The sequence below is a fragment of the Ammospiza nelsoni genome, chromosome 2, assembly GCF_027579445.1.
Source record: "Ammospiza nelsoni isolate bAmmNel1 chromosome 2, bAmmNel1.pri, whole genome shotgun sequence".
In the NCBI taxonomy this organism is placed as follows: Eukaryota; Metazoa; Chordata; class Aves; order Passeriformes; family Passerellidae; genus Ammospiza; species Ammospiza nelsoni.
This window is the reverse complement of record NC_080634.1, coordinates 87,739,524-87,811,612: the sequence shown is the minus strand read 5'-3', so window position 1 is coordinate 87,811,612 and position 72,089 is coordinate 87,739,524. Positions and strand designations below refer to the sequence as shown.

Here is a 72,089-nt window from a genome sequence, read left to right as displayed (position 1 = left end):
ACCTCCAAATCATCATCATCATATTAGAGGGAGACCAATCCATAATATTGCTATTGTTGCTTCTAAGAATTCAAGAACAATCAGAGAGATAACAAGTCTGGCTATTCTCTATCATCTACTGAGAAAGGTTTACAATCCGTCATTTAATATAGGTCTAGACCAGGAAAGCTACAGAAAAGAAAAAAAAATCTTGAATGGTTTCCAAAGGAAAGCCATGGGCACTTGAGCACAGAAAAAGTCTTGGACAGCAAGATATTCCCTCACCTTGGTTTAAAAACTTATGCCAAATATCACTTCAGATTACATTAACTGCTGTAAATATTAAATTACTGTGTAGATAAGGAGATCTGCAGTGGGAATGCCATCTATTTTAGCTGACTTTCTAATGTTGGAACATTGATTATAGAATTCCTTCTTTCTTAATATGACCCCCCCAAAAAACTGGAAAAAGCAGAAGATACCAATACTGTAAGAAGAAATATTCCTAGAATATCCCTCTTCTTCTCTCCCCTTACCTACAAGACCCTCTCACTAATTATGATGAATCTAGGACAGAGATATACTTGATTTTTCTATTGGTCCATGATGGGTGAAATCTGGTTTAGTGGGTCCTCTTTTGTAACTCTTGTCACCCTTTGATTTGGAAGAAGCAGTTTGCAACGGTTGCAAGTATCCTGCAAGAGAGATAAAAGGATTTATAACGATTAAGATACCAGCTCAAAATTTATTCAGATATTTCCCTGCTCTTTTTATTATCTACATCTTGAGCTTGACATTTTTGCAGGAAAATTGCTGAAGAAGATCTTTCTCTAGCATTTTTTTCCAGAAAGGATTTTTTAATTTATTCATTTATTTTTAATTTTTGTTTTATTTTTGCAAAACTATGTGTTTCTTCCCCAAGATCTGCTGCAAACATTTTTAGTGGACTTATGGCTAGATATAGAAGGCATAAGTATTTAAGAGGATATAAATCCCCAGAGACTTTGTAAGTAAGAATGGCCACTTCAGAGCTTCTGAATCTCATTGGATGTCTCTGTCTTTCCCTTCAAAGTCAAAGTCCCCCAGGTGTGAGTGTTTTGGGTTTGAATGTGCTCCCATAGCTGGAGTTCATGTGTTCATTTCTCCTGCCTGAACCCTGCTGGAGGGCCAGGCACTGGGCAGAACAGAAGTTCTCAGTGGGACCTTGGTACCATGCATGCACACACAAAACGTGGTCCCTCACAGAAGGGCAGAGTCAGAGCAGTCATTGCTTGCCTTGCATGTAGGATATTACCATTTCCCATCACATCCCTTGCCCATTCCCAGCCTACAGGAGCTGAATTCCTGACACAGTGCCCCAGCCAGGATGTCTATAAGGTTTGATAACCATGACCATCTCTAGTTTCTAGGTGGACCCTTACAGAGATGCCCATGCCTGCAGACAGTTCTCATACATAAGAGACTTTAAAGTGAGATTCTCTGAGAATTACCATGGAGCTCAGACAACAGTGAGACCTTTGTGCATATATTTTTTGGGCAACTGAAAGTAGCCTGTGTTTGGGCATCCATTGTAAATAGGGGCCATATAAAATGAAAAGACATTCTGGATTCATATGTACTGATTTCCTTTACTTTCTTACAAATGTGCTGGTGCATGTTCCTGCCAGAGTATTCATCAATATAAAAAGTATGTATTAGAGGTCACACACAATTTCATGTGGTGATGTGTATAATCCTTTTATCATGCATGGTATTTTACTGGGAAAACTAAAAAAAGTGAGATGGCTGATGAAGTAAGTTGGATCTATTCTTAGACAGAAAGATCTGTTGAATAAGTTTTTCTTGTTTCACTGTTGATGTGATATACCAGGAGTAAAGTATAGATACTGACTGAAATAGTGATACCAGTAATTCATGGTAAGTGCTTGTGATTATGGAAGGATCAAGGCTGCCTGGTAGTATGCAGGTTTGGGGAACTTCATTAGAAGGATAAACCATTACAGTTTCTGGGGAAATGTGGGAATAAAGGAATAATTTCTTGCCTAATTAGAGCAAATTCAACATTTACATGGTTTAAGCAACAGGAGGTGATTTGTGGGATTGTGGGATCAGTTAAAATGAGCCAGATGAGGTGATCTGGTTCATAGCCCTGCTCAAAGCAGGGTAAGCTATGGCATCAGACAAGACTGCTCAGGGATTTGTCCAGTTGGATCTTGAAAACTTCCAAGGAGGGGTACTGCGAAACCACTCTGTACAACCTGCCCCATTTTCAGGCCGTCCTCACAGGGGAAAAACTTTTCCTTAAATCAAGTCTGAAACTCTCTAGTTCCATGTATGGACATTTATGTCTCACTCTCCCATCCTAGGAGGAATCTAGTTCTGTCTCCCTGATAACCCCTTGTAGGCACTGAGGGGCTGTTAGGTGCCCCTAAAGTGATCTCTTCTCCAGGCTGAAGCAGCCCAGCTCCTCCTGCCTGTGCTCATACACCAAGGACTCCAGCCCCTACTGCCTTGGAACCTTCTAAAGCTCCCTCCAGTTCTCCCATGTGTTTCCTGCATTGCAGGGCCCTAAACTCAATGCCCCATCTAGAGTGGTGAGTGCCACAGGGAGAGGGAGATCCTTGGTTTCCTTGCTCTGTGTTCACACACACCCAGGAGCTGTTGGCTGCCTTTCCTGCAGGACCCGCCACGCGCTCACGTTCAGCTTGCTGCCTCCCACCTCCCAGGATCTTTCCCACAGAGCTGCTCCCCAAAACTTCCATCTTTCTCTGGAGGAAAGCTTTGATGATGCCCTTATATTAGGCCCCCACCTTGCAGATGTTTATCTTTTCCACTATGTTGGGTGGAATACAAACTGTCACCCTGACATGCATTCCTCATAAAAGGTTAATTTAGTACCCTTGACTTTACTGGGATGAGTCATGAATCACGAGTTACTCATGTGCATAAATGTTTTCAAGATCACGCCTGGAGCACGTACCTGGGTTTGGAGGTCTTTTGATTGACAAATTCATTCTGTTCTTTTTTCTTTAAATATTCATTTGTTAACTTAAAAATCCCCTTATTCATACATTACTCATTAAAATATGAATAAAGTTAGTTATAAAAGGTTTAACCTATTAAAAACCCACTCGCTTTTTTCTCAATTCTTTTGCAAGCTCTTAGGAAAAGTGTTATTCCCATTATATTTGAGGGATGCTAATGATTAACAAGGTTCATTATTACTGGTGTATGCTGATATTTCAGCACTTTGAAGATGAAAAATCTTGGCTTTTCATCATAATGATTAAACTGTTATCTCTGTCCACTTCAAAATCCTTTAAATAAAAGATCATTTATTAGTAATAAAGGATTAAAGTGCCTGGGAATCTTAATGCAAGGACATCTTAATTTTAATTGCTTAATAAAGCAAACATGAATTCTCAGATTTCTATATTTCTCTTTTTTTTCACCAAGAATTTCTCTCAAGGTCTCTTTATAACTAATTTCAGCTGGTAGCTAATTCACCTTATTATTGCACTTTCTCAAGTGCATCCTCCAACCAAACACTGCAAAAACCTAATATGCTGGGTCATCTTTGTGAAAAACATTCCAAGTTTGATGATTTCTTGATTTATTGAAGCAAAATTTGCTTACAGAGAATAATTCCAGGTTTGAGATGAATTTACCCAGGAATCTTTTGCATTAGTAGAGAAAAGTGATGGTACTTGGTTTCTTTTTTGCCAGGTAGCTGCCTTTGACTGAAGATATATTTTACCTCTGAGAATTAAGTCCAAAGACAGGATGAACTTCATTTGTGCTCGATAGCAAAAAAGAAGAGAACCATTTTCTTACTCTTGTCCAAGAGTTTAACTTGTAATCTGGACTATGAGTTTGGGATATAGATACCTTAGTGGACAAGCATGTTTCTTCTGCTCTGTGTGAGCTAAAGACAGAGGGATGTGGCACCCATGGCTGTGGAAGCACCAGAAAACAGGTTTTTTTGGTGCTCCTGTAGAAAAGCAAAGCATTGAGATTTATGACTTAAGGACAGTAACAGTGCTATGTATTATTTGAGGCTCCCTCCTTCCCCTTGGAATCCTTGCTTCTGCTTGGTGCTGTGGAAGGAAAGCTGAAACATATGTGGAATTTCACATGGACTTTGCTGCTATTTGAGGTCTTCCTGTTGGAATTAAAAGCATGGTGATTAAAATTTCATTATGCACTTCCAAGAAAAATGCTCCCTGTTTAGTAAAATAATTAAAAGCCTGTATGGTCTCTGCAGTAAGTGGCTATGGAGGGATGAATGGGAGTGCTGCAGAAGAAATGTACTTGCTTTAATCAGCATTACATTAACCAAGGGGGATCCAGGCAGGAGAACTGCTAAAAATCTATCATTCAGTAGGGCTGCACCATTTCCAGACTCTTGGGGAGTGCTCCATCATAATTTTGCATTTCAGACACACTGTGGTTGGGTCACATCAGAGTAAATCTAAGCCATATTCCTCCCCAGGGTGCTTATATAATCCAAAATAAATAAAAACTTCCTACATCAGAGTATACTGCATCAGAATACCACCCCTCTGTCAGCCTTCAAAGTATTTCTGTCAGCCTCTGTGCTACTTTAAGCTCTTATATAGGTGGCAAATGCTCGTCTTGGCACTGAACTCAGTGACACAAATGCTGCATTTCAGCAGCAAACAATGTTGAAAGGGAGAGCAAGGGACCTGTGGCACTCACTCCTCTGTACAGAGAAAGGGTGTATTTCAGATTTTTTTTTAATTCATCCACCCCTAAAGCTCTCTCTGCTCCTTCAAATGCATACAGGCTACTCTGAGTATTTGTATGTGGTGGCCACTAAAATTGCACTGATGGCTTCTAGGAGACTCAAGTCAGCAACAGGTGCCACCATGAGCAGCAACTTAAAAGTGTCTAAAAATGCATGGAAGTGGGAGAGGTTTGTCAAAAGCTCCCAGCAGCTCCTGCATTTAGTGCTGAGGCTACCTAGATTATACTTTTCCAAACTGCAATATTCAGCTGCCTGTTTTCTAACTTTCCATATTGCTGTATCCAAATTAATGGCACACAATATGTTCCAGGGCTTGTGCGCTGAACTGCTTGTAGCTGAAGTTGTTCACTACAAAATCTTCTTCCCCACTAGAGCTGCTTCCAAACATCCTACAGCTGTGACAGCAAACAGAACAATGAATTTCTTGTGCACAAACCTTTTAACATGGATGTCTAGGAGAGAAATACAGAAGGAGCCAAATTCCAACAATGGATTCTGGAAGCTGCTGTAAGATGCACTCAATTTACTTGTAGAAACTCTACACCTTCTTTCTGCAGCTGAAAAACATTCAGCTGTTTTTAAAAGCATGCCCTGCTTGGTCTACAAACTGGACACAAACCTTCAAAGATCTTTGCAATTGATCCAGCAATTTCTCTTAAGCAATCTAATGATTTAATTTTGGTTGCATATATGAGAAGTCCCATTGAGGTATTCTCCATAAAATAAAACAAATCCTTAAGTGCAGCAAGGTACAACAGGGTCAGAACCAGGCCCAGGAAGGTGATATTTCAAATGCCAGGTCTGAAACCTTTGGGGAGGGTTTTGGTGTGTGTTTTCTTGTGTGGTGGCATCTTCCTATTTATTATTTGGACGACAAGGCATGCTCTCCTCTGCACTTTCCTCAGTACTTGGCAAGGTTTACATTTCCTCAGGGTCTTTTTCCTAGCCATGTTCTCCTGTCACAACCAACAATTTTTGTTTTGAGCTTAGTAGCAAAATGCACAGTAATTGGACTGCAGCAGCATATGATGAAGATTTTAGGTCTGCTTCACCTCTCTGTCACCAAGACCTCTGCATGACCCTGCTTCCACAATCTCTGCCTTCCCTGCTTTTACTGGCTCTTGTGGGCTGTTAATCACATATTGTTTCCCTGACTCTAATTAGGGGGAGTCTAAACCGGGTTATTTATTCCAATAGTTTCGGGAAACTGTGGGTATAATATGCCCCGCACAATAACAGAAATATTACTCTGAAAGCAAGGTCCATAGACAGGTTTGGGGAGGGGACTTTCCTTAGGGATTTTAGAGCAAGGTCTATGATATTTATTGCAGGAATATTTTTGTGCAGTTTGACTGAAAGGGGAGGACATTTTCCAGAAAGAACTTTTGTGTAATATATGGAGCACTTATTTATTATTAGGTATGGAGAATTTTGAATTCGGCAACTATTTTCCCTGCTGCCCCTGGCTAAGTTCCCACTACTGGCATAAGTCACGACAGCAAAATGCCACCTCTCTTAGCTATAGAGGAGAGTTGCTTGCTTGCTTGGGAAGAATTCAACAGCTTTGGATGGAAAGTTCTTTTTCTTTTCTTTCAGTAGTGCCACTTCTAATGGCTTTGCAGTTCTCCAAATAAATGAGGGTGTTAAGTCTCATTTCTAAGCTCAACAGTACACATGCATTTTTCAAAACTTAGGTCTTAAGCAGGAATTTTACAATTTTGTAAAATACCCCAAATTCATCTTGGTAGTCTCATACCTGTGAGCTGGGGTAGGTGCTTTTCTGCCTCCCCTAAGGCATCTCCAGGCCAGGCTGTGTGTCTTTATTGCACCTGGGACATCCACATGATGTTTTTCAGAGCTGCAGAGCAGAGCAGGCATCAGCCATGCTCACCCAGAAGGTGAGCAACTGGAAAGAGAAGGATTTTAGATGGTGACTAGGCATATGATGGTATGTATATGACGCTAGAGAACGGATGAACATCCAAAGATTTAACAAATATCAGTTAATTTTCTGGAGCATGAGCAAGTGTCTCCTTCACCTGGTTTGTCTGAACAATTTCATTTACCTTTCAGCTTTTACTGCTTATAGTAGAGCTCCTTCCCTTACAGTGAATTTGCAATATTTGGTATTTTTGGAGAAACTGTTACTGTAGCCTGTTCTTTGAGAAAGTAAAAACTTTAAAGCCAATGTGTTGAAAGCCCAAAACCATTCATTTATGTCTTACTTCTAGCCATTCTCCTTATCTCACTGCTTGTTTCTCCTGACAACCCTCTTGTACTCTTGCAGTGAACACTTATTTATGCAGATAAAAATACAGTATTCATAAATTACTCCAGAACAGCCCCGTTTCAGTAGTGTTTTCTGTCTAATGCAGCCAAAAGCTGTAAGATACACTCAAGACTGTAATTTATGGCAGGAGCCTGGCTTAGTATTCAGCCAGTGCACTCTAGTCACAAGGTATTTTTTCAGTCAGTGTTCTTAATCAGCCCAAAGTCTGAAATAGATTAACAGATCCAAAGTCATTAAAGACACCAGTACCAACCTTAAGAAGATATATAAATTCTTCAGATCGTCTTCTTAACTCCAGATTAAATATTTGTTATTTTCAAGCACTTTCTAAAACTGTCTTCATTGTAGGAATTTGGGTTGCTTTTGGTATGACCCGCATCTTCTTTTGCCATCAAAGGCAATCATGCAGAAAAAGAAATATGTTCACTAATCATAGCTTGTTATTCCTTTTTATTGTTAATCAAAATTTTTACCTTTTTGAGAAGTATCCCAGTGTAGAGTCAATGAGGGATTTATACCATGTTGTCCCCATTTCAGTATGCGCAAAAAGAATAAAGTGAACAGTGTGCAAAGATGATGATTGATGATTGATTTTGCAAAAATAATTTGGTGAATGTTTGTGGAAATGGAGTTGATCAGAAAAAATCAGTCCAATTTGCCAGGTCCTATCACTGCAGAACAGGGCTGTGCTTACTGGGAAAAAATATTCACAAAATTTCTCACTACCTAAATTCTGTTTCTCACACTCACACTTAAAATAGATTTACATTGGAAGATGTCTGTGCTAGAATCAAATTGCCTCCGGTTCTTTACAGAAAATACAAAAAGCCGTGTAATTTTTATGTGAAATTTGTCATCTTTCAGCTGTCCTGCCCCATTGATAGGACACATCAAAAATGCTCATCACTGAAGGATTTCAGTGGCAAAGCATTTTATAATTGCTAATTAATCCAAAATAAAAAGTGCATGGAGGCTGATCATTCTTTCTTGCTCTGACCCTTCAAACTTTCATATTTCTCTTAATTCCTGATCAGAAAACCAGTAAACTCCGGGGTGTTTTCAAAATATAACTGGTCCTTTTTAAGATCATATAAGTCAGATTTAACACAGAGTTTTCTATTCTGTCTTTCTGTACCTTAGAATCTTCCCACTGAACACTTCTCAAATTAGGATCCCTCTACAAAAGTTTGTTTACCTGACACAAGCACTTTTTAAGAAATGTCCTATGTGTTTGCTAAAACACAATGTTGTAAGTATGTTAAGATATGAAAATGAAAATTCAGAAGCTGGTGGGTTTTCTTTCTATAACTTACCTTGGGGTATGCTTTAATAGTACTTTTAAAATACTAGATTTTTAATAGGAAATATTACAGGAAGCTAAGAAAATTTCCCTTTTTTCTTTGTGTCCATTGTTAATATGTATGACAAATTACAACCTTCTATTTCCCCCCATCCCAGAAAAAATCCCTCTGCTTCAGAAATCCATTTACACTTGGGTAGGAAGAATAGTTTAAAGCATAGGAGAAAATGAATTAGGTGATCTGAAATATTTAGAGTAAAAAGGTATTTCCAGAGTTCACATGTGTTTTTAAAAAGTTTCTTTAGGTAATTTTGAGAAGAATAAAGATTTTGTTTTGTTTTCCTTCAGAATACAGATCATATTAATGCTGCCATTCTTTACAGACACAAATAAAAATCCATTATGTGCAAGTAAAGTAAGTGTATGATTAGAGTCAAATAGTTCACTGGTCTGAACATTAAAAATATCTACATGCATGTTAACTTGACAACTGATTGGGATGTAACCCTGGCACACAACTCCCTCAGTTCCAGGTAGTACAGAGCCATAGCTTTATCTCATTGACTCAAACTACATTATTACATTAATGCATTTCTACCATTGAGGTGAATTATTGATCCACGTAATTTCTGTCCTTTGTTACTCATTCTTAAACTAGGTCATTGAAGTGCTGTGATTACAGAATATTATTGTTCTAGACTGATCTGTGGATGCTCTTATAAATTACTGGTCTGATTTTCTGAAGCTGATTTTTTACCCTTTTTTGGTGAATTCCATTTTCGACCTTATTTTGTTTCAAGTTATTTGGTTTATGTAATTTTGTCATCATAGCAACATCGTACGTGATTAGAGAGATGCAGTGTTTCTAAAGGACCAAGAAAAAACACTTAAAAAAGAACCACTTTCCCTTTGATCAGCAACCCATAGAAACCTGCTGGCTTCGTTCAGACTTTATAGCTCTTTTAATTAACTTAGTACTGGCTTTGCTATTATACAGAACTAAACCACTGTAAGAATGTTAAGGCGATAATAAACATCTCATTTAAATCCACTAAAGAGAGAAAAAAGTAATTTACAGCAAGATCTCTGTCCTTAGTTTACCATTTTGTGTCAAACATTTGGAGAACATCTGGGAACTGACACAGTTTTTCTTAGGACATAAAGGAGTCCCTCTGGAGGAAGCAGGCTCACTTAGTGAGTGAGATGAGAAACATCCATTCTTTGCTGCCTAAAATATGTCTAAGAAGCTGGAATCACTATCAGCTTTCAAAATTTTCTTCATTTCCATTTCCTTCTTTCAGTGATTGCAACCCCCAGTTTTAGAATTACAGCAACCTTCTAATTTTTTATCAATTTTTTATCTTTTTCAGCTGAAGCCTCAATGCACTGATGACTTTTAATCCATGGATTTCCACAAAGGAGGAAAATCTGACTCAAATAAATTCATTCTGACTTTAAAAATGGCATTATGTCTATGGTATGGAAGAAAAAGAGATCTCATTATTTTAACAAGTTTCATGGTTACCTTTAAGCAAAGAAGGGAGGAGTTTAGAGAGGGCTTAGGAAAGAATATTGGAAATAATCCAGAAATCGAGAAAGCCCATTTCCTACAGCAAGAGATTTAAGAAGTTCAATTTATTTATTTTTTAAATAGTACTTTGAGAGATTATTTGATCAAGTGTTGCAAGTATCTCCATGAATAAACAATTACAGGTGCTGTGGAGATTGTTCATCCACTGATGATCAACAAGAGACTGAAACTGATCGTGTTCCAAATGGAAAGAAAAATGGGAATTTCTGGCCAAAACTCAAATGGAGGGGATAGAATCTGGGTTGCTTGATACCCATAAATCCTGAATAGATATATTTATCAAAATTATTCTCTAACTTTGTCATATTTTGCAGACATAATGGAGGCAAGTGGACTATTAGAAGCCTTTCATGTCCTAACAATGCCTGCTACCACAGAATTGGCCTGAACTAAATTTTTCATCTCAGATGATAATACTTAAATTTAAAATGCACATTCCAAATAAATTTGATAAGCAATGATCTTTAAAGTACCTTAGATGGTTTTTCCTTTAATAACTTAATTTTGATTTTTCAGTGGCTATGTTAAGCTTAATATTCAATCTTTATACCCAGATTTGTAACAAGGAAGTCGTACAGGGTGTACCTAGGCCTAGCTGCAGGTCTGCACATTCAGCAGTGTCCATCCCAAATCCTGCATCCATTCATCCCAATGTGGGACCATTTCATTTCTCACCACTTCACTTTGTCTGGCTAGTCTTGTCCTAGGAGCTAGGAAACACTCTGAATGTTCCAGCTAGGGCACAGTCATTGTAATTAGAGAGTGGAAAATTGCTCCGCAGTTGCACAGGGACACTTACATGGTATCTGCTGTGAGAAGATGAGAACTTCCTGAAAAGGATGTGTTTTCCACTGAGGGACAAGATCCTTTGGGGATTGATCCTGCTGGTTGCTGACCACAGAGACATCTCTTTGGCAGGCACCAGGCAGTGCCCCTTTGGGGAAGCGGCACGAGGGATTAGAAGGCAAATTAGGACATGGCATTTATTGCACAGCTCCTTGAAAGCCTGAAGCCCTTCAAGATTTTCAGTGAATCGTGTGAAACCTTATCCTAATTATAAGTTATATTAATCCACTCAGGAACAACAGCAATCCTGTATGATTTGTCACTATTATCAGCTAACCAAAGCAATTTCAATATTGGACTGAATCAATCCAGAGGACTGAAAAGACTTGCAAAAAGATATGTAAATTCCAACAATGGATAAATTAGAGGTAATTGTGAGCTGTTTCTGGATATTCTTTGAACAGGAGAGATAGCTAAACTCATTAAGACCACAATTCCTTGCAAAACAACTTTTTCAGTCTTAGTCATGAAACACCATACACATTGTCTGCCCTTAAACCCAGTCTCTAATGCAAGCAGTTTTTCAGGAATGGGGCAGGTTGTGGCTTTACTCTCACCCCTCTGTCACTAGCCCCAGTAGTCTCATTGCAGAAATGTTGTGCTTTTCTGTGCTGTGTTAATAGCTGTCACTGTTGCTAACCTAAAGTACTGCTGTACTTGGTACTTTCATCTCTTCCATCTTGCTTCCCAATAGCCCCAAACTGCTTGCTGAGGTGGAGAAAGAATTGAATTAATCCAAGCTCCGTGATGAGACACATACCTGGATTCTACTACTAAATTTATTTGGAGTTCTTTCTCTTGCTGCTTGCTGCTGTTTCAAGAAAGGTTGAAATTCTGATGCTGATGGTGCTTATGGGCTGTTGTCTGAACAATATGTTTTACTGTTCAGAACTAAAAAGGAAAATAGCTCTTTTCAAAATGCAATGTGAGTGCCATGATAATTTCACTCCAGCAGCTTCATTACATTGAAACAGTGATGAAATTATCAAAACATTGGCTCAGAGTTCTTGCTTGTATATGTTGTCTCACAACATGTAGGAATTCAACACGAAAGAGAGTAAAATAATGAGATTAACTGCATGTCTTTGTGTGTCTTTAGCTATTTACAATTATGAGAAAAATAGAGGAAAAATATATTAAATTATGTGTGCTTTGTAGGAGTTTGGTATCTCACAAGACCCCTTTTAGTGTCTTCAGTTCTGTGACTTTGGACTAATACAGTGGCTTTCAAATTCAAGTCCACCCTGTGCTTCCTAACTGTCATTGAATGAATTGGCAGTCTTCATCTTTTTTATTTCAATGATCATTTGATCAAAACAAACAAGTTACAAACCCAAACATTTTTAGCTTATATATTTGTTAGGAGGCAAAAATTTTACATATCCTACTTCTGCATTGGAAACATGATTTGTACAAGTCTCCAGAATGCTTCATTGACTCCAATCCACTTCATAGTCCATTGGGTATGAAATAAAACCAGAAGGAAATTGGCATTTACTGTCACCTTTTCACTTCAAGGGCCTATTGTGCATCCCAAATATCTCTGAAGACACAGTAATGCATTACAAGGCCGTCCATCACAGGCATGAAATCGCTGATGGTGTTACACAGAAGATTTTAATACCATAGAGATTGTCTCTGAGGTATGAACTTCGTGCTCTTGGTGATAAGAAAGAGCACTGGAATGACCGTGGATTTTATTCGAGGAAAACAGGAACAGAAAGGACTCGTAGGCTGCCACTCCTGCAACATTTGATGTTTGGTCTTGATGGCTCAGCCATGTAGGTTCAAGGGAGAAGATCCCAGAGTTGGGACTGTTTTGACATCCTAAGAATGACTGGAATATTCAGGAATGTTCACTTGCTGTTCACACAGGTTAAAGCGGGAGAGGAAGAAAAAGAGTTTTACTGAGAAGCTGCAACCAACAACAGGGAGGCCATTTCCTCTCCATACACCTTGTTAGTTAGAGCTTTACATCCAACTTGCTTCTGGCAACTACAAAATACATAATAAAATTAATAACAGTTCATTGCCTCCAGCTGCTCACAAGAAACAGATGCAGTTGTGGACCTATTTAGTCAGCATTTCTTCCTTCCCAGTTATACCTCATCTTGAGCAGGGAATATTTGAATAATGAATTGTGTATTTGACTATGAAGTAGGGCAGATATAAATAAAATTATTCTCCTTAACTGCTGCATTTTACTAAGAAGCAGTTTTACAGTTACACACAGGATTGTGAGAAATGTGCAGTTTTGGCTTCATTCATTTGGGAAATTTCCTCTCAGTTGCATCCAGTGTGAGATAAATGTGCAGAGCAATGAGAGTTCTTTGCCCTGACATGAAATGGCTGATCTTACCCTCCATCTTAGGCATACTCTTGGATTTTGTCCGCTGCTTGAATCTTTCTTTTTCCTTTACAGATGAGAGACAATAGCATACCCATACCTGTGACCCCTCTGCCAAGGCATCTCTAGAAATTTTTGTTTGAAATGTTGCAGATCCCCTTTTCTGAAATGTGTTGCGACCCAGGCATATACCTACTGCAGAAAGATTTCAAGGGAAATCACATGAGTTGCTAAAACTATTAGAAACATGATTTAGATGTCCTATATAGTTCAGGGTAAAATATTTCCCCTTGCTCAAAAGTATCTAATTCTGTCTGAAAGTAGGAGCCAGCAAAAGAGGAATTTTTCCATTTACCATTGACCTTCATATAAGGATATCCAAATCAGCTTGGTAAATGAAGCCTTGGACAAAAACTTCACAAGACTTTAGAACTCCTGTATAACCCAACTGACAGAAAATTGAGGGTTATTCAGATAGTCAATTACATCTTAAATGAAAAACAAGCTGGAAGCATTCATAATTTAGAAGAAACTTGTAAGTCCCAAAAGAAAGGAAAGAGAAACTATTTTATGTACATTTCTACTTCAAATTAAACAGTCATATAATGGCTAGAGCTATGCCTGCAGCTTACATCACAAAAAAAATTAAATTAAATAATAATAGCAAAAAATGACAGTAATACATTTAGACAGCCTTATTTAAAGAACCAGGGGACTGGAAACAAATGGTTACAGCTAGAGATATAAAGAGTCCAGGTAAAAGATAAAGATAATAATGAAATATGAAACACCGGCTTAGGAAGAATTATAAGTGGCAGCACCAAAGGCTTTTATTCTGCATGTCCCCATGTCCTGACTGTCCAAAGAGGTGCCTGAGAAGGCTGGCATCATGGTGCTCTCACAAAGGAATTCCCTGAAGTTAAATAACATTAAGTGTCTGGCTCCTCCCCTGCCCTGCCACTTTCTGCTATCCTTCTCCTTCAGGAAGGACCTCAGGAAGTCCCTCTTGGCTATCTTCTTTCATGGAGATTTTGGGAATTTTAATCAGATGTGGTTTCTTTGAAATTGACCAAAAGGTTCAGACAATGTTTTGGAGGCAGGAGAGACACAGGCACTCAGGTAGTGATTAAGTACATCTAATTACCTTGGGAATGCAGGTAAAAAGTAATGCCCCAGTGAAGAATTTAATTTAAAAGCTGCTTTTCCTTCATATGCTCTGTGATTCTTAGAGCTTCTCAGTCTTGGTTATGAGAGGGAACCTCATCAGTGTACACAAATGCCCAGAGAGGGGGTGCCAAAAGGAGGGATACAGGCTGTTCTCAGTGGTGCTGAGCAACAGGACAAAAGGCAATGGGCAGAAACTGAAGTTCCACAGGAAGTGGATGGGCATAGGAAGTTCCACCTGAACATGAGGAAGAACTTCTTTTATGTGTGACTGATTGCACATGAGATCAGATTGCACAGAGAAATTGTGGAGTCTCCCTTGTGGGATTCTACAAAATCAGAGGGTCAATATGCTGTCAATATGCTTTTGCTTTGTGTGATTGGTCAAAAAACTTACTTTATAAGTTGTAACATTAAGTTCTTGGTCTGCTGCCTGGGATCTGGTGAGCTGGTGGCATCTTCCCATTGTCATAACCATGTAATGAGACTGATGCTGAAAAATAAAACAGCTCAAGGCACGTTCCACAGCAGTCCTGTCCCGTTAGTGATTTGTGCATACACCCCCGGCTGGTGATATCCCTCACTGGGGATATTCAAGAACCATCTGGACACAATCCTGTGAAATGTGCTCTGGGATGACCCTGCTTGAGCAGGAGGTTGGATCAGGTGCCCCACTGACATCCCTTCCAGCCTGACTGGTTCTGTGATTCTGTGAGTTTTATAAACAATCCAGAGCTAGGAAAGTAAGAATTGTGAGGCAGCAGAGATTCACAGATTCATCTTACAGTGACTCATACATTTAATTCTTTCATTACCTTGCCTTTTTCTTAAGATACTCAAGCTGACTTCTGCTGAGAAAGACACTTTTTTTCCAAATTTGCTAACATCTGCATTTCAGGGTTGGTAACACTGCATGTTTTTGAGAATCTTGCCATTTAGTGTGGCAGAGAGAATGTTTTCCACACTGGAAGAATGATTCCAAAAATGGGGAGAGCATGTTCAAGCCAGTGTTATCCTAGTCACAGATTTAGCACTGAGCAAGATTGAGAGATAGAATGACTTGCTAATAAAAAACAACAAATTTGCTACTATGAAATAAAGTAAAAAAATATAGCAAGATTCTTGAGTTCATGTTTAATATAAGAAACTTCCTGTGCTATTCCAATGTTCTCCTGGCTTTGCAGGTCAGCTCGCACTGGCCTCTGCATCCTGCCCTGGGCTGGTAGGTGCTGAGAAGCTCCCAGAACTGTGTCTTTCCTGCTCCCAGCTGAGGCTGAAAAGTCAGGCTAGAATGTAATTTCCCTCTGAGTTTTTTTTTTTCTTTTCTCATGACCAGCCATACTCCTGAGTTCATTATCCTCCCATTTTAGGGCTCTGGTTTGGATTCATATTTCCATTTTTAACTATAGGCAACAGAGATCTGGCTTTAGGTATCACTGTTCTGTTTACTGTGCCCCTAGAGCAATCCACAGATAGATCAATCTGTTTTGTCATGAGATATGAAATGTATAAGATTTATTACACTTTTTTTTGCTATAGTCATGACTCTACATATGACAGTAAATCTAAAGGATGACAGATATGTTGTTTGGATGGCACAGCACTCTGATATGCTTTGTGTAATAGAATAACAGAGGTTTACCACCCTGCAGCTGAACTTGTTTCAGGTCTTTCCTTAGAATGTAAATACTCAATCTTTTAAGGGCTACAGATACTTTTCTACCATGAGCTTTAGCAGGTACAGAACTCTGATCCTCTACATAATAATATGAAGTCTGCTTGAGCATTAATTCTGCTCTTAACTGTGGTTTGAACAAGAAGTGTGGCCAGGCTGTTATTTAATTGGATTTTAGACACAGTAGATGATATTTTCTCTGAGAATTCACTAGAGTGGTTTAAATTGTAAAACCTTTGAAAAACATAGATTTTGCAAATTATATCTCTTGTACAACCATATAAGGAATATCTATAAATGCAGGTAATTGCTAGATCCCTTCAGGAAACATAAACAATGGCCACTGAGTATGTTTGGACAGGATTGGGTAGTTTGGGTGCAATGACTTTCTGGGACAGGATATGCTGTGGCATGTCTTATTAGCTGTTGGCTCCCTTGGTTGATTACGACAGCTTTCATGTCACTGCTGAGCTCTTCTGAAGGAGAAGATTTTGGGTGCATGTATAAATATTAGGATGTCACAGTATAATTCATTTAAATAATCAGTCAGCTAGATGATAGCTGACTGATGATATATTTGAATTAGAGGGAAGCAGATTCAGGGTAACTCCTGGCTTGTTAGCTGGAGTGCTCGCCAGTTAATGTGTCTGAGTGTCACATTATTGAAATGGTGTCTGCTGGAACTGGGCCTCTCAAGGCATGTAGGGACTAGGAGGTTAAAGCATGTATCCCATACAGGCTTCAGTTTCAGGCAGTCTTGAGACTGATGCTCGGTTCTACAACCTCAAGCTATGTCCCTTGTCTTTAAATTATGTGAATACTTCAGTAGTTTCTTTGTAAATGACAGTCTTAAATTTAGTGTCCAAGATTCAGATCACTGTAGATGCTAATTACTTTGTTGCTGACCCTTAGCACCTAAATCAAAAAGTACAAGACATACGCGGCATCAAATTCGAGTATTCCATTGAAAGTAATGGAAAGGGTGGGCTGAAATGAGTGGACCCACAGGAATATGAAGTTACAGAATATTAAGGAGTCTACAGGGAAACACTGAGCTCTGAATGATGAGTAATTGTATCATTATAAATATCCACTGGCCAACATGTTGGCTTGGAGAAGTGTTGCTGCATGATGAAATATGCAAGCAGATTGAAACCCTGCTGCTTGCAGGGATGTCATGCAGAGATAGATGGGGACAGAACACAGCTTTCTTTGTCATGATGGAGCAGTTTCAAGTGCTCTAGCAGCCTATCATTAGGCTGGTGGAAACAAAAGCCTGGGTCTTACTTACAGTGTGCTGTAAAAGCCACAGCACTAACTGGGTGCCCAGCTCCTTTGTCCCCTCCCCACAGCACCTATCCTCTACTTGATGCCTGACCCCAAGCACCTCTGAAGCAGCCCTATGAGCCAGCACAGCTGTTTGTTAGTGCTCAGGTGGAGCTAACAGACCCAAATCAGCAGTTACTTTCTAAAAATGACAATTTCAGCCCTCTTTTGAAAGAAGGCAGCCAGGTAAACTCTGACCGTGAAATGTGCTATAGCTATGCTTAGCACCGTGCGCTACAGTGAATATTTTGATTTAGCTTTCACAGCCCTAAAAACACAGGCAGTGTCTGGCGGTGCAAGAGCCATGCAAATTTCATGAGTAGGGAAACAGCAGATTCCTGCACTTCTCACTGACACTGGCTTAGTGCAGGCTCTCGCTTGAAAAGCAGCCTCAGAGCGAGGGGTCGGAAATCCAGATACAGCGCAAAAAAGAGGCAGCAAGACTAAGCAGACCAGAATCTGGCATTTTCTGAAGGATAGGAAATGAAAAGATCCTCTTACACCTTTTCCAGTGACACATGGCACATAGTTACATAGAGTGCTCCGTGGTGTATCACTCCCAGCCGTTTATCTGGGGATGCTCCAGGGGATGCTCCAGGGATGCCTGCAGGTCCCTGAGGTCGGTGCTTTGGGTCCACATGCATGAGCCCCCATCTTGTATCTAGATCTGTCTCTAAACAGCAGCAGATCTGTCTTTCTCCAGCTGATTCTGGAAGTAATGGTGGTGCGGCAGAGGGATTTACTTAGTCAAACTCATTAAAAAATAAAAGAGTGTGTGAGAACATAGTAATACATAGTATAGCATATCTGTAAATATGGGCCATGACCAAGGAGTATATTTATATAATTATCTTGTTGTGGTAATATTTTTTCCTTGTTTGCTGATCAGTATTTAGATTTGTGGGAAATTTGCAAGGACCTTTATCTAATTGCTCATAATACCCTTCCTAAAAAATTCAGATGATGTAAGAAAAGAGAAACTTACTATTGCCAGGGCAAAATTATTCTATCTATTTTACAGCTGAGGAGGTGAGGGGAGAATTGATCAGGCAGCCTGCTGAAGACACCAACGCTGTGTTTGTGAGTTTTTCTAACAGAGGTCTTATGAAATCCCATCTGATGCAGGCACGTCCTAGACAGTCAGAAATAATGTACAGATATATACAGCAATTCCAAATATCTCCTGGGGCAGAGTGTGCACACAGGAATAGCAACACTATGCAGCCTGTGGAGATACCAATGAGAAAACCAAATTTAGAAACAAGAGAATCCTTTGCTTTTTGTTTGGTCAGGTTTTATTTACTTTCTTATTTTTCTTAGTTCTGTTTCCCCTGGAGTACTGTCTTTTCATCTTTTATCTTTGTAACAAAACATTTAGTTTTCAGTAGTACCCAGCATGCAGTTCCATCAATAAATATTTTTACACTTGATGACTGAAAAGTGTCCAATATCAACCTGTTGATCCTGTTTGTGCATGAAAAACATCAGAATCCTGATCTTCCAGGGCACATGTAGTTACTGTGAAAAGTAAATATGGCTCCTAATTTGGCCTTACTTTTTCCAGTGTCTATCCCAGTCACAGTTTCTTTATTGGTACTTACAGATTAAAACATAATGATCTCAGGGAAATTTAGACAGGAAGCTGATATAAATCTTAAAAGCTTAAGCTCTGTATAGAATCAGCAGCTTTTAGCTCTACATTTCCATTGTTATGTCTGTCATAGAAATACCATTTCACATTTTTCTTCTCTTACCTCTCATTTATTACCCAGCATTTTTAGTGATGCAAGAAGACTTTTTGATAGATGTGCGAGAAAAATGATATGAATACTGGTGCAGAAAGTATGGTTGTAAATGATGTTCATGCTTTCCATTAGGCTGCTTTTAGTTCTGTCAATAAGGCTCAGTAATGGAGGAAGATAGCATGCTTCCCAAAGTACACAAAAAATCTGCCACAAGGTTACACCCTACCGTGCTGTTCAAGCAGCAAAGAGTATTGTCAGTAGGGACTGCTAGCTATGCAGATGGATTTAGCTCCTTAGAAGCATCAGAAATTATGTTCTGCAAAACTGTAGGACTGTGTGCTTCCTTCTATTTATGCTGTCTCCGGGGCCTTAGTGCATACTACAAAACAGTTATAATAATAAGTAACTTGAGTCCCAGTGTGCCTGGTAGAGAAGCACAAGGAAGCTGGCTGTTTAAAAGCTTGTCTGGCCTTTAATTAGCTCCTGCACAGAGCCAAGCACACCCTGCACTCTGCAGGGAGGAGCAGTCCTGTATGTGTTTGGACCACGTGGCTTCCCACCCCTCTGGCTGTGGTCTGGGGGCTGCTTGCTGACACATCCCCCTGTGCATCCTCTGTGATGGGGCTTAGCCCCCCAGGGGAACGCAGGAGGGCTGCTCTGAAGTGGGCACCAAGAGCAGCACAGCTCCCCTCGGGAGTATGGCAAGGATCTTCTCCCGACACCTCTGACTCAGCAGCTGAACCCTGGGCACATCTTTTGCTTGAGAGTTTCAGGGAATGATTTCCAAAGGTCTTTGGACTGAGAAAACCAAACACCTGTAGAGGTCTCTCTTCACTTGGTCAGAGGAGATTTATCTCCTTTCCACCAAGGCTCTTCCCTTGTGCTCTGCAAATCCTCTCCAGCAAAAGCTGATAACATGATAAAGCTTTCAGAAATTATCATTTCACAGGTTGAGGTAATTGATACGGAATCCTTACTATTCAATTTATTCTGCCATTTTTGGAGGGATGAATTCACAACATACAGCAGCAATTGTCAGGCAGCTATATCTAAACCATGTAATAACTGGATGTTCTAATGGGAATTGACAGCTGACATGTACAAAAGTGCTACTTACCATGGCCTGAAATTGAGGGAATTATGTGACAAAATTAAATACTTGCATGCTTCCAGGCAGCAGCTCTGATTTTAGTAAGGAACAAAGAAATACAATTATTGCACAAAAACTTCCTGTCTTATAAGTTTGATCAGAGTTTTATATCTACAATATACCGCCTCAAACTACGCCACCAGGTATGCACGTAAACACATTCATCTTGATGGATGTCCCAACTCACTCTACACAAGAAACAACACAATTTCCTGCAACAGCAGTATCTTTCAGGAGGAAAAAACCCCAGAACAACTACCCAGCTTTCTTATTCTTTTAACAGGCAGCCATTAAAAAATACTTCTTTGCAAAATTTAGTTAGCATGTGGCAGTCATTTGACAAGATTTTTCTTCCATCATAAAGATTTTGAAGGTAACTTTATCACCTTAATTTGGTAGCTCTGATTTTTACCTTTTTTACCCTGTAAATATTTAAGTTTGTCAAATCCTACAAAAAAAAAAAAAAATTCTACAGCAATCCTATGCTGTGCTCTTAGACAAGTGTATTTTGTAAGTAAAAATGGCAAGTTTCTCCAAAAGGAATTCCCATGGGTGGAGTCTTCAGGTGAGAAAGTGGAGGAACTCGATAGGTATCAGCCTATTTTGCTTTCCAAACTGCCAGGTTAGCAAGGATTGGGTGGTGGTGTAATGCCTTACACATACTCAAAATATCTTTCCAGCAGGGGGATGTAGAATTCCAGTTTTTTATGTGTTTCAAGACTGGTGGGATGATTATTTTTCTATGTCACGAATATCGGAATGGATCTATTTCAACAGAAAACAAAACAAGAGCAAAAAACTCATGCAAATTTGTTTGAAGAATTCCCAAGTTTGAGCAAATGTTAAATTGTTTCTCTTTTTGTAATCTGAATAAATGATGACCAAGAAGGCATTTTAATCACTTACGAGATCACTGTCTGGGAAATTATTGGGCCAAGTATTCCTGAATCTGGTCAGAAGAAATTATGGATGAAAAGTGAGATAGCATATTGATGATTTAGAGACTATTTGGCCAATATGCAGCTTGCTTAAGACAATGTAAACTGGATTTCACATTGCTCTGGAGCATGTTTTTCCATGGTAAATAAAGTTAAAATAAGTAGTATTTAATAAAATAAATAAAAATTTTCTAGACACTCTACAGTCTTTCAGCCAACAAATAGAATTTCCCTTGCCAACATAGTTCAATGCTAGGGAAAAACCTGACCCCAGGAGCCCAGTCCAAAGGAATTTATTTGAATTTTGACAGCTGGATTAAACATTAGCACCTGCCACTGAATCTCATGTGGTCATTGACAGCCTGGTCCTGTGGAGCCAGTCTGAATCCTCTCTTTCCAAGATGGAAAGGAAGTTGTAGTTATGTCATAGTAAGGGCAATCTCCTTCCTCTTCCTCTGTTCTCATGATAGAGGTGAAACCTGGCTTGATTTTTAGGGCAGTGCACCTAAATCTGATTAACTTAATGATCAGCCAGAGCTACTTGTGGCAGGTGGGAGCTAAGCCAAGTACTATCCCAAAAACTGCGAGTGGAAGTGTCTCACCTGCTGCCTTATGAAGGGCCTGAACTTCAGCTCAGGCAGCAAATGTCTGAGAATCAGACTATATTCTGAGTTGGATGGCACCCATCAGGATCAGGATCCAACTCCTTGCCCTGTGTAGGACATCCCAAAGGTCACATCATGTGCCTGAGAGTGTTGTCCAAATGCTTCTTGAGCTCTGTCAGGCTTGGTGCTGTGACCACTGCCCTGGGCAGCTTTTCCAGTGCCCACCCACCCTCTGAGTGAAAAACTTTTTCCTGACATCCAACCTGAACCTCCCCCACCTCAGCTTCATGCTGTCTTCTGTTCACCAGCCTTCCTCTGTCCACCCCTGGCTGGTGTAAACCAACAGCATCACACTGAACCACACAGGGTTCAAGAGGACACACCTGTGAAGCTGGCATCTATCCAGAGCAGGGTGTGCAGGTGCAACCTTTGGAATCCTTTTTGTCTCTGCCTGAGACACAAACCTGAAAGAGAAATAGATTGGGTTAATTCTTGTTGCACTCCCAGTTGCCAGACCGAATTCTTTCTTCCTCACACTCACCCTGTTTCCTTTTTCACCCAAAGATTTCTGGTGCATGAAGAGATGCCAGTTGGAATTTATACTTTTGACTGAAAGCTACTTACTGTTCTTGTTGGTGTCAATTGAAGAAGGAAAAACATTTCTTATTTAATCATAGCAAATTGCATTCAGAGATATAAAATCATTACACAAAACAAAGTGACTGGTTAATCCAATTAAGATACCCTAAGCAAAAAACCAAGCTCTTGTCAATATACCAGTGTCAAATCTCACCAGAGCTTTGAATTATCCAATACTATGGCTCTTTCAGGGGTCTAGTCCTGCTTTTATTGAAGACAATGGCAGAATTCCCAATGACACCAGGAGGAGCAGAATCCACTTAATAATCTGCAAGCTGCTGGTTCAGTAAGAGTCATAGTAATTACACATATATGGCCATATAAAGAAGTTCAGCTGAAAGTCATTTTTAAAAAAATATGGAAGAGAAATTATGTTGTAATCGAAAATTACTGAAGACTTAGTTTGAAGAGATAGAAGGTAATAGATCATTTGACTTTATAAAATGTGGACAAACTGTAAGAAACATATTAGGGATATCAAGATGGGCATAAAAAACAGGTCTGTATGAATGAAACCTTTGAAACAAAATTTTCAGCATTAAGATAGAATTTTACAGGTTTAATTACATGCTGAGTTTTGCACTGTTGGAAGAATAATTTCAGCAGCGCTGTGAAGAGTATAAATTAGTATATTACTGATTTAATCAGATTTGTGTTCCTTGAAATAGGGAGCTGGCTTCAAAAGAAGGGGAATAAAAAGATGGAAATGTGTGTAGATGTTACGGCTAGAAGGAACCATTTAAAATTCCTTCAGGGGAATTTCAAGTTAAATTTGGAAATAGTTTGTCTCCAGAGGTTGTGAAGTCTTTATTAGTAGCAGTCTTTGAGAGTAGGTGTTAGATAAACTTTTTTTAGGAATGTCAAGTAAAAGAGCAGATCCTGACTTGGGAAGGGAAGGTAGGCTAGAGAATGTCTTGAAACCCTTCCAGGCATATTTTCTTTCATTTCTATTTTTATTTTTTCAAAGTGATGATTTCTTCTAATTTATAGGTCTCATAATTTTACTCACTGCTGCATTACAGAATGTAAAGACTCATATTTGGCATCTGGTCTGGTTTTAAGAGGGTTATAAAATAAAGATTCCCTTCATCACACTTATGACAGCAGTGTCTAATGACCAATGAAGAATGGTGCCACTGCACTAAGTGTTGTACTCAGCAAGCATTAGAAGGCCAGCTCCTCTGAAGCTTTTGGGCTAAAACCCCCTTGTTCCTTTGGGCACATGGTGAATCACCCTCATGCCACATGGTCCACATGATGTCGTTCCACTCTGTTTGGAGAGCTCTGTTGCACTTCCCATTTTCTTCCTCTGAAAGTACTCACACTGTGATAAAATCATCCTTTTGGTCAGTGATAGAGATTTGACTCTGTTCCCTGATCATTTCCCAGTAGAACTGAGATGCCTATGTTGAAAGTTCCCTTACCTCCTGCCACAGACATGTTTTATGAAAAATCCTTTCCTTAGGATTTTTTCTCCTGAGAAGCTGAGAGGCCAATGATTATCTGCTGCTGTGGAATGCAACAGGGGGATCTGTGATTGGTCTCATGTGGTTGTTTCTAATTAATGGCCAATCACACTCAGCTGTCCGGACTGTCACGGTCAGTCACAAGCCTTTGTTATCATTCCTTTTCTATTCTTAGCTAGCCTTCTGATGAAATCCTTTCTTCTATTCTTTTAGTATACTTTTAATATAATATATATCATAAAATAATAAATGAAACCACCTTTGAAACATGGAGTCAACATTCTCACCTCTTCCCTCATCCTGGTGCCCCAGCAAACACCAGCACAACCTCTCCTCTAGATAAGATGAAAGGGGGGAGGTACCTTCCAGGCATGTGAGGTCAGTGCTGCCTTGCAGTAATAATTCTCCTCCCCTGACCATACTGAGTCCTAGCCTAGACCACCCGACTCCCAAACATAGGAATTTCAACCTGGCTGGAGGCTTTTAGATGGATTTAGTCTTTAAATTTTGTGAGTAGGATACTTTCTCCATTTTTATCAACAGAGTCAGTGGTTCTTTATTCACAGCCAATGTTTCTATTCTTAGTCTTTTACCAGTAATGTCAAGTGTGGGCCTTGTTTTTACCATATCTGTCATAAAGGTCCTACCAACACTTGCTTCTGAAGCAACGATTTGAATTATAATCTTTCCACTCACTGCCCTTTACCTTCACTCTTGGTTGGGTCTGGTAAGATGACCCTGCAGACAGGAGCATAGACACTACCACCATGCAGTTATAAGATGCCAAGAAGAGATTTTGCTGCCAGTGGGGCCTTATACCCATGTTAATATCAGCCATCTGCCATCATTTAGGCACTTTCCCAGACTTCAAAAAGTTGTGTTGGTCTTTTACTATTGTTTTGATATTCAGAATTTGCTTTAAGGACTGGTGTCACTGTGGGAGGCATTTCAGTTCTAGCCAAGTACCTCTATCAAATTTGATTCTGTGCTTTAATGTTTCCTTTCAACATCCAATGTTTTGAAGTTAGATTCCCAATCTAGATTCAATTTTTTTTCTGAAATGATACAATTTTCCTCTTGTGGTGTATTGTAGTGACATTCCTTGCACAGACTCACAAAAATAGTCTGCCATGAAACATGACAGAATTTATTTCATCTTATTGTTTTGTCATCTTCTTACTAGTTCTGTTTCTGTTTCTGTTTAGAGGCATGGGCTTGGGGAAAGAAAGTCTGTACTAACCACTGCGAAGAAAATTAACTCTAGCCCAGCTGAAACAAGCGCACTAGTACACACACTGAGCAGTACAATACTCATCAGGCACCTGACAGTTGATTCTGAATCAATCTGAAAAATTCTGGAAAAATGCTTGGAAACCATAGTGTTCACCATTAGCCACAGCAGTTGTAAGAGGGAACTGTGAAACATTCTGGCCCCAAAGAAAATAAAATGAAACCCATACTGTAAGGGAGGTGATGGAGAAAAATACAGCAGACCAACTCATTTTGATCAGTACCAGCAAAACTGTATTGGGCTTCTGTTGTTATTAATGGACATCCAGTCAAAGCTCAGCAAATGCAGCCTGTGTCAAGATGGTTTCACTGCTCTTAATGCCTGATCTTGCAGTAAAGGTGTTGCAGCAGTACCTATCCATGCTGAAATCACACCCTCAAGTGCACCATAGAACCTTCTAATGATGAAGATAACGAACCATTGAAATTAAGTGGCTGAAATTGTGAAACATCTTTGTTGAAGGTCTTTGAATGGAAGCAGAATAAAAAGCTATCTGGAATGATGTAGTTAGAGATGATCCTGCCTTTGGGCAAATAGACAAAGTAATTGACCTCTTGATGTTCTGGCCAGGTGCATTTTTTAACTTTATAACCTTACATTTTCACTGGATAGTAAGCCTTGCTAATCTATTTTTCTGAGGCTCTTGTACTGCCTCAGTGCAATGTTGATGCATCAATCTTCAGAGTGACATCTGAGCACTAGTAATGCCAGCTATTGAGTTTGCCTGCAAAATTACATTCCAAAATGACATTATTCTAAGATTGCTCTGAGTGTAACGAGTCACCTCCCTTCCTGCTGCCAGGTTTTTCAGGTCTTTGAGTCTCCTTTCACCCAGAGAAAGCCTTCAAATGTGATGAACTATTTACTGTCAAGGATGGCAGCTCCATACTTTTTGACTTTAATAAGGGAAAATATATCTCTAATGTATAGAAGTTTGCAGGATAGTTATTTTTGTGGACTAAATGTAAAGAATTCCTTGCCTTTTAAATTCCACGTATCCCTCTGTCCAGCTTACTCACAGAATTTTCCTGGTGGCATAATTTGGTTTTGTACCAGGAATGGGTGTTAAAATTATCATTAGGTTATGTGTCTACCAGATTGATCTCTACCAAGTTCCAAAGCACTTGTTCAACTGGGTTTCTGATTGCTATTATAATTAATTAAGATGTTATTTGGTTGGTAGCCTGGAAAAGGCTTCTGTAGAACAATCCAAATAGAAAAGATTCACACTTTCTTCCTAGATTCTGCTTTATTTGGGTGTAATGATCCACTCAGTGACTATGACATGACAGCAAATTCCTATGGATTTCCTTGAAGAGAGGGACGAGTCTAAGAATATTTTGTTATGATGTCTTTGAAATGAGTTTCAATGAGTTTATTTATGTAAATAAACAGGGTTTAATTGCATGGCTTCCTGTTCTAGATAAGACCCAGGACCCTCCAAGGCATTTTTTTCTGAGAGAATGTATATCTTCTGTTTAGCTGAACAAGTATGAACTTACCTTCATTATATTTTCTTATTACACAATCTATTGATTATATTAAATGATTTAGATGTAGCCTCTAAACAGAGAGAATAAATTCCTATCTGATATTTAGTCTTTTCTTGGGCTTTTAAAAACCTGTTAATATACAGACTAAAAATTTAGTTAATATGGTATTTAAGACATAACACTCCTTTGTTGTTTAACCTGTCATTATGTCTGATTATTCTACTACATTATGAGCTTATTCAGAATAGAAGAGAAAAACATCTTGTCTTCCTGACAAGGCAAAGCAGCAGAAGAAAATGGTAGCACAAAGAGATAGTGGGTCCCATTCTGCCCCATTAGATTGTATTTGCACCATTGTTTTTCCAGACATTTTAGCAAAGTTATTCTGAATTTACATCTGTGTCACCATGGACAGGATTTGGCCCACTCTGCGTAAAGGCTACATCCAGTTGTTATGGCAACAAGATTTCTAAAAACTGGGAGAGAAGAATACCAGGTTGTTGTGATAAATGATGCATTAAAAGTGACTGCTTTCTTGTGGATTGATTGTTTTAATTGATGCTTTTTTTTGTGTAGGATCCATCTTTATTGATGGATGCAATTAGTCAAGATGCTGTTATAACAACTTTATCATTCCAATGACCAGATATTACACAGAAGATGACCGGGTTAGGTTTTATAGCAAGATGAGAGATTGGTTAGCTTAAATTTATATGACAAACTTATGTTCTGTGCAATCCAACTGATGTCTGCAACAGCTGTCACACAGCAGCAGGAAGCAAACTAAAGCTAATGTTATCACACTGACAAGAAAGAAACTACATTTTTAACATCTGAAGCATTCTATATTCTGAAATGGGCTTGTGGGAGGGAAAAAACCCCAGTTTCTGTGAGTTCCTTTACTTGTTTCTTTTAGAAGCCTTGCCTGGAGATGTAACGTGTATAATGCTGCCTGATTAATTTCTCTCTGGTCTGTGCTGAGTTGAGGTTTGAATAAATAAATCTATTTTTCCAGCCCTCTGAATTTACAAAATATTCAGCTGAACTTGCTTGAGTGGCTCCACCAGCCTCCCCTCTTACAAATTAGCCTGCAGCAGTTGTGTCCTTGGGAGGAGAGACCTGACTCACACCCTCCTCCTCCTCCTCCTCCTCCTCCAGAGCTACGGGCAGCACTGGTTAAGAAGCAAACACAGAAATGAAACCTTGGGAGGCTGAAAGCAGTAGTGAATTCAAGTTTTAATTGATGCAGCATATTACTGTGCATGTACAAACAGATGCAGATCTCTTCCAGCTTGCAGACATGGAAGTTCAGATGTTTGCACGTGGGTGTCCGTGCGTGCCTAAGCTTGCAGCACAGCCAGTGGTGCCCAAGTCAATGGCACCTGGTTTCTTTATCTCAGTGTGCCACCTGTTGCCATATGAGATGTTTTGGGGTGTCAGAGACATCAAGGACTTCTGGGAGGTGCAACCATATTTGAAGCAGAAACTGGGTATAGTTAAAATGGCATAAATATTTAGGCAATTGGATCTTCCCATTATTTAGGCTGGACAATTGCATAGCTTGGATATTCAGCTGACACCAATGCTAGCCTGGTTTGTTTAGTCTGTATAAATCTGAAGTCTAACTGTAACAAAGTCTTAATCACCAGCTCACATACAGATACCTATATTATAGACATTTTATTGTCTAAAAATTGGTAATGAATTTTGCATTTGATTGCTGTTTTCCAGCCATAACCCTAACAACCAATGAAAAAAAGAGAGAAAAGTGCTTGGGACTTTTTAGGTAATTTCCCATTAGCTCAATTGAACTCAGAGCAAAATTTCAACTGCTTTCAGAAGGGGGAAGACAGAATACATGATTTAGAGATATAGAAACCTAGTGATTTAGAAATATAGCTCAGTAATGATGCCATCTGAGGAAGTGGGGTTCTAAGTCTTCATAGCCTTGTTTGTTTAAGATGTTTAAACATCAAGTATCTATAGTGGTATTTGGACCCTTTCCACTGTCATTGTAGAGAGAGACACTTCCACAGGGTTTCCTTTCCACTGCTGACTAGTGAGCCTGACTCATGGGGCATTATGTTCAGAATAGCTTCTAGCTGACCAGAGTTTGATGAGATAAATTACCATGAATGATTGCAAATAACTGGTACAACAGTGATTTCATTGCTCCAGTCTGTAGGTAAATGGGAGTGCACGAGATCAAATCCATGTTTTCGCTTCAACAAACAGATTTAAAATATTGACAATAACTTATTTTGAGAACTTTATTTTAAATCTGGAAATTAATTGATAAACTAAGTTTTCAGATAAAATTACTGCTATGGCCCTGACACACAATGATGATTAGAAAGGGAACACCAACCTTCTGTTAGCTGGATTAGGTTCTGTGTTTGTGTGCAGTGTGACCAGAAAATTTCAGGATACATATCAATCAATAGGAAGAAAATAGTCTCCAAGACTCAAATCCAGCAGGGTACTTGAGGATACAGACTGTTTTTACTGGAATTTCTCCTGTGCTTGAGATTAGGCACTTGCTGATCACAGCCTAGGTTGCTACAAATTGTAATTTGCAGCATTATCCAAAATATTGTTCTGTCTTTCAATTGCTCCACTTACCTCATTCCCGGGAGGTCGCAGCAAAAATTTGCTGAGATAAAAGGAAAATTAGGTCCAGTAAATTCTCATTGCACCTCAAGCACTGTTTTGATGAAAGGTTCTTCTCAGAAGCCAGGATTTAAACACCCTCTAAGAGGCTATTGTGTGCATGCGGCCAAGTTCTGGGTGTTAAGCTGCCACCCTCCTGCGGCCTAGCTCTTTGCCAGAGATTACTGCCCCATTGGAGGAATTGCAATATCCAGCATGCCCTGACTCCCCAGCTCCTGCAGCTCCCTGCTGTGGCCAGGGAAAGCAGCCTGCAAGCTGCCTCCTCCCATCACAGCATGCTCTCTAAATGGCCAGGAAAAAACCAGCATCAACGTTCCCCCAGCATCTCAGGGGGAATGTGATGGTGATCAGTGCTTGGGACTGGGGCCACAGGAACTGGTTGGTAATAAATCAACCAACACCTTTTAGTTAAACTGTTGGATCTGAGCAGTTGGTTGAGTTTTTTCTTCCTCTGAGACAACGTGTGCGTGCACATATATTCAGAGAAATAGCTCATATCTTAGAAGGCAGCAAAAATGAAAACCACATTCCACTTCAAATAATAATGGCTAGAGGCTGCTATAGCATTGTCATTTTTAGCTCTTAAGCAGTGATAGTGCTTTCTGTGCTGTAGAAAAGTGAAGGTAAAATATAAGTCCTGTTCAGACACTGTTGCTGGGAAGAAAGTACATAAATATGCAGCTTTAATGAACAGGAAAAGCAGCAGTGGTTACAGTCAGAAAAACACAACATCTTTTCTATTTATTCTGGGGATACTGTAGGGATGCAGATTGAAAAATATGTTAAATATTGCAGGATATTTATACATTATAGCCCTGACCTTGAGTGTGCTAAAGCTACTTTCAGATGTGCACAGCAAGTGATGCTTCAGCTTATTTTTAACCCATGGAACTCCAAAATAGGATAAAATAACAGACAACATACATAAAGCAACTCTGGCAGATTCTTCTTGCCCTCACACTCAATTGTGCACATTCTGATAAAATCTAAGGCAGTGTATTTGACTTTTGATTTATTAGTGTGAAGCTGCAGGTGCAGCTCAAGAGAGGAGAGAGAGAAAAATGAGCAAGATGGGACTTATCTAAATCTGTGACTTGTGAGCCCCTCAGCAGCAGCAGTTCAGCTGACATTTTGTTTTTCAAGGATCTTTTCTCTTAAGGCAACAAGGAATCCAGGTAGTTTGGAGTAGTTAGAAAAGTTATAATGTTCCCCTCTCCTCTGGCAAGCAGTCAGGAAGGAAAAATTGATCTGGAACAGACAGCAGACATCAACCTTTCTTCTGTTCTCTGTGAGGCATCGACCAGGGCAGGAGCATGAAATACTGCCTTGGCACACAGAGCAAGAATCTGAGCTGAGGTAAGACTTCTCTGTTGGGAGCACAGGGACAACTTCCCTTGTCAAATTGCTTAGAAAATAATGAAATGAAAATACATTATTTTCCCTCATATTTGCAGAGTTGTTAAAAATTCATGGCTCCATTCTTCAAGAAATTCATCGGGCATGAATGGAACGAGCTGCAAAGTGTGGTTTTATTTGCTTCCCCAGTATATTTGGAATGGAATTGGAAAGTGAACATAACTCGTGAACCAAAACTGACTTTGGTGTGACCATCATAGGCAGTGCTGCATCCGTTTCCTTAGAGGTTCCTCTGAAGATGAAACAGGCAGAAGAGTCTTTTTAAAAGCCCTTGATTTTCCCTGAGGGCTCTTTTTGACAAAGATCAGGTAAAACTGACCTGTTGCTGCACAGGTTGGGTTGGTGCCACAGATCACTCTTGGGGTTAGAGGATAAGAGATGGGGAACACCTATTTATTCTTCTTTGTCTGCAGTCTGCACAAACACAAAATAGGAATTTGAGCTGGATTTTCTGTCTCTGTAATGAAAATAGTTGAGTCAGAACAAAATGGCATGAGGATAGAAGCTGACACAACTTCTTTTTTTTTTGCTGAGAACATGTATTATGGTACAAAATCAGGGAATTAACAGCACATTAAAAAGCACTTTCCATATGGTCATTTAGCAAAGTTAATAATTGAAACAAGTAAAATACATATAAGTGCACCATGAACTATATTAAATTGGTGCTATTTCAAATCAGATTTCTATTTCAAGAGGACATAATGAGACCAACTATTCTGCTGAAAAAAAAAAAAGGATGCCAATGGTTATTAAAACAGCTGGAAATTTGTGTATCTTACTACATTATGACTTCCTCAGTAAATTTTGTCAATTAAAATATTATGAACATTAAATATTAAAAGTGTCAAGCTCCATAAAAGCCTGAAATTGGTACTATGAATTTAAATATGGAAGCACAAAATATTTTGAGAATTAATAAGTAGTAAGATCCCACTTTCAGTTATGTCAATGAAAATTGACATTTCATCTAATAACCTAAATAATTTTGCTGTTTTTTAATTACCAATCCTATAATAATCAAAAACTTGTTTGGAATTTGCTCATTTTTGGACTTTTGACTATACTTTTTATTTGTGTTGTATATATGGTCTCTTTAGAATTATTCTCATCATGTTCTTTCATTTATAGCAAAGGGTTTCCTGCATCAGAAACTACTTCACAGTAGATATATTTTATAAATTTCCCTTAACTATCTTTTTATTCCACACTGATAACCTCCTCTTATTAGTTCTCTTAATCCATGTAGTGGTTGATTTACTAATCTGAAAAGACATCCAATTCCAATCTCCTAGAAAATAATCTTAAAACCTGATTTCACCTAGAGCAAAGTGGAGTTTTGAAGCAATCATGACTGACTCTGCTCAGAACTCATGTTGCTGAAAGATTTTAATCATCAGCTGTTTGGCCCCAGGTATGAGGATAAGAAACCTGATAGTTGGCATATATTGTCTCTTCTTGAAGGAGAAAAAACAGCATTTCTGAGAGCAGTTGTGTAGACACTGGAAGTCCAGAAAGTCAGTACTCTGTACTAGCATGATCTGTGGTCATATGAAAAGTTAGGAAATTCTCTGAATAAAATGCTGATTACCAGGTAATATTAAGGGAATTCTTCTTCCTTGGGGGCTTCCTTTATTATTTTTTTTAAATTTACTTGTATGTTTAAACAGGACAAATGCAGCATTGGACTCCACATTTTCACCAGGAAAGTCCATCCCGCTGTGGCATAGCAGTGGCCTTGAATCTGCATCACTTTATTTCTTCCTTCACTGCAAATTGTCTCTGCTTTTTCTCCCACCCAACTGATTTCACCATTCCCAAATGGCAGATACTGACCATTGGATCCATCATCTCCCGAACAACAAAATCCTGAAACAGGATTTCAATAATCCAGTTTGTTTAATTTAATTTATTCAGAGACATTTTTAGAGAGTTCCATCCTGGTTTTACAATTTTGCGCTATTTCCTTCAGATGTGATGGAAAACATTATCCCCCCCAGGCCCTGGATTAGACAAAAATATCCAGGGAGAAAATGTTATTAGGTAGACATGTAGTAGAGGCTGCAGACAGGTATCCCCATTGCTTCATAGGAGAAATAATAGCTGCTTTCTCTCTTGCAGTGGGACTTCTGGAAGAGAAAAACATGGGGTTCTGGGAATGAAAACTGCTGGGAGGATCTGGTCCAGGTGTCCAATGGCAGCTCAGATCCCAAAGGGAGCCCTGGTGTCACTGCCTGGGTTGTGAGAAGCCAAGACCTCTGGGCAGAGGCAAATTGTGCTCCTGGTCCTGTTTCCATGGGGATGGGAAATGTGCCTCTGCAGAGACAGCAGCACAAGGGGAACCAGGGGAAGAAAGATCTGAGGCTGGTCCTGTTTCCCAGACACACCACATGCTCCTCCAAAAGGAAATAAGAAATTTGCTTTCTGCCTGTTCTGTAAACACTATGGAAAAAAAACCATCCTGAGAGCTGTTTCTCCTCCCAGATACCATCCTGCTAATCAATAAATTCTACAGCTGGGGATGGGAGGATGATTTATGGACCAGTGAAGTATCAGACTCACACTCCTTTGTTGATGTATTGATGCAGTATATTATGGAGGCAATATCCTGCAGTGAAACATTGATTCAAAACATGGTTTTAACCAGCAGCAGCATCATAGAATAACCCTGTCTACCTTAATGCGTTCTCTTCTTCTCTGTCCATGGGATTAAAACATTTATGGTGATGATGCCATTATGACATTGCTGGCCTCCTCAAAAAGATCCTCATTTCTTTGAGAGTCACGCTGGGACAAGCTGCCCCATTCAGCTGGTGCATGGAAGGTGTTGGATGCTGCCTCCACTGAGGGCAGCTAAACGGTGTAGCCACAGCTGGATGGACCAGGTAGCATTTGCAGTCTGGCCAATGGGGGCTGCCAATGCCTCTGGAAGAGAAGAGGCTGCCTGATCCCTCCTGTCACACTGTCAGCACAGTCTTTGTTTACTTTCCTTCCTCTCCCCATCAAGGATGAGCAGTGTTTGTTTTCAAGTGGCTTTGCTTTGCCACCTCCCCAGCGAGCTGCAAGCAATGCAGCCACCAGAGGATATCGAGCAGTAAGACTGCATTAAGAAACCTCCTAGGGAAGCTGGCGTACCACAGTGTTGAAATCAGACAACATATTGTACAACACAGCCTCAGATATTCAGATGCACATTTTCCTTGAGGTCCCGTAGGCACATTCAAGTCTGAGCAGCACAGAGTACAAACAGCTGCAGTCCTCAGGAGCTGGTGGGCACGCTGCTGTCACCAGCCACTGAAGTGCAAGTCAGTGACTTTGGCACACCTTGAGGAAAAAAGTCTGCTATCCAAACAAAATGTAATTTCTCATCAGGGAGTAGAGCAGGGGCGTGGAGGAGAAGTGGAATCTGACTGTAGAGCTCCACAAGGAGATTTGCAGAAGGGAATTAAGTGTTCGAGTATTATTCTTTGAAATTTTTTTGTCTGACTAGAATCACATATCAACACAGATGTGCTCTGATGTAGAGTATTGCCTGCTAAGAAATCGTAACAACTTCTTTTGGGGAAGAAAATAGCAATAGGTTATATGCAAGAACAGTGCAAATCATGTTATAAATTCAGTGACCCAACAGACTACTCATACCTCTGAATCTTCAGTGTGCCTCAGATACAGTGGTGGTTTTGGAGCAGAGGGAGAACTGAGAAGATACCCAAAGCTCAAGGGAGCACCTGGAATCCTTTTTGAGGCCTTCATAACTATCATATCCAACTATCATATCCACCATCTTTGGACCATGTACTTATTAGCTGGTCAGTGAGCCTGATAGGATGCAGCTAATGGCATTAATGAATCCCTTTTCTTTTAAGGATCATACAAAAGGAGAAGCCAAGAAGAAGGAACTGCTGAAAAATCTTCTTCTTGAGTAAGATAAAAAGACAAAAATCCTATCTGTGGTCTAGAACAGGGCATGTGTAGGCTGCTTACCATGTGCACTTTGCAATGCACCCAGTTTTGGGGGAGTGGTAAGAAAGTTATATGGTTCTCAATTGAGGCATCTCCTAACACACAGACAAAAAAAAAAAACAAAAACGCACCCATTGCCTTTTCTCCATAAAGTATACCAAGGAGCTGAATACTTCTCTGGAGAGTGATACAAGCACCCTTAGTAGCTTGGATTGCTAAGGAAACACAAAATAGAGCAAAGGAGATGAATTAGTTGTTCTTAAGCACCTGAAATTTTCTTTAGGCAAAAGTAGTTTAGCATTCAGCTACCAAGCAGGGAACCACTTACAGTACTAAGCACTTGTTAGAAATTTTCAAACTAGCTGAGAAATTCTGGTGCAGATGTCACTGTCTGTGTCTATTTCTGGCTGTGTTGCTGTGCAATTAAACTAGAACTCTTTTCTGCTCATCTGAAGGGTAGGGTAGCAATAAGTGAAGATAACTCTACAGCATTTCTTCCATGAGGACATTAGCATTTACAAAATATTTCCTTGCAAGGTCTCAAAATATTTTATGTTAGTTATCATCCTCTCAAATAATACAAAGTTTAACATCAAGAAACTGATTTGTGTCTGAAATTTTCATTCAGGAGTGATAGAATTTAAAAAAAAATGTGGTAGAATCTGGCACCTAATAGTGTATATCCTTTGCAGTATGTCTTGATAAAAGTTTCATGTTGATTAGTTACTTGGGCAGCTGGCCAGTGTTCTCTGCTAATTGTAGAAGACAGAACATTTATTTTGTAATAGACTTTAGAAAAAAACTACCTCCAACTTAAATTAGAAGATGCTAAATGAGAGTAGGTCTGACTTGTGTTTTGAAATGAAGAGAAAAAAAAAGAAGAAGCAGTACTGACACTTCAACTTCAGCAGATGTGTCTCTTCCAATGAAGCTTTCTTGGATTTCTTCGGATTTTTAAATCAGAGATCAGGGAAAGAGCTTATTGTTTTTCTGAATTATTCCATATTGAGGAGCTGCCTTTTGAGTCAGAGCACAGAAAGGAAATAATGTACTGACAATATATGCTGAAAATTATTTCTAACTGGACAAGAAACTATTGGAAGTTTTTTTTTTTTTGTGTGCCAAAAAACCACTGAAGGTACAGCTTCTCATGCTGCATCTGTGTGAATTAGGCTTTTCTTGTGCATTAGCACTTGTTTTGAATTGCAGCTCTCTGGAGGCCTCCATACTGTTCTTTTTCCACAGTAAATCCTGCCTAAAGTGGAGCAAAAAGATCTTCAGCTGTTAGAATTCAAGCATCTTTGTGCACTAGAGATTTTTCCTGGAGATTTTTCTTCCTTCAGGCAAAACTTGAAGAACAGACTGTAAGAGCACATGAACCATTGTAAGCCCTTTCAAAAGTCTCGCTGAGCAAGCTGATTGGGGCCTTACACTACTCCATTAAACATTGTTACAGGGAAAACTGCTCATACTCCTCATGAAGTGGTGTGCTGGAATGTGGGAGAGCAGCATCTTCTGCTGGGAAGGCAGAAAACTTCTCCCCAAGGAGGATTTTTCCTTGACTATGGCTGCTTCCACCAAGAGAATCAGCTTAAAGAGGACATAAGCGAATCCTGATTGTGCTTCAATCACTGACAGACACAACAACTTGTGTACACTATTAATCAGTTTGTCACACATCACAGTATGCAATGAAAATATTGTGATAGATGTAGCTCCTACTGTACACGGAGCTGACAGCAAATGGGTGATGCAGGAATTTTGCCTTCAAAAATACAGAAGTTCCCTGGCCTATTCATCCAGCATGTTACTTTTCCATTGAGAAGAAGTGTAACTCTTACAAAATTGTTCTGTATTCTACATCTTGTGGATACTTTCACCTGGCTTTTCCTCTGTCTTAAAAACAGTAGGATAATCTGGGTGAATAAATTCATGTCAGGTGTAATTGAAATAGCTCACTTGTGCACAAGTGGTCTTCACAAAGTGAGGATTTAAGTAAGGAAAAAAAATGGTAAGGAGCAGAACCCTGTTAAAGAAAGCTTGGGATGTTGCAGAAGACAATCAGTGAGAAGTGGAGTACAAGATATGACTTGGATTCAGAACAGCAGTCCTCAGTGACAGAATGGATGATCAATTGACAGGCCCTAGACCAAATTATTTGCATCTCTAAGGTGACAAAGTTATTGGAAAAATAGTATAGCATTCAGAGGTGGGTTATAAGGAAGAATTGAATATGAGAAAATGAAGAGCAGTTAGATATTGAGAAGCACAATATGAGGATACTTAATCACCTGCTGCAAATACCTGTGCTGAAACATAGTACACCTTTGGAAAAGCCATACTGATAAAAAAGAAAACTTGTTGCAGCTCATGGAATTCAAATGGATGTAAGCAGAAAGGGAGAGGACAATACCATAAAATGATCTGCTGAGGGATATATTCTCTGGAGGTGATTTCTAATTCCAACTTCAATTCTCAGGCTCTGTATGGGACCTGTGGGATTCTTTTGGCAGTGTAATGAGGGCCATCAGGTTTGGTGTCCTTAAACTATCCTCTTCAGTGGCCCCATTTTAATTGATTTGCCTTCATTTTTTGCCTGGCTTTGGTGTGTTGGTAAAACTCTAAGCAGTGAAAATAACTAAATTTTCAGGTCTAGAGCAGTAACACTTCTGAATAGTCTTTCTTGCAGAGACTATCAATCATTCTATCAGTGTCCATTTCACTCTAAGATTTACAAGACTTAATAGGAAAGATGAGTTATAAGGACAACTATTCCCATAGTGGAATCGATTTGTCCTAAATGCTCTGCAGAGTCAGGAATCATTATGAAAAACAGCAGAAGAAAGTATATTTCAGATTTTTTCTAAGTCATAAGCAGAAGATAGACAGGTGGTGTATGGCTGCCAGAGGGAACATGGGTGGTCATGTAAAGGATTGCAGAGTAGCTAACAGGAACACAGGACAGGAATTAAACAGCCCTGCAGACACTGAGGTGAGAGAAGGAGGAGGGGATAAGGTCCTCCAGGCGCTGGTGCACAGGTTTCCTTGCAGCCCAGGGAGGGCCATGCTGGAGCAGATGTACTCAGCGCAGCCTGTGCAGGAGCCCACACTGCAGCAGGTGTGTGGGCGCCCTTTGTGCCACCCCTGGGCTCTTGGACAGGGCATTGGAGGAGTGGCTGTGTGAGCATCCAGCAGCCAGCCAAGGTTAACCCAAGGCACTGATTGACCACTTTCAAGTTCTGCATACTGGTGCCTTCTTTGCAGCATATATAATTTACACAAGTATAGCCAAAATAATTATTAATTATTTTTGTGCATTTTAAAATTGAAGCTAGTTCAGTGCACTAAGCCAAATAACAACAGGGAGACCTTTAGGAAAAGGCTTAGAAGGACAAATTCATTCTTGTAGTCTATCTCTAAATTTTAGTAAACTTCCCAATTCCCTCACACTGTGCTAGACAGTTGTTGTGTTTAATTACAAACATTAATATGTTTCTCAGTATGAAGCACACTTGTGACTTTTACCTTAGACACTAATAAGTTGAGTTTGATAGCAGGAAAAAGAAAACTTCAAACATTGACATCGTTAAGGTTAATAACACAGTAGTTTACCAAAGAAGCTCCATGCCCTAATTTGAATTGATTATCTAAACAGTTTCATTACAGGATGCTAACTAAATCAAGCCCATTGTTTCACAGAGGAATGACTTTGCTATCTTAATTATTAAGGTAAAACATCTGTGCACTTTGAATCTTGCTTGTGACTCCTATCACTATGTTAGGTAAATTATAAATGTAAAAAATATTTAAAATAAAGTTGGATACAGAGTGAAGGAGTCCATGGATATCAATGAATCTTTACAATTAAGAGGAACAGATCTTACAGTTAGCTAATTCCTTCAAATGAATGCAATTTAGACTCAAGTATAGCCCTCCCACTTAAAGCAAAATTCTTGTAACCTTGCATTCAACACAGAATTAATTTTGCAGTGGCATGGGAAAGCAAGTAAATGTAGGTATTTTTGGAAAGCTGTGATCCTTATACTGAAAAGTTACAATCAATGTTTCAAATACCTTTATGATTTTTTTTTACTTTCTCTTTTTTTCATTGAAATACGCACAGACCTGTCCCACACACTGCTGCAGAGTCCCTGCTCAGCACTCAGTGTGCAATCCCCAGCCCAGGTTAAGGCAGCTGAGAACAGGGACACCCAAAAAGCACGGATGGAAACATGAGGCTCATGGCACAAGGAGCTCCATACAGACATGAGAATGTCTGTATCCAGCAGCCTTTACAAACTTCAGGATTAGCACATGAGGGACGTTACTTGCTTGTAGTGGTCAGACCAAATGTAGATTTACACAGGGGAGAAGTCAGTGAGACAGTTTTGGGGGAGATAGGAAGGGCAGAAGAAGATGGAAATAACATGGGCTGAGATGTGGGGATGCAGCAATCTCTTTATAAAGTTAGGCAAGTCCTGTGCAAGGGAAACACGTGGTGGGAGTGAGGTGAGCAGAGAAGGGGAGGAAGTGACACCCCCAGCAGGACAGAGTCTTTGTCAGCGTGCTGCCCAGGTGCTTCTAGAGATGATGCAAGGAAATGTCCTTCTGTTTTCTTGTTAATGTGCCTTGTCCTTTCCCTCAGAAACCAGTACTCAGGTGGCTCAAACAGATGTTATATACTGATTGGAGTCTCAATGTCTCTGAAAGTGCAAAGCCACATGTGTTAAAATTCAGTCCTGGAGCTACTGTCAGAAAAACCCCAGCACTTAAGCTCACCAGCTCTCAAATATGCAGTAACAGTGTCTCCTTAAACCATCCTTGCACACAATAGGCCTTAATTATGCTCCTTTCACCGAATTTTTACAACAGACTCCTCCAGTAGTCCTTGTACCATACTGCAACAACTTCAGCTGTGTTTATGGAAACATTTCCTGCTGGTGGGGTATATGAAAACAAAGGCATTTAATGAAGGGTCTGCAGCAACCTTGGAAGAGCAGCACTTTTGTCTGCTTTAGATCACATTACACAATCTTCTTTAAATGGTTTTCATTTGCATCAGGGATACACAGCCTGAAGAATGACCTACTTTTCCAGCAATATTTGCCTTGCTTTTAATTATAGCAATTATCATGCCCTGATCGCTGGCATAGTCCCCAGAATGTTGACTTTTTTCTTAATGTTATTGTTATATAGATTACACAGACTCCTTGCCAGCATGTTGCCCTCTAATTATCCAGCTGAAGATGTTGCCTATGCCTCAGACAAGCAGGAGGGTTTGTGTGGAGGATCTTTGAATATTTTTCAGGAGGCTGCTGTACAACAATTGTTATGCATAGGCTCCTTTGGGGACAGGTACAGATCCATTTTTCTCCTAAATACCCTCTTATTTTTCATATTCCTTTCTTTTTTCATATTGTTCTTCCCTCGCTTTCAGTGCAGCCTTTTTAACAAAGTGTATAATACAGAAAGAGCAGCCTGGAAACCATTGAATGGCTGGCACAACTCTCAGTCTACATATAGCAGTATAATTTTTATATTTTTAGACAAATGCACTAGGAAGCTTTTACTTCACAAAGGTTTTTCATGTCTTTTTATTAACTAGATTATTAGATTTCTTTCTATGTCTTTATTAAATCATTTAACCTGAAAATCAATCTAGGTTAATTATATTACCATTCAGCAACAGAAAAATTTTTATGTGGCTCAAGCGATAAGGAGAGTGAACCAAATTGGTTGTCACACCAGAGAGGACAGGAGTAATACTCTTCTGTTTCTTGAGGCAAACCAGTATTTCCTGGATTCAGAGTAACAAATATTTGGGCTTAAAAAACAGGTACTAGTAAAGATTGCTTTTGCCAGAAACATAGTAAAGAGGGGAAATATTCTAATGTCATGAATATTATAGGAGTGATTGCACAACTTGATTAGTGGAAAACTGCTTCAAGAACTTCCCTCTGTTAGAAAATGTCATTGTTACTGCCTCAGAGTCCTCCTTCTTCCCCAGTCTCAATCCTTGCTTGCCACTGTTCAGTTCTGAGTCCTTATTAAAGAATCTTAATTACAGAATGAATTTTATTTCTGAATGAGATCTATGCTGTGTCCTGATCTGGACAATCAGAAAGTCATTGACTAGCCTAGACAAGGAGGGTACAGCTGCTCATCATCTGATTTTACAGGTGTCTTTCCTTATTGTCCTTCTTTGAAGCAGACTCTACATTTATGTGTGAAAAGCCTTGGTCTCATACTCCAAGTTTCTTATGGGCAAGGAACAGTTAACTGACAAAGTTTTTATATTTATGAAAGTAACTGAAAGATGTAGTAGATGTATTATTGAAGCCATATCAGAATTGCTGCTACTTCTACACTGTCTAATAATTTAGTTTCCCATTTCATCCCTCGGTGAACTGATCATTTAATTGCTCATGCTGCTTAAAATGTTAATTTTCTTATGGCAACTTTCTTTTGGAACAAGCTGATAGGCTCCGATTAATAAAAACAAATGAAAACAAAAACCTGGGTTTGCCTCTGAGGGAAGTCCAGCTCAGGAACTACTCCCAGTGGGCAGCATGGAGGATTTAGTACATCTGCACAACCTACTTCAACTCTGTCATAGCAATTTTTGCACCTCCAGGTCTGCAGCTGCCCCCACACCACGTTCCAGGACAAGCACTGCATACCCAGGTTTCATGCCAAAACAAAGCCCACATCACTCGAGAAATTTGCATCTGCAATAAACTTTACGTAAAACCCACAGATTTGTGATAGCTAAATAGGTACCCCACACACCCTGGCTGTGTGCTTTATAACGTGGAGCCAGCTGCTCTGCTCTGGAGAGGTCTCCAAGGTACTCTGCTCTCAGTTGCTCCACACCATTTAGCGAGGAGCTGAAGACCATTTCCGAGAGCAAACAAAATTTTGTAGCGTAGGTGCGGCAAACAAGAAGTCCCAGCTGTAACCCTGCCCCAGTGTCAGCTCTAATTCTTATGCCAGATGAACAGGTCCTGTTCCTACAATGTTATTCTTGTTCTGGCAACCTCTGGGACAGATCTCAGGTGTACCAAAATATCTTGCCTGGGGAAGGCAAGTGGCCTAAATCTGCCAGTTCAAGTGGGGCTTGGTGCCTCCTGACAAAACCCTTCAGGTCCTTGCTTAAGGCATGTCCATAGCCACACTCATTCCTTGTCCACCAGGGACATGAAGGGACAACCATAGACAGTAAGAGCTGACCCACCAAACAATTTGGTTTTGTGGTTTGAAAGACTTCTGCCTCTTCTCCCTTCCTTTCATATGAAATTGTTTTTATTGCTTTAAATTAATTCACATTTCTTTATGTCTGCCTGCTATGCAACATGTTTCCATTCATTTCTTCATTGGCCAAGCCAGTCCTTTGGTTTTAAGTAGTGATGTTCTATAAATAAACATCAAACCCCGTGGACACAGCAGGAGGCTTTTGACAATTTAATTTTATTCCACAAGGCATGAAATTCCAATTGTGCTTCATTTGTGATTTTTTTTTTTTAACCTGTGAAGGCAAATTTTTTGGTTGATTTCATCTGTTTACAAGCCAAGGAGTTGTATTCCTTTGGGGTACTGTAAAAGGCTGACCACTTATGCAGACATAAACAAGGTGTGGGGATTAACAGGGGATTGAGAGGACGTGGCTTTCTGTAAATACAGCAGGAAAACATCCATTTTAAATAATGCTTTTCTTCACAAGGTGCTTGAGTAGGGTCATGGCACACTTGTACAAAATGGAGATAAACTCTATCACATCTTTCTTGCCAGGAGGGAAAATAGAGACTTTGCAGACACAGACCCTGCTGTTAGCTCTGCACAATAACTAACCACAAAAATGCAATGAAGGCAATCAGCATAGAAGTGGCTTTTCCCAGAGTTAAATGTTAAAACGTGTCAGAAATCTGAATTATTAAATCTTCATCTATACCCATAAATTTGGTCTGATTTAAGTAGTGTGAATGTGTGTATCATCTTTCAATTTAATGATGATTTGCCTTTCCTTATTAACCTGTTTGAGACATATTTAAGTATCACTGAAGTAAGTCTAAAATTCAAATATCTTACTTGAGTCTCATTAATCCATTCAAAATTTAGCCCAGATTTGAAATACCACAGCACTCATTTTGGACAAATTGTATGTATTTCAATGAGATACACCAATCTCTCCATTATTTATGGTTATGATTTCATTTGCTACAAAAATAATGTATCTTTACACAAGCATAGACAACCAGACATACTTGACAATGTTATTTAAGATGGGGACATTTCAAAGGACTTTTCAATAGGAAAAGTCTGAATTATGATTCTGACCCTTTTGTCCAGAAACACACTTTTGTGGAAGATCTTGTTGTTTCTTGTTATTTCAGTGTCTTCACTGCTGCTGGAACCTTCACTCATCTGCCTTACCCCTGTGGTCTCACCTGGGCTCAACAGGTCTAAGTTCTCATCATGGGGAGCCAAAACAACTCATTTTGAAGCAGTGCATTATTTATTCAAAGGCAGAGGGAAGGAGTTCAACAGTGTCACTTCTAAATTTCTTTGCAGGTCAGGGAGATCTGCTCACTTCAAATCCAAGTTCTGTAACCCTAGATGGGAAGAGATAGAAAACCCCTGAAGTGTTTCTTCTTCAGTGATGCCTCTGACTGCTGCTGCCTACACACTGCTCTTGTTTAACAGACAAGAAAATCTGATAGACTGGTTGCACTCTGGCTTCAGGCACTTGAGTAGAGAGAAGAACACTTTGCTAGCCCTGGCTGATTAGCTGATGACCTCCCATTAAAAAGCTTTATTGTAAAGAATTATTGATACCATTCTCCCTGATTCTACTTCAGCCTAGATATTATTTTAATTAATTTTTTCCTCTCTCTCAAACTCTAAAAGCCTCTTTTCATTTCACTTTATCTCTTATGCTTTTACAAAAGTAGTAAGGTGCTCTCAGTCAGAAATAGGGTTCCAGAAGATGTAGGACATAAAAGAGAAAAAGTCCCAAGCACAGCCTTCCAGTTCTGGGAAGTTCTTGATCATCATGTAGTTCAGAAAATACAGAATTTGAGTGATATGGCACTCAAAAACCAGAGAATAGTGTAGGTTCTGAAGTGTCTTTCAAAGGAAAAATGGTATCTACTGAAAAGCTTTGGAGAGTCAGCCCTAAGAGTTGCTTTCCATACGTTTAATTCAGTTTTTACAACAGAGCAGTTCAAGACATTTCAAAGAGGTTTATAACATCTTGTTCCTTCCTCACTTCCTCTGAAGTTTTAATGGGTTCTCTGAAAGAGAATGAAACTATGGAAAGAGACACAGAAGGTTAGTTTCCAAATTACTTAGGTAGCATGTTCTCATCCACATATTTTTTTGCTCTCTCCTGTCTTGTGGCTGTTCTACAGGAAATGCCCTGAGAGCTATTAGACACTCATGGGCTGTGTTAGTTCTGTGTTGAAAAATATCCTCTAGTGTGCTTTCCAACCTGAATGAAGGATGAACCTCCTCTGCAGCAAGTTTCCATTTCAATGGAGCAGTAATTTGCATGTAGCATCTAATAATCCTGTTGCTCTTCCTGCACAGCAGAGCTATAGAAGAGGTTAAGAGTTCTGCCAGGGAAGGTGGTGATTTGAGTTGAACCTCTCAAGTTCCAGTGTTTTTTAAGACAGAAAACCATATACCAAAGCAGGATTTTACCCAGTTGCCTCCCCACTGAGTGCAATATATTTTCCATTCAGTACCTGCTGGCATAAGATTGCTAAATGACACCCAATTTCCATAAAACCACTTTTTCTAAAGCCTCAGTGTTAGCAGATGGTTGAAGTACTACAGGTAATATGTAGCCAAAAAGAACCTATAATGGTATAGGTTACTACAAAAAATTTATTACAAGTCTGAGACAGCTGCATTAGTCATCACTAACATTTCTTAGGCTAGTAGCAGGAAAACTTTTACAGCCCTTCACATTGTCATATAATACCTGTCCCCACAGGTTTTTAAAACAGGCATAAAAATCAAGTAAGGCCAGAATTTTTGTAATTCTTTTCTGTCATTCATTTCTTCAATATTTAGTACGCCTTACTAACTCTAGGCAAGAGATGGCCACCACTGTAATATGAAGTTACTTCTGAAAATGATGAATGCAATGGCCATTTTCTGGGAAATAAAGACATTCTTCATGTTTTTGATAGGAATATAGAGTCTAAGACAAGTAAATCTTGACTAAAAATAAGAACTTCTCTGTTTCTGTGCAAAGTCTGAAATAAGTCAAGAAAAGTACCTTTTTATGTGTGCCTTTCTTCTCTCCATTCGAATTAATAGAAAGACCATCAACAATGGTCAATTTTTACACTCTTCATACTCCCTCACCACCTCTCATAGTAAATAAGGGGGCAGTATGGCTGTTCAGGGAAAACATTAACAATTCAAAAGATTTGCAATGCAGATATCACCAAAGGAGGAGACTTCTCTCTTGCAGAGTGATAAATATTAAGATTAGATTAGGAAGGCAGAGTGGTAGCCTTTCAGTTCACACCTCCTGCAGCCCACAACACTTTATCTAATTTGCTCTCATCACCAACCCCGTTTATAAATGAAGAAGCCACATACCTCAGTATTTATAGGTCAGAGCTGCAGATCTATTTAGTGGCATTATGAATTCTGTAAATCAAGTCACATCATAAACTATGAAAGGGTTCAACGGCATCACAATAAAAGGAGAGAGAATTTATTGCCAGGTAGCAAAAAATATTATAGATTAGTTTTTTCTCTTGCCTAAAATGGATGTGTTGAGAGGGCAGGAGAACAACGATTAACATCCTCATATGAAGCAGAACCTTCCGTGGGCAGCCAGGAGTGATGAGATGAACCATTGGTATGATTCATTTCGATAATTTTTTTCTCCTGCCTGTCTGGTAAACCTGCCCTGAAAATAGACAGCGCAATTCCATCCAGTTCTGCTGGAGGACATGGAAGGGAGAACAGAGACAAAAGAACTGAGTGTCAAGCACTCGTATGCTGCAGTGCCCCACTTTTGGAACAGCTTCTTACAAGTCCCTTAGCAGCTGATGATGGGCTCCTGTTTTAGGACATTCAGTTTGGCTCCAGCACTCCTCAGGTTCACCCTCAGCTGCAGCACCAGGGATAGAGCAATAAATAGAGTGTTTCCCTGCCTCTGAACTGGGTGTACCCACATATAACAGACGCAGTTACTGACAGGAGCATGAAGTGCTGGATTTGAAGGAAAACTTAAAAAGCCAAAATGGTCTGATTGACATCTCCTTTTCCAGATAGGAGTTTCTGGAGAAAAGGGAACCAGTTGACTTCAGGCATCTCCTGAAAATTCATTTTTAAACTCTTTAGGAGGAAACAACTCCATGAAGCAACAAGTTCGGTGCTTGAAGGACCATTTGCTGTTGGTTTTTTTGCCTTGCAGCAGCTTTTGTCAAGTTGACATGAGCATGTGTAGGGCACACACTTGGCCCAGGTGTTTTCATTTGAGATGAAATGCTGCTTTAATGATCTTGTCTATAATGTGTGCTGCCTGGATTTCTGGGTGACTTTTATTGCTGGGGGTCCTTTGGATTCAGTACTGCTCTTGACCCTGATTCCATGTTTGGTTTCTGGTAACAGGTGTGAAATAAAAGCAGGAGCAGCCATACAATCCAGATATGTATTTACCCCAGATACAGCATTATCCCCAGACTTTTCTATCAATCCTTGAGCCTTCATGTACTGAGCCTACATAGCCATGTATTACCATACCTCTGTTTTGCTGGCAAATGCACAAAAAATTAGTGCCTTGGAAATCTGCTTTTAGAACTGAGCCTGCTTCTGATTTTTTGTATTCCTTTTGTAGAATGGGATTTATTTGTCAAGACCCATGCAGTCCTTATATCACCCCACAGAATGATATTTGGTGTAGTCAGTAATCTACTATGCCTGAAAAGTGTAAAACCAGAGACTTTGTTTCTTGATTATTTGTCCAATTTTGGTGGGTTTGGACTCTATATTTCTTAATACAAATAAGTTTTCCTGGCCATGGTTTCAGGGAATGTTTTTGCTTGGGAAGACTTCAGATTCTTATTGAATGACAAAGCCAAACTGGAGGTTGTCATCCAAATTGGTCACAGTGGAATCTCAAGACACTGTGGTTTTCAGAAGGAACCTCAAGGCTGATGAAATTTAGCTATATGTGTACAAGTAGTGTGTTATGTCTTTGTTTAAATAAGCAAAGTACTGAGCATTGAATATGAGGAACTGAGTAGCCTTTAAGGAAATGAGCCTTCTGTTTCCAATGTGGAGCATAAATTTTATAGCCAATTAATTGCTATTTAAAGAATTATTCTTTAAATTTAAATTAATTCGTCTAGCTAAAAGTAGAAATTGTTTGGGAGATACAACTCTGCAGTAAGAGCTGCTTTGTGTTTATATGAGAACTTTGAGTACTCAGCTAGCACATTTGAAAGATCCTTGAACTTTGTTGCAGACCTTGTCAGCAATGAGAGAAAAAATATTTCAGAAGCTATTGAAAGTGTCATTCTCTTTCTTAGTTTATTCTTGTGTTCCCCGGGCACAGAGATGTATTTTGAATACATTAGGCTTTGAGGATCTATGTAGCTGAATGGAAACTTGAAGATGCAAACAAAAGGGAAAACTAAATGTTCAGGATAAAACAAGGTGAAACAAACAAGCATTTAGCAAAAGAAGAAGCAAGAAAATAATTGTTTTCAACAGCGAGTTCTCCTAAATCACAGAAAATTCTCCTAAATGAACTTGGGGAGACAAGCACACTGCTGGAGGCATCCAAAGCCAGTCTGGACCTGCATATATCAATGCCATGGTGTTTCAAATGTACCTCAATGAGCAGTCTAGATATTTGTCAAATGTGCACACCGTTAATTTTCAAAGAAGGAATTGTCTGAATATTAGAAATCTGATAACAAACCTGTAAGATATTTTTGGCAGGAATTGGAAGACATTATGCACCAGTTAATGTCAGTTGATATTGAGTCTGGGTGTTGATGGTCTCCATAAAAGTTCTGTACCCTCAAAAGGAGAGAGCACTCACTGAGTTAGCAGCTGGCACTTGGCTAGAAAGAGATCTTTACATGCTGGTGGGTAGAGCTGCCATTCACAAGAACCACAATGAAAGAATCAGCTGAAAGAAGTAATGAAATTCAACAAATTAAAATCCAAATTCCTGAATCTGGGACAGGAATACTCCATATAACTGTGCAGGGAGTGAGCAAGGTACTAAGGGGCAGCTTTGTCCAAAAAGACCAGGAGAACGTGGTATCCAGCAGGCTGAACATGAGTCAGCATCGTGATGAAGACTAGCAGAGACTGGGCTGTATTAGCAAGAATATAGCCAGGAAATGTTTCTTCCCTTTTCCCTGGCATTTGCAAGGCTTTGGAGGGGATTCTGTCAGCTTTTGCCTTCCTCATTCAGGAACGACATCAATAAGCAGGAGAGAGTGTGTGGAAGGACCACTGGGAAGCACATGATGAATGGAAGGACACTGAGGGGCCTTGACTTGGTCAGCCCGCAAAAGAGAAGGCAAAAAGAGGAATTTAACTGTTTTCCAAGGGACCTTGCAGGAAAGAGGAGCTGGATGCTCTCCAAAGGTGCAAGGACAAGAGGTGGTGGTTGCAAGCTTGGCAAGGGAAACTTCACATGGATATAGGGGGAAAAGATTCTTCTCATTAAGTGTGGGTCAGCACAGCACAATGTTGTTGTCTCAGGATGTCATGGAACAATTTGGAGACATTCAGCATCTGGTGGGAGAAGGCACTGAGTCACCACACCTAAGTTTGATGCCAGTCAAAGAAAGAAATTATAAACATTTTTGAAATTATGATAAACAAAGGGAGATGGGTAAGGAGCTTTTAGAATGTTCTAAGCTTTTAGCTTACAATGAGGACTGCTAGTGAAATAAAGGAGCTAAACTCAAAAGTAATAACAGCAAAATTTTTTCTTGCATTATGAAATATTGGATAAAACACTGAAGCTACAGTTTTAAAAGATTAATACAAGTGTCTGGAGAATTAGAGGGATAAGTAGAATAAGAAGAGCTTTATTAGTTAGAGTGCCCAAAAAGGCAGATTAGAAGGGAGATAGAACTCCACATTTTGGTTTTAAAGAAATCCCAGACATCTGAAACTCACATGTCAGGGCAACCTGGGCCTCTTCTTTCTGCTGCAGAATATTTTCAACAGGTCCAGAAAGGAATTTATGTTTTAGGATATCCAAAACAATCCCTTCCAAAGCAATAAAAAGTGCACACAAGCTTTTATAAAAAAGGATCAAGCTTTTCCTATATAAAGACATGATATTCAATTTTATATGACGTATAAGAGCCAAAAAATATTAACAGAGGAATCAAGTAACAATCAAAGAAATTTTCTTTCTTTACAGTCAACAGCCAAGGCCAGAAAATTTGCTTTGTTCATTAAATAATTGATCAATTAAAAAGTACTAAAACCTCTCTGTTTCCCTTAAAGTTATACTAAGGTCATAAAACTTTGCTGGGAAGTATGACCACAGCATCCCAAAAAACTCACTTCCTCTCAAACCACGACACCAGGTCTTGCCAAACTGTATCAAAATATCATGTACTGCTTGCAAACGTGGCCAGCAGTGCTGTTTGAGGCTATGTCAGAATAAGCTTTGTTGTTGATGTGAACTGGGAAATGCTTCTGCTGGACTCCCCTGGGGCTCAGGAGCGCTGCCCTGTCCTGGGTGGGGTTCCCTGGCCCCAGGCCATGTAGATGAGACCTCTGTCCTCAAAGTTCCCTTGTTTCTTGGGCTGACCTTTCTTCAGGTGGAGCCCAGGTGTGGGGGTGAGGAAGGACAAGGGCAGGACCCTGCAGGGCTCCCCAAGGCCAGCACCAGCTCACGTTAGAAGGTAACAGCAGCCACTGGGATTTATGCCTTCCTACAATAACAAAATGGCTCAATTGTTGCCCATTTTAGCAGAGAATTTAAAGTCACCGAATTTACATATGCATGTACATCTGAAGATATCATGAGAGGCATTTAAATGTAGACTGGGGCCACCTGGACAATTGAAGCATCATTGAATACACAGACATTTCTTCTTTGGGTTTCTTTGTTTGTTTGGGTTTTATTTTGTTTTCTGGGGGTTTTTTTGTTTGTTTATATGGCATTTTCTGAAATACAGAGCAATCCAGAATTAAAGAGTAGTTAAAAAGTAATTTTATTAAAAATTACAGGCCATTAAAGATATATCTGAGCAAGAAGACAGAGAGTTTTGTTCTATTTCATTTTTCACTACTACAAAAGGCAAATGAAAAAAATGAAGTCAGGTAGGCTTTAAATGTGCAGCACTATATTCATAACTGGAACCATGGTGAAGACCACAAAGTCTTATTGAATTTCACAACACTTTCAAAAATCCTATCATTATCTATTTATGAGACTCATTTAAAGGCCTCAGCAGAACTCAGCATCTGCAGATTACATAAAGAATGAAATTTTAAGGAGCAGTAAATATTCAAATTAATATAAAATTGTAACATATAAAATTCACTATAATACTACAGTGAACTCCTTGCAGGGTTTCTCAATCTTATTGTATCATCAGCTCTCTGAACTGTGATCTGAGCAAACCCTGTTAAATTAAAAATTCAAAAGCTCTTGAGACTCACATTGATATTCAGGTACTTTGGTGTTTGGACATTCACATTGCACTGCTTTAATTAACTATCTAACAGCAATCTCCACTCTTTAGGAAAGGGAGCACTTCACAAGAAACAGTCAAGAAGTTTGCTTGTGCACTTATGAAATATACAAATATGCCTTGAAATTAATCTATGCACTCTCCCATCTCCCCTACAAATGACATCTGCCCTTACTACAGCCTTGAAACCACTTCCTTTAAATTTGCCATGTGCTTCCCTTCTCCTGAATGATACATCTTTTCATAACTGGTGACTCATTCATTTCCCATATGTATTGTTTTTAAAATATCAGTGTCAGGGAAACACATATCATTATTTCAAGTGAAACAACATTTCTCTGATTTTTGTATTAATGAATGACTCTATTGTAATGATACCAGCTCTGCTGAAAAAGAAGAGAATACATGAGGTAATTTTATAGGAATTCCTACAGCTTTATTGTTTAACAGTCATGCAGAATTCCTTCACTTCTAATTTCTTTTGCCCATCAACACTATAATCAAGTGTATGCTTATTTTACTTCTGTTATGTCCTCATTTAACCTTATAAGTATCCTTTTATCTTTCAGTTTTGACTCTCCTTGACTTATGAGACTTTTGATAAACTTCAAGATGTCAAAGGTTTCCAGTTTTTACAGAAGATGCTCTTATTTTTACAGTCCCTCTCCTCGTGGAGGGCATTCCCTGGAGAGACATGTTTCAGGCAATTGGAAGGCTCAACATTAGGACATGTAAATGTTTAAATTATGGCTTGCAGATCAATGACAAGAAATAGGACATCTATTTCTGGTAACATTGTGGATTTATAGTTATGAGTCAAGGCTAATGCAAGGTGAACTCCTCCCTTTATGATCACTGGCACAAATGCATTAGCTCATCCATGAATTTAAAAATCGACCTCCAGACAGTTAGTTGGTAATTTGGCACCTTGCTTTGATTGTATACAATTTAACAAAAGAACATCCGGCACTAATTCAACAGTAATATTGCTTCTGCCTTTCAGGAATGATTTATTCATTTGGATATGATGTCCAAATTGCATTTTCTAAAGGAAGGGTGTTTACTTTGTTTGCAGTTTATTGCCTTACTTCTCAAGGACATGATGAAAGTAAAATTGTTGCTACTGATTATTAAGTTGAATGCAAATATGTCCTGAATGATGGTCCTCTGTACAGAAATCCCTGGGGATGGACAAGTGGATGGGAGGGTGGTTGTTGCCCCATGCTTTCTGAACCTTTACAGCCCACCTCATCTGGAAAATACTGATCCAACTATCAGCCACACGAAACAGGCAATGGTTCTGCACACCCTATGGATGCACCAGCCCTTTGCACTGCCTCATTCTTGCAGCTGTGGCATGGCCATCTCAGCACTCCAGGGTTCACCAAACATGAGGCTCTGCCCTGCCTGTGTTGAGCTCCCTTATAGTCCAGCTATGTGCTGTTGTAGTGTCAGAGCTGTTTTTCACCAGTAAAACAGGCTTGGGTTTGCCTAAATTACAAACATCAATCTGTAAACTGGAGTACAGAAACGTACTGCATTGTTTTCTGTACCCCAGATCCTTACTCTGGTCCTAGAGGAAAAGGCTTTCTATTTCTCACCATTGCCTGCAGCGCTGATGCAAGGCTTGATTTACTATTATGTACAATGTTTTTATTGTCAGGGCAGAACTAAGAATTAAGAAAGTGGATCATTGCACTTACATTTTCACATTAACAATATACTTATTGTTAATTTTTTAATCACACAGCTTAAGTGGTCAAGTATCAGACACTCCTTACATTATTGACATTTCAAATGAATTAGTTATTGACTCTCTTCTCAGTTTTCTGTCTGGGGTTTTCACTAAGCTTAGCCACTTGCGACCCAAATCCTTTGGAAATGAATTACATTAGTTATTGTCCCTAAGACTGTCTTGGATGTGGCCACCCAAGTACAAAGTAACATTCGTTCTTGTCCTACTTTGTAGGCATAGCCCTGCTGGATATATGGTGATGAGCACTTCTAAAGGATATTCTCTAAAGGTGGTTATCTGCTCCACTGAGGAGGTCATGCAGGTGTAGGTCGAAGTTGTCTCTGCAGCTGTGAATCTCAGGTTGACTACTCAGGGAGGGCTCCACTCCCTCAGTGGTGTGTGATGGGGTCTGCAGGTAACTCATGAGAGATCATCTGAAAGGATTCTGTGTGTTGGACAGCATATTCTTTTTCTTCATTGGATGCATGTGAATAGATAAAACCAAGAATGCCATCCAGAGGGTTATTGTAATCTTTTTAGTTGTGGTTTTAATCTGTTAGTTTGTTTGTTCAGTTGGTTGGTTGGGTTGGTTTTATTTTGAGGATTAATGCAGAAGTCTCTCTTTCCCTGTTTGTCTCTCTCCTTTTCGTAATTTTCTTTGGTTGATAATCTGTGGAGTATTTGCATGTGAAGGTAAGTAGTAGTGGGGGTGATTTTCTTTCCTCCTTCTTTTTTTTGCCTTTTCTCAGGATACCCTCTTTTACACTGTAACCTTCCAGGGCCTGTAGTCTTCCAGTATGAAAAGCCTCTCGCTCCCCACAATGTGCATAAATCTGCACTGATGAGAAGCTTACTGGGGAAATGTGAAACAGCTGTAAGGCAGGGGAGCAAAGAAAGGCTGTCTCGCCTTGAACCCACTCTGTTACCTTAGCTGGGACCTCAGACACTACTTGCATCTCCTCCTTTATGTAAATTCTTCTAGGTGTTTGCACAACAGAAGATGGGGAGCTCAGATGCCAAAGCTTTGCAACAGATGTGAATTTCCAACACCCTGTCCTTACAGCTCCACCAGTAAAAATTAGGAAATGGACCAACAGAACCAGGGACTCTTCAAATACCATGGAAGTAGTATATTGGTTGCCCCTTTCCCAGTTTTAAAGCTGAGATCATGGGAAATCAAAACCAACTACAATACCACCATCTTTACTTTTGAAACGTGTACTTTTATTCCCACATACTATTCAGCTTTTTATTGGCAGTGTCACTTCTGTGGCCACAGTTGTGCCAGGCACAAGGAGTATGTATTGACAGGATAGGAGGGAGAGACAGAGAGAAACTGAGAGAAAGTTTAAGCTAGGTTTTAGGAAGAAAAATCTGTACTGTGAGAATGGTGAGGCACTGGAACAGGTTGCCCAGAGAAGTTGTGGACTCTCCAACCCTCCAGGTGCTCAAAGCCAGGCTGGATTTGGGATTTGAGCAATCTGGTCAAGTGGAAGGGGTCACTGTTCATAGCAGGGGATGATCTTTAATTTCCCTTCCAACCCAAACCAGTCTAGGATTCTATGATCTGTCCTGTCCGTTTCCTAAGGCAGAACTTTCTCCTGGTACTCCTTTGGTACTCTTGTGAGCAGATCTTGAGGCTGCTGTATGAATTGCACAGTGCTTCTTCATTGCCTTTAGCAACTGTGGTAACTGCAGGGAAGGCCTTTTGGTCCCCAAAACTCATCTCAAAAATGGGAGAGGAGTAAAGGTAGTGCAAAGAAATCTCTCAGAGAAAGGGAGGGTTTGAAACTGAAATCCCAGGCTTGACTTACTTTGGAAATGCAAGTATGTTTTCCTCATGTTTGTTATTGATTTTGTGCCCTGATGACCAAATGAATAAAAAAACTCCCTTCAAAACCTGTTGGAGAGAACCTTGATGTCAGGAATAGCATGCTAAATTATGCTCTGGATAGCCTCATGACAAGGGTATACTAGGAAGATTCCACCTGCCAGGCACTCACTATATGTCAATGATAACCTAGATTTCTTAGAATACAGCTTCTATCTTAAAATATAATTTTAATGTTGAAAGCATTTATTCTTTGCAAATTCAGTTCAATTTTGTCTGCTTGGCTTGGATGATAAATTTCCAGCCTCCACAATCAAGCATTTATTAGAATTGTAATCTAGTTATTTTAACCTGGAAAGGGATTTAGTAATCTCTAAAAATTGCTGATATCCTTAGGCAGGGCCAAAGATGACACTGTCTTTCAGGTAAACTTCCTGTTGAAATGAAAGGCAGTTTCACATGTGCAAGGGCTACAACGTGTGCTCGGGCTCTGCACTGCTGTTAGGCTGCTGGGTTAAAAAGCTGACATGTCTAAACTGGGATTAAAGGTCAAAGAAGTCTGTGCTGGATAACATTGTCACAACATTTTAGTTTTTTGTAAGATTACACCAGAAATAGTTGTTTGTTATTAAATCATTTGACTTTTACTTCACTGGGGACTGCACTAATTTATAAATTGTAGCAGCTGCATTTTTGCATTTTCCCAGCTGCTACCATGTATTAAATTTGGAAATCCTCTCGCGCAAATGAAAACACTGTGTTAATCTTTTTGAGAGCATTAGATAGGCAAAACTATAGTTTTTGCTTAAGGAAAATGTGCTAAAAAGTATTTTCACCCTCTCATTTATTCAAAGTTGAATCTTCCTTTATATTCTGCCATTGGGTCACATCACAGGCATGTCTAAGGATCTTGGTGGTCTTTTCAAGAATGACATATTCTATAATCTCACCACTATCTCTAAGTAGTGTTCACAGTAAAAGCAGCATTGGAGTAGTGGCAGAAGCTGAGTCTCTTTCACGGGTCACAGAGGGTATGAGAGTTATCCCCTTAATGCCTCAACTCACTGTCCTGCTGGCACCTCGTGTTCTGGAAGTCTCTGGACAAAGAGGGCAGGAACACAAAACAGTCAAACCACTTCCTAGACAAGGTGGAAGAATGCTGCATCATATGTAATTTTAATAGGTAAATTCATCTCCCATAGAGTGATTTTTTTGCTGCCATCTGCAGATGTGCTTATAAGATGGACATGGACAAAATTGTTACCAGAAAATATATCTAGTTATTATTGCCTGTTAATCCCAGCAGGCTGCACTGCTATAAACTGAAATGTCTGTCTAATCAACTGAAACTAATTAAATAACAGCTTTCAAAGTCATATTGATTCAGCTTTACAATTCCTCCACTTCTGTAACAAGATAATGCTAAGCTTAATTTTTTCGTATAACCACAGGAGAAAAGGGCTTCCAAAACCGATAATAAAGTAAAAAAAAAAAAAAAAACAAACCCCAGCTAAGGTTTTTGAGTGCCAGACATGCAAGTATTGATGGAGAAGAGCATTTTCTTCTCTCTCAGGAAACTTCCTACCAAGAGTTCCCTCCACTGTTTGAGATAAAATTTCTTGGTAAAACATGAAAGAGTTTGAAGTTGGTGTAATGTTTGGGAAAATTTTACATGTTTTTTCTTGAACAAAAATCCATCTTCATCTCAGACCTCGCTTGCTGGGCAGTAACTAGTGGGGAATAATGCCAGCTAACGGAGAGGAAAGGGTCTAGTGGAACAAAATTTCAATTTAGAGCCCTGAGAGTATAATAAACAGAGGACTCTGCCATACAGGTTTGCTGCTTCCACAGGTCAACATTGCAGAGGGATAACTGGCAAAAGAGTGCTTAAAGCTCCTCCAGAAATGTGTGTTTTTACCTTAAAACCGTGGGCAGTAGGTAGGGACAGGCTATGACATTTCTGTGCAGAGGATCATGCGCTTGTGTAAACAGGGAAGGTCTGATGACAGTGGTGCAATAAACGGTGTAGTTTTTGTAGGGTGCCAGCAGACCAGAAACAGACAAAAGATGGCTTAATAAGATCAATTCTTTCCTCACCCTAATAAAATTTATTCTCATAAAGAGGTTACTTTTTCAAGTGGCAAAAAATTAAAGGAAATGTCAAAGTAGAAATCTCCACAGCTTGCACTTCTAGAAATATAAATAAAGCATAAACACGTAATATATAATAAAAATATAAAATATAACATGATATACAATACAAAATGTATCCTTTATCTCATGTAATATGATGTATATTACTTATCACATATATATCTTTAAATGTGTTGAATACATTAATAGTATATGTCAGATATATTACTGTAACAGTATATAACATGTATTATATATTTAATTTCTACATTCTGGAAGCACATTTTAGGACCAGACTCAACAAGGGAAGAATCAACCAAAATTCAGCTGAATGTGCAAACAAGGGGAGCTGAAAGATTTTTCTCTGATATTTCCTTTAAGTGACAAATGCTGTAAAAATCTATTTTTATTCTTAAAGTGAACCTTAAAGAATTAACTATCCAGTAGAAAATAAGCATGCCATTCTAAGGTCCTATGAATATGGGTGATGCAACTTGTTTTCTGGAAAAATCTATTTTTCCCCTCAGGAGGGGACTGGGCCCACATGCAGCTCAAGGCAAAGGCATCTTGGCAGGCAAGCATTTCCCTGGCCATTCACAAAAGCCCCTTTGGTGCTGTGGATCAAGACAAAGGGAAGATGATGTGCTAAAACATGGAATCTCTAGAAAAAGGCAGAGTGAGTATCCAGGATGCTGAGGAAATGTAAGAAATCCACATCAGACCCTTCTGGGCTAATAGAACACACCCTGTGCTTTTTGGGATGCAGAATGTCATACCTCTTCTGCAGTTTGGTACTTAATGTCTTTTCTTATAAAATATTAGGGCATTCAAACCTTTATTTAAAAGCTCTGACAATGCTGTAGAACGTTAACATTCCCTTCAGAGCTTTTTAAAGGTAAGATTTCATTTTCAAATCAACATTTCCTTGCTTACTTGTAAAGAGAGGAGATGGATGTTTCAAGCCATATTCCAGCTGCTACCTACTAGTGCTGTGTTACTAGGCTAAGAAGACAGTTTTTTTCCCAAGCCTCTTTGATTTATATCATATACTTAAACACTCATTATGAGTGAAGCCCAGAACATGAGTCTTCCTCCATATCAGACTGTTTCAACAATTAGCCTGTAGAGTCATGCCCCCATTCTCAGTTTAACATGTCAGTGATTCATGCTGTATGGTAGTGCAGGAACTGCAACAGGCAGGACAGGCACAGACACTGCACCACACACAGCCTCCAGCTGACAGAGCCCTGGCTCTCTCCAGGCTCCCCCCCCAGCATGAGGCTGTCATCTCCTCACGGGCCTGCCCTTGTCCTGCACCTCCAGCCTGCAAGCCTTCATCTCTGAGGTGTGGCCCCACAGTTCCAGCCTCACAGGAGGGCTGCACTTGGCACAGGAGATGGGGAGCACTTACCTGAGGAAATCATCAGAAACAGAGTTTAAAGGGAAGACAGGAGAGGCTGGGCTGACTGGACATGTGGACAGAGCAGGACTCCAACAGCACCAGCTCCATTTTCCCTCTGTTTTACTCCTGTTTTCCTGTGCTCGTTTCTCCTCAGTATCACTTGCTCCCTTGCTTTCACCACCTTTGCTCCTTTCTCTAGACATACCATCCAAAATGCTCTTTCCCAATAGAGAATCTTGTTCCTGCAGGCAGTTCTTCCCCATCTTTCAAGTGTCCTGGGCAGAGTCTCTCCCATGGACTCATCTTGAGGGGTCTCTCTCATGGGGTGGCTGCTCCCATTGACAACCAGGAGGGGCCAGGGCAGGGAATCCACTGGCCCCAGTTGACTTCATGGAGTTCACCTCCCATTCCTACCATGGGCCTCCCTGCTCCTTCTGCAAGCCTTTTTTTTAATCACAGAACACAAACTTTTGAGTAGACCCAGTAGAGTGTAGAAACACACTATGGCCATGTTTGTCTTGGCTGGTCCTCGAGGAGCTTTATGTCTCAATGTTCTGCTCTCTGGAAAAAGGCAGTCAGCAACCCTGAGACTGAGACCCTTTCAGGGAGTAGGGAACACTTTGTTCATGCCAGTCAGGTGCAGATGTTTGAGTTAGACGCACAGCAGCCAGCCCACTGTGGTTTCCTTTGGAGAGCAGGACCAGCTTGTGATCCCTCTGGGCAGAAGAGTAGGGGAAATTCCACCAGAATCAGGAGAACATGTGGGAAGAGGGTGGGCTGCTCAAAGGCAAAAATAAGGCTCCAGAAAAAGGCAGTAAAATCACTAAAAAACCCCCATGTCTTTTCATATAACTGGGAGGAAACAAAAAGTCCCTCGGCATCCTAAAAGCCTGCTATCAGGAGGTAGTTTTTGATAGGCTTTCAGTATTGATTAATCAGTTGCTGTGTTCATTTGAAACAAAGCCTGCAGCTTGTTTAGGAGGTGGCAGCATTGTAGCTTAGTAGTGTTCAAAATACCATATCACTATCAAGGCTAATTTAACAGTGATGAAATCAATAGGGTTCCTAGGGCTAGAAGTAGATGAGAAACATGGCTCATTACATGCTGCTCTAGTTCTCCAAGCAAAGAGAACAAGCGTGCAGTAGGGTGAGAGAAAACAGACTAGGAAACTGTGAAGTCCTGAAAAGGAGTCGGGTGCTTTTGGCTTGCTCCCCTGAAGAGGGATCCCTGAAACAGGGATAGAGAACTGGGAGAGGTTCCTTTCTATAGCTGACTTTCTCAGGTGTGCCCCTTGACTGGAATGTCCCTTTTTTGGCTGTTGTTGTCAACACTTGTTCACTTTCCCTTAATTCCCTGTCCCTCTACAAAACATACAAAATCCAAGTTCTCTACAAAGCTAAGTCTCTAGGCATATTGTCATTATAGTGCAAGAGTTTTATTGTCATTACATTGCAAGGGCTCCATATTGCTAGAGTCTCATACCTCTTTGATGTGTCTCGTAGGCAGCTCCTCTAGGCACTGACTCCTCCTTGTCCTCACAGCAGCCAACTGACTGCAGTTCCCCTCAACCCACCAAGCCACTCTTTTATAACACTTTTCTTATTGGCTACAGCTGTGGCCTGTTCACATCAGGTCCAGTCCCAATCTATAGTAATTAGCTCAGCTGCAACTCTTTAGGGGGTAAAATTACTTTCTATACTACCTTTATTTACTTATAGTCTATCCCCCCTACATTTCCCCCTTTTTTCTTTTAATTACAGAGTTGCAGCATTTCTAGAAGGACATGTTCAAATAAACTACATTATGATACATTAATATATTTCATTTAGAACTAAAAGTTACACAAATGTTCAAACAACCTATTATAGTACAAATATACATATTTCTGAGCGTTGGTTCAGTTTTGCAGCTTTTCTCAGTTTACCTAGTACTTATCTTCAAAATCTTTTATACTCCTATTTAACAAACATTAATAGCTACAATTGATATATTTCACCGATAGTTTAGTATTCAAGTCCTTGTCCCCAAACCCATGGGATCATATAATTGAGTCCTATTTCCCCAAATCCACAGAGTCATATAGTTTAGTATTTGAGTCCTTTTTCTCCCAAATCACACTGGGGAAAGCATTTGCTATCATTATATTGCAAGGGTTCCATATTACTAGAGTCTCATACCTCTTTGATACTTCTTATAGGCATCTCCTCTAGGCACTGACTCTTCCCTGTTCTCACAGCAGCCAACTGACTCCAGTTCCCTTTAACCAACCAACCCACTCTTTTATAACACTCTTCTGATTGGCTACAGCTGTGGCCTGTTAACATCAGGCCTGTTCCCAATCTCTAGTAATTAGCTCAGTTGCAGCTCTTTAGGAGGTACATTTACTTTCTATACTACCTTTATTTACTTATATTCTATCCCCCTACATATGCAGCCCCATTATCTTTGGTGATACCAATGTAAGCATCACTTTACAGAACTACTGGATATTGCCTGGTAAACATTGCTTCCTGCTATGGAGCTCAGAGTTAAGACACAAAAACACCTGGAGTCTTGAAAGAGGGCAGTGACAGTGCTCACACACTGATGTACAGGCCAGGTGCCTGGGTGGCATGCCTCAGGTGTCTGTGCCATGCCAGAAGAAAAAGGTGAAACCCTTGTCCCTTCTGGGAATTAGGTATCTTTGCCAGCCCTGATGGAAAACATGGACCCCCAAAAGCAGTAGTATATTTTGGTATTAAAGTATTAAATGAGATAAAAGTGTGTGTCTTTTTATAGTTTAAAAAGGGAGAGCCTAATTTGGTATATCAGCTTAATAATTGAACTAGCAATCTAGGCAGCAGACAAATAGAGTGCTCAGCAAGAAATTGGGAGAAATCAATTCCCTTTTCCCCCTGCCTGAAAGAATTCCGCTTCACGTTGCTGCAGCATGGTCAGTCAACAGTGACAGTATCACATTCCTGCATATCCCTTCTTCCCCTAGTTATGATTTCTTTTTCCTGCAAGTGGCACAACTATGGTACAACAGATATGGATTGGATTTTCATTCTGTCTCTACCTCTAGTACCACCCTAGAAGAGCCCATGAAGTCCTTCCTTCCTCTTGCAATTACTGTGTTACTGTGACTTTTGAAGGCTAAAGCTTGGTTGAATTCTAGTCATTTTTAGGTTAGACAAGCAAAGATGTATAGCCTAGGTCTTCTGGTCTCTATCAGAGGATGCTGACACATCCTGCATAGCTCCAAGGGTATGATAAGTTGAAAAGCACTGAAGGGTTTCACAAGGCCAGACTATTCCCTTCTGGTTTGCAGGTTCATACCCAGCCTGTCATTGCAGTGATGAAGAGGGAGTTTTGGATGGCCCCTGAGTGATTTATTTGGGAAGTGTTTATTTACAAATTCCTATCTGGCACATACATCATCAACAATCATATTTCATGGTAATGGGAAAGACACTCTGTGTAATTATCTCAAAGAGGAGCCATTACCTCCATTTAGAGAAAAGATGAATTCTGAAACAGGCAGTAGAAACGCTACTCCTTTCCATGGTAAAAATGGTGTGTTTCAGGTAAGAATTGTCTTACTTGAGAAAACCAGCTGAAAAATGCATTTGGACCATGATTTCTTTTCAATTGCTAAACATTGTTGTGCGCAATGGAGACAATTCCAGGAAATATAATATGATACTTTTGTACCTTGTTAGAGACACATTATTTCTCTTTTGTTTTTTATACATCCCATTGAACTTCTCAGGAATGCAGGAATGTCACACATAGGTCTGGAGACTGGACTTGGTGGCTTCAGGAGCCTTTCTAGCAAGGTTTATCTAGCAGGCTGCGGATGGGCACAGCACCAAAGCTTTGCCTCCCCAATAAACCCTTGTCTCTCTACACCTCCTGAAACCTCTGGAGCTGGAAGTGGCAGTGGCTTTTCTCACAGTCACAGAGAACCAAAGAAGCCCCACTCTGGGGCAGAGCCCCACATCAGGGACATTGCCCTCAGCTGAGTTATCTGGGAGTGTCTGGCTGGCAGCTGCTCCCACTGCTGCTGCCCCACCAGGTGCAAACCCACAGGATTGTGCCTTGGCAGTCCAGTGTCCCCTGTCTGAAAGAGGCTCAGCCTCCCCATTCCCATCATCCTGTGTATGTGCCTGCTCTTGGCGTTTTTACTCCTCACTGCAGCCTCTTTTCAGGCCATAAGCATAAATATAGAAGAGTTGGGTCCTAGAGACTTATGAGACTTTGTGAACAGTGCAGCCACAGCACAGTATCTTGAAAGAGAAAAAATGCCCCAGATGAGTTAACAGCAAATTGGGATGTATGCAGGGGTGTAAGGCCTCATCCTTCCAAGAGTTTCCATGGAAGATAACTTTGAATCAAATGACACAGTCAAAGTTCAAACCAAAGAAAATGAGCTCAAATAAAAAATGAACAGACCTCAGCTAAAACTAGAATCAATAAAGAATTTAATGACCTGTTCATCTTAGTATCATGTAATTGAGCCCAAATGACATTTAAGCAGAAGGAAAACTGGCCTTACAGTTTGTTAATAATTACTCACATTCCAGTAACAAGCCTACAGGAGTGTTCCTTTAAATGCATGTTTTGTGTCAGCATTAGTACCTACTCCAAGTAAGGGCAGCTGATGAACTCCAGCCATGAAAGAAGAATCAAGTACAAATTAAATATTTAATGGCTTTAGCAAATGCAGTGGAAGGAGATACATAAATTACAGGGGGGAAAAAAAAATAATCCCCAAAGTAAGGCGAACTTAATTCAGCAATAGCCTTGTTTAAGCATTTTCAGTCACTTTTATTTTGGAGACTTGTATGATAATAACATTTCCAGTTCAGGAGCTTGTGAGCCCACATTCTTCACTAGGTTTTCATGAAGCAAAAGTTAAGTAACATAAAAAAGTGCACTGGCTTTATAGACTACAGTTTGTATGCTTTTATATGTACAGTTTGTATGCTTTTAGTCTGCAAATAGTTTCATCTACAGGTTTTGATACTCATGATATCTTTATGCAAATTAGCCAGTTATACACAAAATTATGAAACACTCTATCCAGCCACAGAAGGGCATTTCCTCAGTTAATTGCCAGTGATGCTTAATGTAACAAACCAAAATAATAACCCATGAAATACATAGGACTAATTAAGGAAAGAAAATGTTTTAATTTTTGAAGAAAGACTATGCATCTGCCTGAGATATTATTTTTCCTGCTTATTTGTGTCTTTGCAGGCTAAGAGGATAGTGCTCAGTCATTGTACAAGGGGGAAGAATTACTTATATTGCAGTGGAGTGGGGTTCTTTCCTCTCTTTTTTTTTGACTAAACACAGCCTTTGGATTGATTCCAAGGGGATTTCTGCCAGGGATTAGCTCTGCAATTTCATAGTGTCACTGGTTGGGCTCTCATTTCCTTTTAGAAGGATAAGTGAAGTCTCAGTATATAGGGACATGCTAAAAAGTAATTAAGTTACAACCCCATAGCTGGAAGGCACTGCTCTCTAGCTGAGATAAAGCAACTGACCATGTTGGCTTTCAAAGCCCATTGGAACACGAAGTACAATCAATTATTTAAATCAACAAGAGTCTTAATGGAACTGTTAGTGGAGTATCAGATTTCAACCATCTGTGACATCCAACATTTTGCATTTTGAATCACATTAAAAGGATGTGGTAAGTGAAATAGATGTTGTGACATGAGATCATGAACAGCAAAACATTTTACTTCACAGTGTTACACCCAAGGAAGAAAGGTGGTTACCGCAATCTAGCTGGGGAAAAACAAACTTCTTGTGAAGAAAGCAACTTTTCCAGAAGTACTAATTCAATTGCTTGTGCTTATGCAAAAGTACCCATACCAGGGCATCAATATTTTCATTCCACTGTGGACCTCAACAATCAATGATTGTATCTGCAACACAGCTTCTCTCTTTTAATCAGGCTTTCGAGGTTTCCTTTCTCTGCTTATTATGCAGATTAAACATAATTAAAAAGATAATCCTGCAGAAATCAGGTGACTGCAGTTTCTAAAGAGTGTTATTCTATTAATTGATGTGTTTCTTTTCTTCATGAGCCAGTCTTCACAAGATGGAGGGCTGATCCAAAGAAAATGTAGTTATTAAACAGAACTAGTGTTAGCAAATCAGATTTGTATTACACTTGACTTTCAGTATCCTGGAATTTTATGCAATGCTCAGTTCAGAAGTCTTCGCATTTCTGTTAATGTTTTTACTTGACACATGGGGATAAATAATTTTTATTTATCATTTGATCAATTCTCCATTTAGAAGAACTTTGCTTATCTCTGCTTCATTTAATTGTCCTGGATTTTCAATCATATATGGTATGGACAACATCTAACAGGAGTATCTTCTAGGATTGCTCCCACATGCAATCCTCTGTCTATTATGAAACACTTCTGTCCTAACTTTATTAGCTAGAGAAAAAAAAAAAAAAAGAGAGGCAAGAAGTGCTGAAGAATCTTCATATACAAAACCCAGGGGGTAGGAAGCTCTCAGCAAAATGGCTGCTCTGATTTTAATCTGAGTGACAAGGAGGAAATGAATCAGAAATGTATGTGGCATGTAGTTTGGCCAAGTGAGAATGTGAAATGGTGGAGGTCAGTATTCCTAAGAAAGAAAGGTATAAGGCCAGCAGAAAAATGTTGGAGAAATTCACACCTTTTCTGAAGATTTGCAAAGAGTTGTCCAGTAGATTAGTTACTTAGAAAGTTTATCTGAACTAATTGAGAGTTTAGGTCCAGTTCCTGGGGACCTAAGACATCAAAGTAGGACAAATCAAGAAATCTGAAATTTACATTGCAGTCTTGCAGCTTATGCTGTGAGAAATTATTTGTGTTAGATTAATTAATACTATTATTATTTTTACTTTAGTTGGTAGTAAAGGGTTTGGTTTTTTTAGACTTGTTTTAAGCACAATTGAGTTAGGCACCTTTCTGGTATTTATTTCCTGAGTATTTTCAACTCTCTCTTGACTGCTCTCCTTTATGGAAACTTTTCTTTCCTGGCTTCTCCAAAGGCATCAAAAACAGTTCCTTATTCCAAAATAGCTAACATTGGACTGGAGAAAAAGCTTTACATCAAAAGTTTGATGTGGGTTTTTGTTCCAGAAGTTTTTGATGGGTAGAGACAATTGTCAACAGTCTTGTCATTAGGGCTCTCACTAGAAACAGTTTGTCTATTAAATAATTATTTAACCTTTTATGCAGCATTAGGCTATTGAAAAACATCTTGCAGTTCTTGCATTGGGACTACTACATTTTTGAAAATCATCTAGCATTTGTTCATGCTGGACCTGGGAATGCTGTGTGCCATATTTTCATCCAGCATGTCACATTTCTGTAGAAAGAATTTTTAATTGAACTTGCTGCTTTTTTTTTTTTAATTCTAAGATATAGCTATTTCCATTTTTTTTTTTCTGAAGACACTTCAGACATCTGCAAAACCATCTGGAAACAAGGAGAAGTAGGTGTTTTGTGACTAGACTTCTTCCAAACATCTACAGTATAGTTAAACTATCTATTTTTACTGTATAACCTACATCATCTCCAAAAGTGTGGGTGCTCCAATCAAGAATCCAACTACTCTCCAAATCTTCATGTGTCCCTAAGGAAGAGTTTACATTCCCATTTTCAGGTGCTGGATAAAAACACTGGATGTGAAATTATGGCCGGTCTCTAACCACTGACAATGCTGTCATTAACCAGGATGGAGCTCACATTCAGAGTTAAAACATGACAGTCACTACCAAAATGCACAGCTCTGCTAAAGATCTTAGCTCAGTAGTGGCACTGATCACAAACTGTCACACTAACATTACCCTAAATCCTGGGAGGTCCTGGACATGCCAGAGACTGACAGAAGTTCTGCCTCTTGATATCCAGCATGGGAGTAGCCCAGAAAAATTTGCCTTAAATGTAGAGATCTCTCTGTCCAGGACTGAAAGGAAACAGAAAAACATTTAAAATTACAAAGGGAAATACTGAAGATGCTTGGGCATTGGATTTAGCGTTTTTATTGAGCAAATCTATGAGTGATATTTCAGCAGGACTAGTGAATGCATTGATGTGCTCTGCTCCCTCGTGACCTGGAGGAGATTCCTCTTGTGAGAAATGAAGGGTTCTGTGTTTGAAAGCATCAGTGAGTTCCCTAGAGCTGGGGTTTTTGCCTTTCAAAGGTCCATTCCACAGATTCAGCTCAGTGGAAAGAGAGTGTCACTCTTGGTGCTTTACTGGTTTTTTCTGGAAATAGTGAAGAAGTGCTTCTGCTGCTTTCCTCCTTCTGGCTTACACTTCCTGAAGCCTTTCCTCAGTGCCAGAAAATTAGGTATGAATCAAGACACCATTGATCATTTGACCTTTGTGCTGGTTAAAATGGAGGCATTTTTTTGCCCAGAGTTTCCATTCTCTGCTATCTAAACAGTCAAGGGGAGAGTCTACCTGTTCAAGTTGCAAAACATAGAGCAATGGGTCAGGAACAATCTTAACTTTTTCTGACAGCACTCAGTATGATGGGTTGTAGTCTGTTGCTTGGATTTAAGCATTGTCATGTTACAAACACTGTATGTCATGGAAATTTATCTGAAATAAGGTGAATTTTGAAAAAAAGAGCAACCTCAATACCATCTTTTCTTTTTCCATAATGGATCAAGAAATATTTTTATACAAATCATTTACCATAGACATAAATTAATGTCTAACACTCTTGTCAGGGAGAGAAAACAAATTTCCATGAAGCACTTTGATGCAATTGTTAACTGACCCTTTTCCTACTTCCTTTAATTAGAATTTCATATTTGGTAAAATGTATCATTTGTTTCTGACTTCTATGCACCTAAAGAGGAGGGAGAGAGTCATTTCAGAATAAGCATTCACACCTGGTATATATATAGCTAAACATCCTGCATCTATTTCATAGCTAGCTTGAAGAGTGGATTTTAAAAAAGGATGAAGTGCTGAACCATTTATCTGAATTTTCAAAACAACTATCACCTATTTCCACAGCGAGAAGGAGATGGAATAATAGAAATGTAGGTCTAATTTATTTATCGCACTGTTTTCCTTTTCACATTGCTTATCCAGAGACCTTCTGCCATCTTTATACTATCAAGAAAAGAAATAGAGAATTAGGGTTCCTATATATTACTCTCTTCCCTAGACACATTTATAGAGAGTGGGGGAAACACACATGAAGGGTATGGGCTCAGCAGTACTGCTGCCTGTCTCAGCTGAGAGCTGGTGAGTAGAATGGGTGGTAGTGCTGAGAGGGGTCCTCCCTTTATGCCACAGTGTCATGTTATCTTAAAAATTACCCAGCCAGCAGTGCAAGCCCCCATGTGGGCTGCCTTGTTCTAAAAGAGATGGGCACCCTCCTGCTTTGCTGCCCTCTTGCACATCCTCCCCTCTCGCATTTCCTCCCTGAGATAAAACCATTCACTATCACAGACCATTTTGTTTGATTATTGCTATTTGCAGCCACAGGTTCCTTCCAAACATAATTATTAACCTGTGTTGCTCTTCAGAAATAACTGCTGTTTCAATTTCCCACTGTTTCCTGCTTCCCCTGGACTCTACTTGGTAGCAACTGAAACCCAGATCTCCTGGAAGAGGTGGAAGGAGGCTCAGGACACCTCAGCAGACTATATCTAAAGCCATTACCATATAGCCATGGCTATATCTAAAGCTGTGGTGCATCTTGTGCAGCATAAGCACTCATCACAACAGGTTATTTGAAGGCTACCAATAACCCAGTGCAAGCAGAGCTCCTCTGAAGCCCATCTGCCATCCACTGAAGTGTCAGGAACAAAGCCACTATCAGATGGACTGAGCTTTTGGAATAAAAAAAGCAATGTGGGCTGTGATCATCATGAGTTCAAGCTGTGTAAATTGTCTGTCGTAGATAAGTCTGTTGGTGAAGGATTAAGGACCATCTATTTTGCAGGTGGCCCTGGAGAAGATATCAAAAATTAAACTGCAAAATGATGGAAAAAGTGATGGCAGAGTCCATTAGCTCATGAGGTTTAGGGGTTTTGCTTTATTGTCTGCAATCTGTAGAGTTTGTCTTTCCTTGAAGCCTGAAAGGGAGGAGGGTTGATTTCTACCTCTTGGCTGGACTATCATTAAATCCCACTGAGGCATTGTGTTTCCCTTATTTTCCCACCTCATGAGTGCAGCTGAACATGGAGGGGAAAAAAGGTAAGGAAACAGGTTTCTATGAATCTGCTTTGGTCAGCTAATAGACAAGGATACTGCAAGATTTTAACTAATTGGAAATACCACATGCTCTTGATTGCACTCATCATCCCCTGAGAAATCTTTCCAGCGCCAGGTTGTACCACTTCATAGTGGGTTAAACAGGTCTTGTAGGTTTTTGAGGACCTGTTTGCAAGCTTTGTCACAAGTATTGTTCCTCTGCACTTGAGGCACCTGCTGTGCTGATTTCCCTGGATGCTACTTACATCACCTTCCAACAAATTACCAGAGTATCATAAAAATACTCACTTAGAATGAACCAAGTATCTGTAAAATATACGAATGGTGGCTCAGATCTCTGTGGGAATTTGTCTGCTTTAGTTCAGGCTTTACATCTCAGACACTCCACAGGGACATGAGGACATTTGCAGGGGAAATGCAACATCCTATAGATTACCTTCACAGTCTTCCTGTTGTTAGTTAAGAGGACAAATTAGTGAAGTGGATGACAGTCTCTTCTCTCAGGAAACAAACAATAGGGCAAAAGGAAATGGCCTCAAATTGCACCAGAGGAGGCTAAGATTAGATATTAGGAAAAAATTAATTCACTGAGGTGGTTGTCAAGAACTGAAATGGGCTGCCCATGGAAGTGGTGGTGACAGCATCCCTGGAGGTATTTAAAAGACATGTAGATGTGGCACTTGGAGGACATGGTTTATTGGTGGATTTGGCAGTGCTGGGTTAATGGTTGGACTGAATGATCTTAGGGGTCTTTACAACCTTAGCAATTCTATGATTCTAAGGGCACTCAAAATCTCACACAGCACACACAAGGCAAGAACACAGGGAGAGGAAAGAATTAATTTCACCTCTGAGCTCATTTCCCTTGGCTTTTGGCATGGCCAGAGTAAGATGGACATTCACCCAGGCTCATTGGGGGATGATTCAGCTCCCAAGTGCTGAATTGCTTCTGAAGGAGCTCATTTCTTTTAATTGGCAATACTGGGAGCCTTGGCTCCTCACTGAGGAGACAAATTAGATGCCCAAAAATAAGTGGGGTGAGGAATCTGAGCCAATGAGCCTGAGGACAAACACTTTATCAAATGTTGACCCAGGAAAAAAAATTAAAAACACACACAGCTTTTGTAAAAAGTTGCCTTTACAAATGGGTCCAGGGACTATAGAGTTATACTGCAGAGAAGGTAGTTCCTCTGAACTAGCTATCTCTCTGATAAGGCTTCTATGAGCCTTTTATCTCCCTTATCTCCCAGTCTCTAGAAGTTGCAGTACCCAGAGCTCAAGTTGTGCACATACATTTCAAAGTCTGGCAGTTTCATAAAGTATGTGAACAGAAGATTAGGTCTTAGACCCTGAAATAAGATCCAGCACAATATGAGTGTCAAATATTTTGTGGTCCTTGCTGTAGATTTTCTGTGAATCTCCTATCAAACACTCCCAAGAAAACTTTTCCAGTGCTGTTAACAAATGCCTGCTTCAGATAGGCCGTCAGTAGATTCCATAGATGACTACAGTACAAAAATATGCCAACAAACCTTTCCTGCAATTAAAGAACATTGAGAATATTTTGAGTGTTGCTATCTCTTTCATGGTGGTGTAATAGACACCCATTCACAATTAAAAACTTTTAATTTTTTTATACTCCTATTTATTGCATAAAGACTTCCCTTTTCAGAAATATTTACAGTGAGATTTTTGAATCCAAATTATCACTTTGCCAACATTTTCTTGCATATTCACAACTGTTTGTGACATGATGCCAACTGCTGAATTAATTATTTAGTGAATATTCTGTGTGACACTTGAAAGAATGTGACGAAAGTGCTGGCTCCAGATCCTATTTTAAGATCTCTTATTAACAAGTGCTAGAAGTACCTCCAGGTATATTGCAATCCTGGAGATTGCACAATATAAAAAAGGAAATGGAGCAGCAAAATATTCCTGAATTTCCTTGTAAAATGTAGGGAAAGAGAACTGATTGGGATGCACCTGTCCTTTGCTAGCTTGCAATGAGGAAAAGCTTTTACATTTAGCTAGAAAAGATGTAAATATCCTACTGACACATCTTTGCACCAAGTCTGGAAATATTGCATGAGAGAGATTCCACTTTCCAATAATGCAATTTTTTGTTTTCTTTCCTCTCCTCATTTATTCTATGGCTTATTTCATATAAGTATTGTAAATATATAATTTATATTATATATTTAATATATAATATAAATTATATTATTTATATAATAATATAAATAATATATTTATTAAATATATTAAAGCTTATAAAAGCAAAAGCTTATGCTGTCATCTCAGCCAAAGCTTTGCTGATCCTGCATTCCCTACAATAAAAGGCAATTCCTAGAAAATTCAAGTTTAGCTCACTACAGTACCAAGGATCACAGAGAGACCTTCCCCACCATTTCACACAGGCACCCAAGTCTCAGTCTGATACTTCTGTGGTCTGCAGCTTACTTTTTGTCACTCTAATTTCATCCCACTGCCTCTGGCTGTAAAGCCGGACAGCTTTACAGAATCTCTCATCAGGCTTACTGTCATTATGCAGCCCCAGTTCAAAACACAAAGTGTTGATTTCTACTCCTCCAAAGCTACATATATTTAAGACAAAATTTTCTGAATGGGGTAAGCTAAGAAGGGATTTAGAGATGGGAAGCTGGTATTCTCCTAAGTGCTGAGAAGCACTGCAGGCATTGCTTGGATCTCACCACTTCAATAAACTCATTGGTCAGCCTTTGGCTATGAATTAATTTTAGGCAGCTACAACACTTTCAGCTTTCTCTCAGTCACATCTCTAGGGACTGACACTACAAAAATGGACAACAGAGGCAAGTCTCCTACATAAGGAAGCACAGGGTGAGGACTCTATCATCAGAAACTTTCTTCAGTTTCTTCATGCATCCCAAACTTCTCAATCTCCCTGGAAGAGAGCACATCAATTTGAAGTAATAACTTAATTACATATAGTAAAAAATTCACTAGACCTGGTTGCTCATTTCTTTCCAGAACTGATACTTTTCTTCCAACTGATGTTGTTCATAGCCAGAAGACAAGAAAAAAAGGCCATTTTCATTAATTTTTTCATTTTCAAGTTCTGATGAATTTCAGTCTAGTTTTTGTGGCTGTCCCTCCTGCTTTTGAGAGTTTTCTGCCACAGTCTGAAAGAGAGAGTCACAACAATACTTCTTGTGGTGTGAGAGGTGCTTAAGGCAAGTTCATACATACACACTAAGATTAATGTAATAGATTTATCCATATCTTAACTCCTTTGTCAGTGAAAGGCGATAAAATTTTAAGATAAAAATTTTCTCTTCTTTAAAATCTTGACATGCGAACACCTGCAAGTTAAAAAGTATACAAAAGTATGTGAAAAATTAAAAGGTAAATCTTAGTACAAACAGATTTTGACCTCTGTGTAAATCTGAACAGGCCCCTCTTGGACTGAGGGGCAGACAGGGTGAGAAAGAAAAGGGACACTCAAATAGAAGACAGCTTTGAAGTTCCCAGCATTGAGTATTTTAAAATCAACCCTTACCTCAGTTCCACTGGCTTGAATGTTATCAAAGCATAACTTTAAAAGATAGTTTTGCACAGTGTAACTTGAAAGGTTTCTGCATCCCAGGAATAAAGATGTTTAGAAACAATCTCAGCAGCTTAGCTCGAAATCCCTCATCTGTAGACATCTGGAGTGTGAAGAGATATTTTTAAAAAGTCAGGAATTTGAAACTTTTGGTAAAAAAATTACTCTTCAAAAGTGAGAACAGCAACTGTGAATGAATATGTAGAGATGAAATCCTGTCTCCAGCCACCAGCACTATTCCTTTAACAGTTACTAGTATCTCAAAGAAAAATAGTTGGTCTCTGTGACTGGGGGGTGAGATCCTTCAACAGTCCAAAGAATGGCATTGATCAACAAAGAGGAAAAAACCAAACCCAGGTCTTAAAAAGGAACTGGTAACTTGCAAATATTTGATAAATCTCTGTAAAACTTTTCCCCTCAGTCTTTTGCAGTGCAAAAAGAAAATGACAAATTGCTTTGCCTGGCACTGTCCCTGTCAAAAAAAAAAAAAAAAAAAAAAAAAAAGAAAAAGAAAAAAAGAAAAAAAAGTCCTCCCTATTAAAATGCTCTCAGGATAAACTAGTCTAAAAGTGCCTTGCAGAGCCCTGGTCTTGGCTGCACCATGATGACAACATCCCTCTCTTAGCACAAGACTTGACTTGCCCCACATGCTCTGATATCTCCCTGCTGGCTCCATTCTGTGAGCCCAGCCAGAAAGTTTTTAATGCAGTCTTTTCTTCTTGCCATATCCGCTGGGCCTTTTTTGTTCCTGTGACTTTCCAAGACGATAGGCATATTAAATAGCTGTTTAAATATCT

At 39.5% G+C, this 72,089-nt stretch overlaps 1 long non-coding RNA gene across 3 annotated transcripts; it reads right to left on the bottom strand.

Annotated features, from left to right (window-relative positions):
• Window positions 1-53,303: 53,303 nt before the first annotated feature.
• Window positions 53,304-59,712, bottom strand: LOC132069977 (uncharacterized). 3 transcript variants are annotated; one of them, XR_009417856.1, is made up of 4 exons: window positions 59,646-59,712; window positions 54,883-55,029; window positions 53,916-54,001; window positions 53,304-53,827 (listed from the first exon to the last, which is right to left on the bottom strand). It is a non-coding gene; the product is annotated as an uncharacterized LOC132069977 (long non-coding RNA). The 3 variants fall into 3 exon arrangements; XR_009417857.1 differs by adding an exon at window positions 57,477-58,538 and having other exon boundaries at window positions 53,304-54,001; window positions 59,646-59,699; XR_009417855.1 differs by having other exon boundaries at window positions 53,304-54,001.
• Between the last annotated feature and the right edge of the window lie 12,377 nt (window positions 59,713-72,089).